Consider the following 57,973-nt stretch of genomic DNA (forward strand, 5'->3'; position numbering starts at 1 on the left):
AGGAACATTTGGCCAATCAGATGCCTGGAAAAAAGCTATTATCAGAAGGTTACCCGGAGCACTGACCCCTGGCCTGTAGTGACCCTCAGAGGAAGAGTAACTACATTTATGTGTAAACATGTTAAAAAGTCTTGTTAGCAAAGTTAGAGCCAGCACTATTTTGGTCATGTCTGCCATTGCCCAAAGACTGCACTTCATTTATAACGCTTTACGAAGGAGAAAACCGTCCACACTTTGTGTCTTTCTTCACCTTGGAAGAAGTTTTACAAGAGGTTTGTTTTCAGTGACCTAAAATGCAGTTTGTGTGTGGACTAAGGCCTTAATCAAAACCTCTGGCCAATGGTCCAACTAAACAGGTGTTTTCACTGGTGTTGCTTCATTTGTCCTTCTCCCACAACTGTGGGCATGCACACCCTAGGCTTGATTGACATTTCCTTTACTCTGCTATTAGTTTTGTTGCACCTGTTGGGCGGGACAACTCAGCTGTTATAATTCCCATTGGTCCATTTGAGTTTCGTGACAGCAGCCTTGAGATGCAATCAGCAAGATTAATTAAAAACACCTGAGCGAGTGAGCAGGGCCTTTGCGTGGATAACTTGACTAGGGTGTCGAGTGTAATAAATGTTATGCCTCTATTCAGCTCTCAGAGGAATGTTTAACATCTTACAGGAGACGCTCCATCATCATTATCATTATCATTACCACTAACACTGACACACTCACACACAGCAGTGTCCTATGACACAGGGTAGGGTAGAGATGCCTCACGAGCCTGGGCTTGCTTTCAGCTGTACAGCTCTGTGGGTGTCTGACATGAGCGATGACTGTCTGTTATAGACCAGCATCCTTCATTCAAATACTCTCTGTCTCTTTCTGTCACACACACAAACACACAACCTATAGTTCTATGATCTGCTGAGGACCCCATACTTTCTTATGCATTCATTTTTTAGAGGGTTACCTTAACCTCACTGTCTGCTTAACCCAAAACCCAAACCCAATTGCACAACTCTATGGAGCTTTATAGCCTATTTTAGATAATTGATTTGGTGTTATGGGCCCCACGTTTCCTATTAGGGCTGGGTTTAGGCTGCTCAGCCTTGTTTCCAGCAGCAGACAGCCATTGTAACCAAACAATCTCCAATTAACCCACTGTATGTTAGCTGCTAAGCACCAGATGGGGTAAGCAACTTACAAGCAAACCAAGTGAAACATTTAGCAAAATAAGTGAGTTAAGAGACAAAAACAGACGAGCCAAGACAAAATATTAGACGGAACACAATGCTAAGGATGCTGCACGTCTGCTGAATGTGTAACCAGACAAAACTATAACATCTTTAATAATTTAGTGATTCAAATTGAATGAAAAATTGGTTGCCAACTTTGTAAGGACTGAATTTTGCCTTCCAATGGTGAGTCCCCATGTGAACTTATAGCATGATGAACATCCATGCAAACTACTACAATCTTTAAACGCTGCATTTAACCAGACAGTGCATGGCTGGTGTGCACAGATTTGTCCCCCCTCTCATAGTGTGTGTGAGTAGAGTGGACAGCACTTATGACAAAATGGAGTGTGTGTGTGACCTTCCCAGCAGCAGCTCTATCAGTCAAACTGTACTGCTACTTATGTAACCAAGGGTAAACACATAACTCCATTGTAACTCTATAGCTACTGGCAGGGCAGTAACTCACACATTATATAAGACAAATCCTATTGTTTGGCATCAGTTTTACGTGGCTGATGGCAATTAATAGAGTTTAAGGTTTTAAAAACTGTCATAAAAGTGTCGATAAAAACAAGGCCGTATATCTTCAGAGAAATAGGAATGTGCTTTTATGATCTGGTGTCTTTAGCACCATTAAATTTGCATACACTTAATTCCAGCCTTGGCTATTTCAAACATGTCAGGCTATTTAAAACGGACTTAAAATGGGATGTGATCTATTTTGGTCTATTGACATATAGTCTGTTGCGCCCCGGTGGATTATCTTTCCTCTGGCTGTGGTATACTGATAGTGTTCATGAAAAAAGCCTATGCTCTCTCTCTAACAACTGCAGAGACTGACTGACTGACTGACTCACTCACTCACTCAATCATGCATCCATCCAAACACACACACACACACACACACACACACACACACACTAACACATGCACACTCACAGAAGGCCACCGCCCTTTCCAGCAGCTGAAACCAGACCCCTTGGACAGCTGAATCGAAGGCTCGCAGCAGGCACGACATGGGGAGAGGAATGAGAAGAGGAGCTGGACAGGGGGAGGTGATACTGTATGAAGAAGAGGCCTGTGGAATAATGGATGACATATTGAGATACTGCAGTAAATGGGTTTATGGAAATGTCTAAGGGATATTACTTTCCCTTAAAGCCAAGAGAAGTCAGCGGGTAGTATTAAGTGGCATCTAGCAGTAAGGTTTGCAAATTGCAACCAACTGAAACCTCTCCCATGTGCCAAGCGTGTAGAAGAACCATGGTGACCGTATTGCCCTATCTAGAGCCAGTGTTTGGTTAGTCCGTTCTGGGCTACTGTAGGAGAATATGGCAGCTTCCATGGAAGATATAATTTATATCGCAGTTCTGCCAATACATCCCCCTAAATCCTACACACTCGACCTTTTAAAGGCAGTTATTTCCTCAAACATCATTGATACAATTGAATTTAAATTTAATTTGTCAAGTCAACAAAAATATGTTTGGTTAACTTCTTATGCAACGGACTTCAGAGTCAAAGTAAGTGGCCAAAAAGAGGAACTCATACCCCTAAAAGTCATCCAAGTACCTAATTAAACTAAAGTTGCCCTTTGACTAAAGCGCAGTAAGTTCCCCAGTCTCTACAAAAAAAGCACCTTTATTGCTCATGTACAGTTTTAAATTGATCAGATGAAGGTGGGAGTTGAAGAACTTCCTCTACAAACATTTCATTGACATCTCTGTTGTGTTTTTCCAGTCTTAACCCGTCTTCCAAAACAGGTTGATGTTGATTTTTCTTCAGATTTGGGCCTTGATTCAAAACGTGGCAGAGTGATCAATTAAAGAAAAATGGGGTGGATGTTCAGTGGGGCGGGTAGGAGGTAGTGGGAGTGTAGACGGGGTGAATGGAGACAGAGGGAGGACGCAGAGGAGGGGTTGGGGTAGGAGTGGGTGTGGTAAATCTACAAATAGCTGCGCTCAGTGTCTGTCATTTCTTCACTTCGTTTCTCTCCCAGTTGCCCAGTGGGACAGTTGGGTCTCAGCGCCTCCAGCAACTCCATCAAAACCACAAGACAACCAAACAGTCAACCAGCCATGAGCAAGTCCTACTCCTCCTCGGCCCAGTCGGCCTCTTCATACCGTCGCACCTTCGGATCTGGTGTTGGCTCAACCCCACTGTCCTCCCTCTACGCCTCTGGTGGAGGTGGACGCAGCTCTGCAAGCCACATGTCTTCCCGAGTCTACGAGGTCAAGAGCACCAGTGTTCCCTCCTTTTCCAGCTACCGGGTGTCCTCTGGTGCTGGGGGAGCAGGGTTTGGCGCCTCTTCAGCCATGCGTACCTACTCTGGGGAGAAACTCGACTTCAACCTGGCCGATGCCATGAACCAGGACTTCCTCAACACAAGGACCAATGAGAAGGCCGAGCTGCAGCACCTCAACGACCGCTTCGCCAGCTACATCGAGAAGGTGCGCTTCCTGGAGCAGCAGAATGCGGCGCTGACGGTGGAAATTGAGAAGCTGAGGGGTCGTGAGGGGCCAGGGCGCGTGGCTGAGATGTATGAGGATGAAATGAGGGAGCTGAGGAGGCAAATAGAGGCCCTGTCCAACCAGCGCGCCCGCGTGGAGGTGGAGAGAGACAACCTGGCTGATGACCTGCAGAAACTGAAGCTCAGGTAGGTTAGAGGATGAGTGAATGAGTGGATTGATGTGAATGCTTTGCTAAAGAGTGTGGACGAATGATGAAAATGAGGTGGAATGAAGAATACATTATGCTGATGTGGCTTGTTGTTTTAACAGGAAGTTCCCTGAAAATGGAGTGAGCAAGATGTTACTTCTTTTTTGGGTAGTACAAGTGTCTGAATCAGGGGTTAAGAACCTTTTTGACGTGTGACCCTTTAAGGCAGAGCCATTTTCTACTTGCGAACCCTTGTCACAGGCTTAATGCATCTATGAGTCTCAAATATTTAACAAGAAAAAAATTCAATATTAGAGGAAAGTTCTCAAACAAAACTAAAACCAAATGAAAAATATGTAAAAACTGCACTTTTTTCATGTTAATCAAATAATGACCCTTCTGTTTTTTCTTGCGATCCCTTGGGGGGGTCTCGACCCCCAGTTTGGCAACGACTTGTCTATAACAGAAAAACATGGTGACACATTTATGTTAAAAGGAAGAGCAAATGGGGAGAAATGGAAAGCAGGAGAACGTGGAAAGTGGTACTTTTCCAAGTTAAAACAATGTAAGAAGTAAAAGCCCAGCAACCCGTTCATTTCCAGAGGGCTTCTCTTGTCTTTTGGACAAAAGGGAAACAACAAAGTAACAAAGGAGAGACTTGAGAATAGCTACACTTCAATGAATGTTACGGTCCAGCAGTTTTTTACAAAAGGTGTTTTTTTTTAATTTATTCACAAGAGACATAGCAGAGGAAAATGATGAGGGAGAGAGAGAGAGAGAGAGAGAGACTTGCAGGCCCATAGGAATAAAGCTAAGGCAGACAGACAGATAAAGTTTCAGCCAGACACAAAAGGAAAAGCAGACGGACAAAAATTATCACACACACAGCCTTATAACGAGAGTTTAACTAGGAAAAAAAGCAAAAAGATGTCAAAAATCCAAGACAGTCCTTCAAGTGCACATTGCTTATATGTGTGTGTATGTGTGTGTGTGTCTGTGTGTGTGATAGAGAGGGTGCTGTGATGTGGGTGTATCTCTGAGTGGTCTATTTGTAGCTACTGGGTCAGCTCTTTGAATTTAGTATTTCTGTCACTGCAACAGCGAGCAACATCACTTAAATTTAAGTGTGTATAGAAACACACACACACACACACACATACAAAACTTCTAATTCCCACACACAGCGCCCACACAAACATTCCCTTTCCATCAGCCATTTTTAAATAGTTGCCTGCAGCACTGAGTGAAATTTGCCAGCACCTGCTGCTCTCATTGAGATCAAAATACACACAGAGGCCTCCTGCCTGCTAACAGTTACAATGCATACATACACACACATATACACAATGTACACACACACACACACACACACACACACCCATAGAATGTCTGCAAAATTTAAGGATGGCATCAGCAATGAAATTATACAGTGTAGAGACACATTTATCTCGCAAAAGTACTTTTCCAGCCAGGCACATTGCTGTACTTGCAAAAAGCGGGGAGTGGAAAATAAAGTGTATTTGACACACACACCCACACACACACAAACACACACACACACACACGCACACAGAGCAACAAAAACAAAATACTGCATCGAATTAACATTTAACAAACCAGTGACTTTTGACACCGTTGCAGTTTTTATAATGCACACACTCAATACATTTCCTGCTCTTTCCAGTTGTTCAAGCTGCAGAGCAAATTGCTAATTCTGGAACCAGCACCAGCCAAGCCCAGACCTCTGTTCCCCTCTCACCGTTACTCTTCTGACTCTTGACATTGTGACAGCAGCTGCACCACAGCTTTAAGACTCACAGAGCAAGTGCACAAGTGTGTGTGTGTGTGTGTGTATGTGCGGCTATAGATACAAAAAAAGTTAGAGTACGATGTGTCATTGTCTAGTCACTTCTATTCTTGTGAGACAAAAGGCACAGAGAGCAGAGGGGCTGGAAGAATGAGAGGTGGTAACTAGTTTATCTGTCTAGTAATTGGTCCCTGGGGAAGAAGCTCTCCAACACAGTTGTTGTATTTGGATTCACTTATGTTTCACCTTCCTTTGCTCTCGCTGTCTCTGCAGACTGCAGGAGGAGATCCACCAGAAGGAAGAGGCTGAGAACAACCTTTCTGCCTTCAGAGCTGTACGTCTTCTATTTCCATAATATCACACCTTCATGTCTCAGTATATCTCATTTCATCCTCAAAGCCTGAAGTAAAAAGTGAAGCACTCCATGCGAGCGCAACTTTTCTCTTTACTCTCTCATCAGTCACTTTTTCCCTCTTGATACCTGGTCCTCCCTGAACCTTGTTTTACCTCTCCTGCTGGTTGTAATTATGATTTCTCTCTTTATGTGACTGTATGCAGGATGTTGACAATGCCACTCTGGCCAGGCTGGACCTGGAGAGACGCATTGAGAGCCTGCAGGAGGAGATCGCCTTCCTCAAGAAGATCCATGAAGAGGTCTGTTGATATGTCTATAAATTCAGTCAGTCTGTGTGCGTGCAACAAGGCCACCACACCTGTACTATTTCCATGCACCAGGCATGTCAGTAGGAAGGTGTGTGCTGTCTCATATAACAACTGTGTGTGAAATCATACTGTAACATTTGATACATATCTGAGCCTCTGCAGGCATGTAGCTCTTCAAAGAGATCAAATATTTCACACTTAACCGCCCCCTCTGATGTTAAAGCATATTTATTATTCACATCCTCTGTTCAGAAATGTCACAATTTGGGCTCACGTGGGTCTTACGCAAAGCAAATGCAATAAGTTCAAAGGAAACATTTGCGCACATTCACTCACAGACTTCAAAGGACATGCGGAGCTGCATGCTCACAGTGAGCCGGTTGGACGGCCGAGGTCCCTTCCTGTCATTTTGTCATCTCTGCCTCAACTTTGACCTCTCAGAAATGCTGACCTGCTGATTGGTAGAAGAGAGCATGTCAGCTGTTGTGCATGTGTGTGTGTGTGAGTGTGTTTGTGTGTGTGTGTGTGTGTGTGTGAGGGGGAGAGAGAATGTGAACAGATGCAAACCTTTATATATCTTTTGGGTTAGACCAGAGGACAGCTGAATTACACCACAGCCTGCTAGTTTCACAGTGTCACACCAGTCTTGTGCTATTCTTAATATATAATAATATTTAAATGATGTACCATTGAGCAAATCTGTAGTTATAATTTTTTATATCTATATAACTCTTGCCATTAACCTCCTGAGACCCTAGGTCCTCATACAAGGACATCACATTTTAAGTTTACTTGACCTTATACTTCATTCTGCTTAACTTAGACCTGATGTCCTTCTTTGTGGACACTAGTTTGTGCCATCAAGTGGCAGTAATACCACACTACACCAATCCAAGTAAATACAAGATGGCAGCCATGTGGGCAAGGTACAAAACCTGATCAAATTTAATGGTTGAAACTTGTTTATTTATGATTAATAATGTTAGTAGTTTTATATGCACTGCAAATTTGACCAATTTTAGCAACGGTAATGAGCTAAGATGCTGTTCATTAGAAAGTACTCGTTTGAAAACATAAGGAATTTGTCATCAGCTCTTTGAAAGATATTGGGACTTTAATATCGTCTCGTTTGAGGACATTGAGACTATATTACCATTGTTTAGTTTTTTATACTTATCAGGTCCTACCAGTCCCAAATAGCTAGGAGAAATTAAAAATGGGAATCAAATAAAAGTTCAGGTCTCTTTTTTGACACGAGTTACTGATGCTGATAAAGCTCTGATGCCAACTTTGCTTCTTTGTCATAAATGTTATCTTTGTTCCTTCTGTCACCTTGCAGGAGATCCGTGAGCTGCAGAGCCAGATGCAGGACACTCAGATCCAGGTCCAGATGGACATGTCTAAGCCTGACCTGACGGCCGCTCTGAGAGACATCCGCATTCAGTACGAGGGCATTGCTGCCAAGAACATCGCAGAGGCCGAAGACTGGTACAAGTCTAAGGTAAGGTGAAAGCACACACACACACACACACACACACACACACATATGCACACACACAGTCTCCTTCAGCTGCTACACTGCTAAAACCTCATCCCCTCTCTCCTCAGGTGTCTGATCTGAACCAGGCTGTGAATAAGAACAATGATGCACTGCGTCAGGCCAAGCAGGAGACCATGGAGTACAGGCACCAGATCCAGTCCTACACCTGTGAGATCGACTCACTCAAGGGCACCGTGAGTATTGATGCAGCACCTCTTAGTTTATTCCAATTTTTTAGCTTCTTATTATGCTTGTACTTCATGTCAAGACGCACGTATCTCCATCTTTCTGTTGCTTTCACTCTGTCCCACTTCTGACTTCATGTCTCTGTTCCTCTGTAGAATGAGTCTCTGCTGCGCCAGATGAGAGACATGGAGGACCGCATGGGCCGTGAGGCTTCTAGTTACCAGGATACTATTTCACGGCTGGAGGAAGACATTGCTAAGATGAAGGTGTGACTTCACACTGACTTTTTAGTCCATGAATCCACCAGATTATGAAAGCAGGATATTTCTTACACTGGTGATAATCACTGACTAGGGGCTCAAAGATTTAGCTACTGCAACACTGATTATAAAAATGAACTGACAGCAAACTTGAGTATCACTGAATCTTCTGGGAACACTGCCTGTGTTTCTAATTTTACAGACATTACAAACACGCTTCCTTCCCATAGTATTTGTTCCCTTTATTGCAGTTTCCCTAGTGATTTTGTGCTTGGTGTGAAGTTTATCAGAGCAGACAATACAAGTTTTTATGTATTGTTTTAAAGGATGATATGGCTCGTCACCTGAGGGAATACCAGGACCTGCTCAATGTGAAGATGGCCCTTGATATTGAAATTGCCACCTACCGCAAGCTGCTGGAGGGAGAGGAGAGCAGGTGTGTGTGGCTATCATGGCTATCATAACTTGACTTTGTTTCATTTAGATGTTTAATTTTCATTTCCGTGTTTCCATCCTATTACTGGATTGTAGGGCTCAAATTTGTGTCTTTCCTTTCTGCAGGATCACTACCACTGGGCCTGTCCAGACTGCTTATTCCTCCATTGGATTCAGAGGTAGGAGAAACAGCACACATTCTTTCCTTCACACACAAATATCCATGAAATCCATTTTACATTCCAGATGAGTCAATGAGGGAATAAAAAAAGACTAATTATAGCTTGTGACTTTGTATGGCAGGAGCTATTTTGAGGGCATTACATGTCGCTTACCTGCAGTCACACATTGTGACCACTGTGTGGCAATATACGACATGTCAAAAACCTTCAAGGCTCTTTGAAGCACTGGGCCAATCATCAACAAACCACACATCAATAATCACACAACTTAGCCCATTCACTTGATGTATTAACAGTCCAAACGTGCAATTAATCTTTGCCCATACCTCCCCTTGCACCTCTTTGCAGCTACTTAAATGAAAACACTGAGCAGTAATTAAAGATGATGTATTAGGTGCAGCCCCGATTCATTAGCACCACTGATTTTGAATATGAGTTTGAATAATTACACTTTTAAGCGGCTGTCGTACGAGCTTCAAAGGCTGTTTCATGGCTGTCCCCTTCGTGTGCAAGGCGTGCCATCATGTTATTCAAAGCCAGTTAATTACTGAACTAATGTCTCCAGGCTGAATGGACACTGTGTGACTGCAGCAAAGGTTATTGTGTCAAGTATAAAAGCTGTGTGAATGTTTTCTCACAGAGACCAGTCCTGAGTCGCAGCATCAGCGCTCCTCAGAGGTTCACTCCAAGAAGACTGTTCTCATCAAGACCATCGAGACCCGCGATGGAGAGGTTTGAGCACGAAAACACACACATACTGTATATATATTTATGTAGGTATGCATATATACATGACATACAGCACACTTTTCAGCCCCAACAGACACAAAACCCTATAAACTGTGATGCACCTATTTATTTGAGCTGCTAAGGGGAGACACTACAGGTGAACAGGGTAAAAATTTTATATAGTCCTCGATATAAATCAGGGTGGGTATAAATGATGTATGGACAAACCCTGCAGTAAAAACCTTCAGAATATAGATAGGAATAAAACTGGAAAGTTACACTGAAGTAGAGTATGAGAAAACTATTAGAAAATTACCTTTTAAAGATATGTGTTGTGAAATTCCATACATTTTTAGACATACATTAAGACACTACAGGTGAATAGGGTTAAAAAACATTGATTTATCACCATGAAACTTCCCTAGATGATTACTTACATCAAGACAGTTATATTTTTACATTTCAAGTTTTCTGAAATTTTATGTTAAATTACACAAATGAGGCATTATCCAATTAAATATGTGCATTTGCATACATTTCCAGGACAGAAATCTGAATTAAAATCGACACCTAAATGTGTATTTTGGATGTTTTTTTTCCACTAGTCTCAAAGAAGCCATGATATGGAGGCAAACTAGCCCAAAATACCAAAACTGACCAACACATGTCGTCTCCCTTTAAGAGCTAACATAAATAACTCTCCAACTGAATCATTTTTATGTGTTATATTCTCATCCAGATGAAGTTTTCTATGAGCCAGGGCGCTAGTGCCCAGTCTGTAAGTCTGGTTCCAATATACCACCTACATTTTTATCATGCGTTCACCGTGAGCTGAAGCAAACTACCAGATTTCAGATCTGTGTCTAAAATAGGCTGCAGATCACACGTGGCTCTGACAGCACAGAGAACATAAAGCAATCTACGGATTGAAATCATAGCTGCAAAAAAACATTTCTAGCCTCTCAGTGAGCCCTGAAATCTTGTAGTTTGCGTCGAACCTCAACGCTCCACACCGGCTTCACTGTCAGTGGCCTCTGCCCCCCCCCCCCTTGCACAGCACTTCACTCCAAACAATACCTGCTTCACTGCTGATGGAAAACACTCTCACGTATTATCTGCAATTCTCTGCAGTCCTTAACATAAATAATGTTTTTTCTTCCTCTGTAACAGCTTACAATACCTTCCTTTCTCCTCCTCAGGTTGTCAGCGAGTCCACACAGCACCAGCAGGACATCATGTAAACCAGAGGAGGCAACGTTAGAAACACTATATGTAATAAATTAATAAAAACGTAGCAAAAATATGGACATTTTCCTACTACGATTTATAAGCTGTGCCTATTTTTAGTGACAGACTGCTGATCTTTTCAGCTGATTTAAAATGAAACACAAAACCATGAGTGAATGCAACCAGTACACAGCCAGTATCCATCTTTAGACTGTACATCATAAACAGGATGCATTATGGAGGCATAATGTGCTGCCTTTATTTAGCCTGGTTTTAAATAAAGGTCATTCCAGGAATAATGTTTTACTCGAATTACTTTCCTTCTCTGAAAAACACATGAATTGATCATATCTTGTCTGCAAAACTAATTCACTGGCAAGAGTTTAAAATTATCAGTGAGGCTATGTGTAGCTGTATTGGCCCAGAATCCACAGGGAAGTTTGCAAGGTGTAAGACTGATCAATGGGCCTGAAACACCACGGTCAATATTGTAACGGTACATTTCACTGCACATATTCCGAGTCTCTGTGCGAATGTACGAATATATGACTTGATTACGAAGGGATTTTATTTGTGTAACTGATTAAGGAGATGTAAGAAAGTGAGGTGTTGTGTCAGAACAGACATCTAATGAAAAAGGGAACTCAGTCATGTTTGAAGTTTGAGCTCAACAGCATGTGCTGGGTGTTTGATTGTATGGGTGACCATGTAACGCTGCTTCACTGTGGCCAGAAATTCAAATAAAGACATTGGTTATCTCTGTTTGTGGCTTGAGAGTCAGCTAGCTGCTTCAGATTTTGTAATAAATGTCATGTCATAGCATGTGTGTTGTGTAAGATGTTCTCCTCTTTAACCTCTGCTCATTAGCATTCCTCTGATAGCGTCTGTGCCTTTGCATCAGTTCCTTTATGAACTGTTTCCACCCACTGCATTCATCATCTGATGTGGGCTGTGTTAGCTTTCGAAAATGATACCAGCATTCCCAGCCAGGCATAACCGTCCTCTGTTAGCATTTAATTCACTTTTATAGAGAAAATAGGAGTTGCCGCCCTGCTGAAATTATCAGTAACAGGACTCATCTTGGCGCAGGGGAAAGCGAACAATGGCTTGTTAATGAGCAGGCCTTGGTCGTGCTTTGTTTCCAGCGGAAAGCAGATTAGCACAGCATCAAGAATAATATAGTGTGTGCGGTTTGAGTCTGAAGTCAGTGGACTGAAAATGTCAGCAGAGATAAAAAAAAAAAAAAAAAAAAAGTGGAGGAGAACAGAGAGATAGAGAGAGAGAGAGAGAGAGAGAGAGAGAGAGAGAGAGAGAGAGAAATGCAAGATACAGTGAAGGCAGTCAATGAATGCAAGAAAGAGAGCAAGACCAGGAGGGTGGCACGGGGAGACAACAAGAAAGGGAGAGAGCGCGCAAATGTAATGAAAAGGTTATTTGGAGACACAGACGAAAAAGACACAAGGAAGATTTAGGGAGAGATAATTAGGCGGAACAAAGAAAGAGCCACAGAGGCAGAGAAAGTCAGAGACAGTCATTTCACTGCTTCGCCAGTAATTGGTGGAGCAATGTTGATCAGAACTTTCTGTCTCCATCATGGTTTCTTCGCAACTGCTGCCAATGGCAACAGCTTGCCAATTATTATAAGTCAATAAAAAACAGGGCAGAATGTTCCACTTCAGTTCCTTTAGATGGAGTCAGCTAACCTCTGTGACCTCTCCTCTATCAGCTGGTGGAAGTACATGTTAAAGCATTTAGGCATAAAAAAACGATGTGGTTCCTTTAGTGCTCTGTGGAGCTTTTTTTCCCCCAATTAGATTTGTGTTTGGCAGACTCACTGTTCAACAAGTAAAACCACAACTTACATACCATGTTCCATAACTGCTGCACTGTAGTTTATTATGAAGCAATGCAAATGTAGCCTGAAACCTCCTGTCAGACCCACTCGGTGCAAAGTGTTAGTGGCATAGAGGCATCATGAAGTTGGAGTCAGCCAGCCAACCAGATGCTCAGTTCTTCCATCTGTTATGTAACTCTTCCATAGTTCTTTATCATAGCTGAGACCTGCAGAGCTGTAAGAAGTATTATATAATGTTATAGTATATACTGTACAGCCCGACCCATGCTCATATTCAGATCTGGGAGCTTTAAAAAACCCAAAATGATAAATCAGCCAAAGGCATAGAGATCCCTTAAGATTTATTTTTTTTTAAGAATGGTGACCAACATACATACTGAGCTGGACATTTTACAATAATAATAAACTTGTCAGTGCTCTCTGTTAGACAAACTATGTAATGGCAGCACTGTTTTACTGTATTGTAATAGCTGGTTTTAGTATCACTGGCCAAACAAGCAAAAGGAAGTTTGTTCTCTGAAATGTGAATGAATGTAAAATCTAAGTGTGTGTGTGTGTGTGTGTGTGTGTGCCTCTGAGTGTATGATATCTTTACTCATGAATAGTCTGTATACATAAATCACTATGTAGGAACAGCAGAGACAAACAAGACCATTAGATTGTAGAATCACAATGTTTATCATATTTTAGGTCCATATAAATTCATGCTCAATAATAATAATAATAATAATGATAATAATAATCAGGTGATTTGTACACATTTAAACAGGTTGGTAGGAAAATTAATTGCTGTCTCTTCTAAAATTGCAGAGCAATTATTGAGTAACCGATGGTTGCTGATAATCAGAGTCGAGGCTCAGTTTGTTTGCTGATTTTCAACATCACACGTTGAAACAGCAGGATGAGAAAGTGCATCCACCACCCAGCCAAATCAAAATAATTGGATGTACAGTAGCAACACAATATAAAACAGCTCTAATCCAATCAGCTGGATGAATGACAGAAGCGGTGTAAACGTGAAAGTAAAAGAAAACATTTTGTACATTTAAAAATTATTTACAGGTCAATATCTACAATAAGTGTTTCCCCCAATGTATATTCAGCAGTGACAGGCAATCACAAAAAATATAATAATAAAAAGAACTGACAATCTAATTATAATAATCCATTTGTCCCCAAATTACAAACAAGAGCAAGGCTAATGTTTCAAAATGATCTTTTTGTAAATTTTTGTCTTTCAAAAATGTAAAGACAGTCATGACGTTCTATCTCATGTAGGTCATGCCCTCTACTGGAGTCTATGGGTAATACTTTCCTCCAATCAGGAGCATGCATTGGGCCACTGAAGTTTGCATAAATGTAGCTGGCCAATCAGGACATGTTTACTCAAATATCTGTGGAGTGGGGTCAGTGTCAAAATTATGTTGAGCATTTATTCATTGAGCTCCACCCACTGTACCCATTGTGTCCACTAGAGGGTGGAGCCTGTGTGAGATAGAACAAAGGTTATAATATTGTAACCCTAGTTCTATTAGCATAGGCAGAGCCCTCTACCTAGTGCCTCCATTGCTCCTATGCAACTTGGCGAAGAAGGTGTAGGATGACTAATGACTAATACTTCCTTGTCTACTGTGGGCTACATATTTGGGTCGGCATTTCTTGACTGGCTGCCTACGTTTACGCAAATTACAGTGGCCGAATGGTTGCTCATGTTTGGAGGAGAATATTACCCACAGATTCCAATATAGGGCTCTGCATGAGCTAATAGAATATTGTAACCTCAAGCACACTACAGTAAAACCCCAAGAGAAGACCCACACAAGACTGAAGTGTAAGCGAAACCCCAAATAAGACCCGAGCAGCCACTACTGCAAAACATTATTGGGGTAAACAGTGATACAGCAGAATAGGAGGTGAGTTAGCATAATGCGTGTCAAGAGGAGGGAAAATATTCAAATGCCTTTCAAAGCCCTTTACCTGGACAGCGTAAACAGAGATGGAAGAGAAGAGAAGAGAAGAGAAGAGAAGAGAAGAGAAGAGAAGAGAAGAGAAGAGAAGAGAAGAGGTGTGTTAAGTTGGACCTATTCTCTCTGGCAGAAAAGGTTACAGTTGGTCCTTTCGAGATTCACTAATGTACTATAATCATTTTAAAAAACTGCACTGAGGTGATGTTTCTTTCCTGTATACTGTTGATACTGAAACATCCTTCCACAAGTTTAACTTCACTGTGGATTTGTGCAGCCTGGGACCAACAAACCATCAATGGAAATCTGATGTTTTCACATGACAACAGTGACACATCGAAACACTGACACATTGTAAACAGTTACACAAGGATTCTCATGCAGTAATGGGTTATGGTGAGAATGGTTGGTCCTCCAGTGTCAAGCCCGTCACATCCCATCAGGTATGCAGTATTTAAGTACAGTAGTGTGGGATCTTTTTTTTTTATCTAAACCTCATGAACTACACTGCCTCAATTCCAAAGAAGTTTAAATAAAACAAAAGTAGTTTCATTGTACTGAAAATACCTCCTGTACAAATCTAACTTCCTTCACCATTCTGGATGGTCAGAACAACAACATCAGCGTTCGGCGCACAACTGAATTTAAAAGCAACTCACACGCAAATGCATGTAACACACAAACGTATGCACACATAAACACTAAGTCTAGAAAAAAAGGTCCAGCGGTAAACATTAGAGGGCGCCATTTGCAAATGATTTCATCTTTTCACTGTGTCTCATCCTTTACAAGAGATTATCTTCCTCTTCCTCCCTTTTTTTTTTATCATTAACAATTCATCCAAACCGTCAGACTGACATCTTTAACTGGACCAGTATATTGGCAAAAAAGAAGAAAAACAAAACAGCATGTTCCACATACATTACAATGAATCCCCCTCTCCTTGGCCAATATTTGGTGCAATCCATCACTTGCCACAGGGCTCCTGTGTCCACTCACACACACAAACACACTATATTTAACATTTTCACTGCCATGTATTGTCTCCTCCGAACTCTGAATTCCTGGATGATCAGTATCAGATTGCAGTTTCTTGTCTTTGTGCCTTAACAGCATGTTTAAACGGCTGATGGATTCAACAAAGGAACATGAGAGCACTTAGAAATGTGTCAACAAAGATAATTACAGTAGCTTACGGAAATGTTTTAAATTCAGTGGAGAGACGAAAGAGGAGGGGCGGTACGGACGTGTCTCCTGCTCCGTTGTTAAAACAGCTGGCGATCGAGGGCAAAAGGAGAGTTGCGACATGCAAGCATATTCCCCTTGGAAAATGGCACCAATGTAAGCGATGACACATGGAGGGTTCATGGGTGAAATGACATAAAAATTGTCTGCGGTGTGAACTCGGATCCCTATGCACACCTCAAAGCAGTCCCTGTTCTGCATTTTCAAGCAGCTGAAGAGTTGTGCTGTCATGTCTGGATTCACAGGCTGTCAGAGAAGATAACAGGCTAACTTCATGTACACATCACTTCACACATTGACCTTTCAGTGGAGAATATGATGAAGAAGAGCTGCCTTTCTGTTTCAGTTATAGCTGTGTTTTTTTGTTGGTGTTGTTTTTCTGTCATTTTCCTCAGAGCGCTCATGATAAAATCCTTGAAGCAAATTGTTTACTCCTTAATTGCCCTCAAACTAAAGATGCTGTTGAAGGTTTACTGAAGGTTGTGCTACCTTGACTCCATGAGAGCCATGTGATGTATTTTCATCTGAAATGGTGCAGCCCTCCTGTGGAGAAATTAAGGGTTTCATTCTTTCCCCCACTGCAGTCCCACTGGAAATGACTTCTTATGAGTTGCAGCAACCAGACGATTCTTAAACTCAAATGTTCAACAGAGATCTTTCAATCATCTCCCCACCAGACTGGTCCATTAGTTTCAGTGTTGTCCAGACTGGCAACCTAAGAGGTTTGACATACAGTATGACTCATGTTTTGACCAAGCAATCGGTTCTTGCTCCATCCAAAGGAATAGGCTCCGCTCTTGTGTCTAGACATTCATAAAGAACAAAACAGGACCAAACTGGCCAAATAAATACAACTTCTAACAGGTCTGAGAGGAGAGAACCAGTGTGGGGCTCACCACTTTACTGGGACATATTGAGTTCCTGTTGGGTTAATAGGCAGCTGATTAGGTTGGCACAGTGGGGTTAGGCTTTCCATCCCTAACTGTGACAAAGAGGTTTGAAGTGGCCTTGTGTGATTCTGTGTGTGTGGTCGGGTGTTTGTGTATTTCTCTGTCTCAAATGCGAACTGGAGGTCCGCTGGGAGCCGTGAGGGGCACTCGAGAGCCGCAGTCGTAGTCGAGTTCGGCCATCCGGGAGCGGCTCATCCGACTGTGGGAGTATGCTCGTCTGTCCGTTTGTCTGTCTCTGAAGCTCCTGATGTAGCTCTGTGGACAGACAGATGAAACAGGGTCGTGAAAGCAATTGTACAACTGATGATAAAGACAGGATTCGCCATTTTGGAAAGTACACTTACTCCCTTTCTTCCCAAGAGTTAGATAAGAAGATCAATACCATTCTGATATCTTGCTATTAAATAGAAAACTGGAGTCAGAAGATGCTTAGATTACCTCAGCACAAATACTGGAGGAGGAGGGAAACAGCTACCCTGGCTCTACCGAAAGGTAACAAAATCTACCAGCACCTCAGCAGCTCTACAGCTAACTGATGTGTGCAAAAAGTTCAGTGTAAAAACAAAACTTTGTTGTTTTACCCAGGGTCATTTGCAGTACTAGGCTGCATCTCTGCTTGGAGAACTGACCTCCCGAAGTCTGCTGGTTGCCGTGGAAACCTCACTGAGGCAACAAGACTTCATTGCTCCTGGCCAAGAGATAGTCCCACACTCAGTCTCCAGTAAGGCAGGCAAATTTTGTTGCCACCGAACACAGCCAAGCTAGCTGTTTCCAATCCTGACGCTAAGCTAAGCTAAGCTAATTGGTTGCTGGCTCTAGTTTCATACTGTACATTCCAACATGAAATATGGAAATATGGAGCCACATATTTTTGTATATTTGTTACTTCACCCACAAAATGACCACTCGTATATCAAGTAGTCATAATGTGCTACCTTGAAGTCACAAAGTCTTGCATGCCTCCACAGCATATTGATTTATTGATTACGTTTACCAACAGCAAAACTACATTAAAACATCCATATAAAAACTCTCCTGCAACTCATACAGTATAATCCAGGTCTCATTTATCCAGTAATTATCAGTCTGGCTTTGGAGAGAGCATAGATACGTTTCACTGTCAGTTCAGTTTTAAATAGTAGGGTCTTAGAAAAAATGCATGTGCTTGGGAAGTACTGAGCACACAACTGGATAAATGAGACTTGGATTATACTGCACGTGTTGTGTGAGAGTTTGTTAAAGTATGTTTTGACATAGTTTGCTGTTAAACCTGGACCCCAATCAATCACTAAATCAATATGTTTGCTGTTTTCTGTGGAGGCATGTGTTTTCTTCATAAATTCAAGAAAACATTGCTGGAGAGCTCATTACTGTTGTTTCTTGAAATCTTTTTGACAGCATGACATTTTGACTTTTACAGCCAGAATCTCAGCTTCATTTCATGTTATGAATAAGGAGGCTACTGCATCTTACCGGTGACAGCACATCTCCATCAAAGCGCCTTTTAGGGTTGGCCTTGCGGTGGTAGCCAGGTTCAGTCTGAGGAGGAGGGACTTTAGGTGGCTGAGAGCTCTGGGCTTGGTGATGAGGATGGGATGCAGCTGGGTGATGGTACTGCTGGTGGTGGTGGTGATGGGTGTGGCCTTTCTGCTTGTGGCTGGGCTTGTGGGTCTCTCGTTTTTTCTTCTTCTTGTTCTCCTTCTCCTTTTTCAGCCTCTCTTCCCGCTGTCGGATCCGCATGAGCTGGACCCTTCGCTGCTGTCGACTTAAAACCACTGGAGACAAAGAGACCAGAGATGTGATAAGGTGTGGGGAGAGAAGAAACGGTAGATAATCATAAGGGAGGGAGAGGATGATGAGGACAGTAGAACGCAGCCTTTATAGGGAAATAAAATTACATGATTAAATCAAGAGAAAAGGACAAATTCAGAATCACTCCGACTGACTATAAAACAGGAGAAACCTTCGATAAGATGTTTCTGAATATTTAAATCATCTTTGAAATGCTGATATGAACTATCCCTAAGGGAGTTATCCTACACTAAGTACAGGCTACATAAAGAGGAAAAAAAATGATATCCATTTCCTCACGTCCTTCATTCTATTCACTCCGTTGGCAGACATAATTTTCCTTGCTGCATGTACTCGTACTGCGCTGCTCAGTCTCCTGACATATTGTGAGTGGGTGAGTGTGTTTGTGTTATTTTCACACCCTCCCCAGCGAAGGATGTCCAAAATCCATCCTGTCTCGCTGTCCATTGATTCTACATATGATTATTTTTGGGTAAGTGTGTTTGTAAGCATTTTAATTCAGTGGTTTAATATGCAGCAGTGTCGGGGATCTGTTTTGTGTTCATTATGTGAGGTCAAAATGTTGCCGCAAGTACAGCGACCCCGCTGAACTTCATGAAGACAAGATGTACTGTATGCGTCACAGCTAACGTGTATGTGTGGGTGGGTGTGGAAGTGTTATGAGGTCTATTGTTGTTTCTTTGTGCGGGCGGACAGCTAACGAGGCACCATCTGCCAGGGAAACTGCTTAATGATACCCCCCTTTTCTTTTCCTCAGCTCACCCCATCTCAGGCCCCTCTGGCTTCATGCTATTGTGTGTGTGTGTGTGTCATCTTGTTCATCTATCTTTGTGAGGACCAAGGACCAGCTTTCCACTTTGCGAGGGAGGACATTTTGGCCAGTCTTGACCACTTTGAAAGGCTGTTTGAGAGTTTAGGTTTGAGATAGGCTAAGTGTTGGGGTTTACTTTTGTTATGATGATTCAGGTTAGGGTTAGTGCCTTGGGTATAAATTATGTGAATAGGGTCTCACAAGTGCGTGTGTGCATGTGGTTATATCTTCGTACATGCTACATAGTGAGGACCAGATATGTATTTTAGTAATACAGTGAGGACATTTTAGGATATAATTAGGTTAAGGTTAAGGCAAGGGGCTAGGGAATGGATTATGTCACGAGGGTCCTCACAAAGATACAAGTGCAAGAATGTGTGTGTGGGTGTTGAATCATTGTCAACACATGCAGACAACAAAAAAAAGAAAAATGACATGTGAGCATGTGCAAGCCAATTCATTCATGCCTGTGTCCTGCACGCTATTCAATCAGATGACAGACAGATGATTTTCCTTACTGCTCCACTTGGATGCCCTGCTTACCCATTGTGCCCCAGTTTATTACCCTCCACTGCCCTTCCCCCAGTACACCTGCTCCCTCTTTTCCCCTTATCCTGTCCTCTATCCATCTTTCATTGTCAGTACAATTTCTGTCAACATAAAGGACAAAAAAGCTGTAAATTTATATATATATATATATATATATATATATTCTTTTTTTTACAATAAAGTTACAATAAAGATTGCATGCTGTATATGTACATTTAAGGGGAGTTAAAGTAATATGACCCTTCCTGACCTGACTTCTATCACAAAGAAGCAGTAAATGCTATAATATTCACAGTTCTCTTCCTGGAGCCTCCCCCTCATTTTCCCCACATTCTTCTTCCTGATCACAGGCTGTATCTACGGCAACAAGCACGCAAAATTTTTGTTCCTTTTATTTTTTTGTGTGTCTTTTTTTCATTATCATCCTTCGCTACTTAAGTAATTTTTCTTTTCTTCTTCTCTTTATTATATCCCTCCTTCTGTGGGGGACCCTTTATGTGCCAAAACAATTCTCATTTTAACATATTTCACTGAAATCTATGTTTGAATTCATTTGTCTATGTGTTATTGTTTAACTGTAAGATAGGCCGGCCCGTTCTCATTCCAAGCTCTTCAAATACCGCCACTTTGTCAGAAAATGTCAGCGTCAGACACCAGCACACCAAGACACTCTTTGCGGTGGTATGATGTGCGTGGGAGGCAGCTATTGCTGACTGATGACTGATCTGCCACGCCTGCGACCAGCCAACCACACCAAGGCTGGTGGCCATGTTGTCAGGCGAGAACACTTTTCAGCACTGGAAATTCAACAAAATTTTTCTTCTGAAATCAGAAAAAGGCTCTAACATTACTGTATAGTGTAAATTTTAAATTGTAAATCAAAGTGTTCGATTTCAAAAATTTAGCTTTATTGCCTTTTTTTTTCTTTTTCTAAAAGTAATCAAAAACTAATCAAATACAACAAGTTACATTACTTTGGTGAAATAATTAAAACAGTTACATCACTTAAATTACTTCAATTATTTGAAAAGGGAAACTTGTAATTCCTAATCTATAGCCTACATAAAAAGTAACCTTTCTGTCACCGATAGCCAGATGCTAGAAAAAGAAGGCATTTTAGCAACTTTTTGTATTTTGACAAAGTGACGTGTCTTAAATTTTTGGAGAATCAGTCCCCTCTTACTGACAGTTTCAGCCTGTATCCCTTCCCTATGCCTCTGCCCTCATTCTAGGTCTCTTTACGTCACACCCAAATGCACATTTTTCAAAATAGCACTAAAATGCTTCTTCTATCTCTGTGCCCACACCCTCTGACTGGAAGCCACGACAGCCTGCTGTTTAATCCCATTATTTGAGGCCATGTGTGACTTCTTCTAAGACACTGTTTAACTCTGCATGTCATAAGCCAGCAAAGATCAAATGCGAGAGTTTACGTGTGTGTTTGTGTATTTGTGTACGAACAAACGAGATGTGTGCGTGTCACTTTTTCCTGGTATATTAGTGAGTGGGAGACTAAGCCTCAAAATATTTCTGTCTCTGTCTGAGGCTATTTGTGTGTATGAGTTGTGTGCATTTTGTCTGTGTGCTGTATTTACAGTGTGTGTGTGTGTGTGTGTGTGTGTGATCTTGCCATCTGTGTTGTGGTTGCTTTCAAAACAGATTAAGTCTGAATACACCAACTTTCATGTTGTTGTATTCAGACTTTCCCTCTCTCTCTCACACACACATGCACAGACACACACAGTGTTCCTCGCCCTCACAATGTTTGTGATGTCTTAAGCTGCCAATAAAACTGCCTATTTAATAAAATTAGGATAGATTTGTCAGTCTTGATCAAATGGCACCACTTTGTAGTGGCCTTTGTGAGATCGATACTGACTCAAGCCTCATCATCATTTTGTTTACTTGACATGCTTACTAAGTATCTAAGATTGAAGTTAAAATCAACTTCACAGACAGACATACATGTTTGTGTGGACATTTATCACTTATAACTGCGTTGAATGCACCCTTAATTAAACATCCCATGCACAAACTAAAGCATATGCACATACACACTTCCTACAGCATGGTATACCAGCAGGAGTCCTTCATTTGTTGCTGTCATGGGTGATATAAGTGGTAAATACCGTGAATAAGAATATGAATTTAAAGCTGCACACTATACAACATGTGCTTCCAGAGGTCTGCACCAGCCTTGCCTGAAGCTTGTGGCTGTGGCCTACATTGCCATAAAGCTACAGTGGACACACTGAGGTGAGCACCACCTCTCTCGTTTCTGAGCAGAGGAGCAGAATCTGTTTCAAACTGCAGCTTTATTTCAGCAGTAAACTACTACACCCAAATTTAGTGCAAATGCAACTTACTCTTTATACATAAGATATGTGCATTTTTATGAATTTGTTAGCTTTTATGATGTTTTTATTAAAATCCCCACGGAAAAAAGATCAAAGTCTGCTGCTTTCTTACATGTCCCCTCTGCCTCAGACATTCTTATTTTCCCCAGGTCCCTGAATTTTTATGGGATTTTCCAATCCTGCCATCCCCTTTGTCTAGCAAATGTCCCTGGCGTATTTTTGCCTTTCCACCTGACCCCCACACCTGCAGACCTGCTCCCAATTCCCTCAGCAGCTCCTCAGTAGGCCTTTATCCATTTCCCCCTGCATGTGCTTGTGTGCTGTCTCTGCCCATTTCTGTAAATCCGCCCATGTCTGGACCTGCTGCCTGTTTCTCACCTGTCTTTGACCACTTTTGGATTTGTTTGCTTCCTTGGGCTGGCTTCAAATTGCTGAGTAAGCCTGTTTTTGACAAGAAACTCTGGTAGCATGTCTTTATTCGACGTGCTCTGCCTACAAGTGTCTGCATTTGAGTCCTCAGCTCCATAGGTGTAGATTTTGGACATGTACATTTGTCCCCCTCAGTAAAAAAAAGTAGTTAATGAGTTATATTTTGACAGAATTTAAGATATTTACATCATAGTTAAGTGTCTGATTCTCAAAAATTTCTTGCAGAGGATCCCGTTTTATATGTATCCACCCTAATGTTAAAACAAAACCTATACCCTTGCTCAGCCCTGTTTTCATTACTGTGACAGCTGCATATTTTTTTTACACAACATCCAATTACCAATGCAAAGGAGCAACCAACAGTTAAAGAGTTTTTCTGGTTTAGGATAAGGTCAGTGTTCTGGCTGTTCTTTCGCTTCATTATTGTAATTGGTTTCCATGGGTTATACTGTAAGGTAAACATCTCATTAGATGAAATAATTTTGTGGCTGTTGAAACACTAATGTATTCCTGCACTTCAATCGTGTTTTGTACACTGGGTCATGACCCCTATACAGTTTTAAAAAATGATTCCAAAATATGGTGGTCCAGCCACAAAAATATGGGTATCCTAAATTAGCTTTAATGGTAAAAGATGTCTGGTTGTGTGTGTAAAGCAACATCACTCACCTTCTGTGTGAGAAAATCCCTCTGCGGTGACTTTCCATTGGATCAGCACGCCAAGGAGGGCCAGGACAGGCCACACCCCCAAGATGACCCAAGTAAACCAGCACACTGGCCTCTTTGGTGCCACCTGCAAAGATTACACAGAGAATTTTAGTTTAATAATTTAATTTGACTGTCAATGTTGTGCTAAATAAGTGACTCCTCACGAAATTATAATACTTTTGTCTGATTCTCAAAACCTCTTTAGAGTTTCAAGAGTTATTCTTACACAAAAAAAAAACACAACACATAAAACACACAGATATACCAATACAAACAGGTCGAGTCAAGGAGTTTGCCACAGTTGCTCCAGCAGGGCTCCCACGTATCTACATGCAAAAGTCTGTGGGCTTAGTCAAATAAAACTTGTGAAAGAGGGCCATTCTGAATACTGAACCTCACCCATTCCTTGTTGAGTAAATAAAAGAGGTCAGAACGGTAAGCTGAACATTTTATAAAGGTTGAAAATTAAATTAACGATGGGGCAACAAACCAAACACAGGCCGTGACAAACTGAATTAAAGACCTTAATAAATAATTGGATGAACTGAATAAATTCAGGGCTTCCACACAGGGCATGAAGGGTCACTTAATTATGTGATGTGTTTTAAAATGATGCAAATTATTTGCAGGGGCTATTTTCTGTTGCCAGACCACAGCCCAACTGAGCACCTGTGGGAGATGTTGGACAGACATGCACTATTCACCAGCAGCAACAACAAATCAAATGAGGGAAGAGATTTTGAATTAAGCCGTTGCAGGCAACACAGTGTGCAGGATGTTTTCATGGCTATATTGGATTTACAATATTTTTGCATTAGTTCTGTTAGCGATTAGTTCACTGATTTAGCTGAGAAACAGACATTTCCATTTGGGTATCCTATCTTCAGATGGGTTTTCAATTGAATTTGTTTGAAGTTGACTGTATTTATATATATCATTATAACAACATAAAATGATACATACTCCAAATGAAGATTTTATTCATATTATCCATGCCTTACTCAGCCTGTCTTTCCCTTATCTACTCACATATCAAAAGCACCAACCTCCCATTTCTCTGAGAGATTTTATCTATTGGCCTACCCAACTGTCTTTCTGTCTCACTGTCACACAAACACACGCATGAAAATTGCTGACCGAGGCAAACAGTGCAATAACAAAACCCAGGGACAAAGTAATGATGTACCCACCTTCAAACACATAGACACACTGACAAAAAAAAACATGCCTCAAGGTGACTTCAAATGCCAGTAACAGTTTACACAGAAATGCGCAAACAAACACACCAACAAGCTTACCCTCAGTCTCTCGTAGACGTAGTGTACCAAGGCGAACAGCTCTATAAAGTAATCCACGGTCACGGTGATAATGGCAGAGCCGAATGTGGCGGTGGAGAAGGTGACGAAGCAGCGCTGCCATTGAAGAGTGAGGACGGCAAATAGCGTCCCAGAACCCAGGAGAATACCCAGAGGAACCCAGACTGTTCTGGGGTGGTAGAATTCCTCCATAACCTTGGAGAGAGAGAGGAGGATTTCACTTTGGCACTAAGTATTTTATTTTCTTTTACTTTTTATTTTTGTTTTAATGAGCAGAATTAGAGCCCCTTAGGGCCACATCAACATTTATGATATCAAAAACATGTTCAACATCAAATTAATTTGAAAACAATTGTTAAAGGTAGCAAAGTAAAACCAAAACAAGAGTTTGCCTCAAGTTTAGTAATGGCAAACTCTGACATGCATATGGGCACTACAGCTCATAACTCAGTATCTTTCATTAAAAAAAGTCAAAATCTATCATTTTAGCTAATACCCCTTATGCTTCTAAAAATTAAACCTGAAGGCCTGCCTTGTGGTGTGGCTGAAAGTCACTTGTACAGTATTACTTTGAGTTGAGGTTTTAAGTGCTACTGGACTGATTTTTACTTGGCCAGTGAACTACTTTTCTGGCACGTCAAATGGTCTGCATTTATATGGCACTTTTCTAGTCTTAGCAACCACTTAGAGTGCTTTACAACCCAGGCACCATTCACCTGTTCATTCATACACTAGTGGACGTAGCTACCATACATACTCTGCTCATCAGAGCTCATCATTCACACACACTCAGACAATGATGGCACAGTCAATGGGAGCAATTTGGGGTTCAGAATCTTCCCAAGGATACCTCAACATGTAGACTGCAAAGGCCAGGGATTGAACCATCAACATTTAGACTGGTAGACGACCACTCTACATCCTGCTGCACAAATCAATACCGAGCTAAATAGAAAGCTAGCTAGCTTTTGTTTCTGCCTATCCACTAATATGCCAGATGATTATATTGGCTGATGGACATTGCCATTACTGCTGTAAGCTACTAATTTAAAGGCATTTCTTCTACAGATCCCCTGGACATACATTTCTAGGTAAAAACTTTCCAAAAGTGTAGCCTAAAAAGCCTCTCCTGTGAAAATAGCCCAATGCCTTATTTGTAAAGATCATTCGTACGAACATGTGAAAGATGCTTTTACACATGCAGCTGTATCATTTATCCTAATGTGCCTATTGTTTATGTTATTTTATTTGAGATGTTGTACAAAAATGCAACATAAATCTAAATGCTGCCCAATCAAATGTTTCCCCTCACCACCAGTGAAGCCACTCCAACCAGCAGGCCCAGCAGCAGGCCCACCATAAACAGCCCCACGCTGCGAACCAACATGGTCACGAGGCCACACAGGGTCCCGATGCCCAGGCCGATGCCCACTGACGCCTCTACGCTCAGCTGAGTGTCCATCACCCTCTCCTTGTAGCACAGCATGAAGATGACCACTGAGCCAAACATTAGGCCTGTGAGGAACAATACGGCCTTGAAGCATCGATAGCCTGGAGGGGAAATGAGGAAAAAAACACGCTGTGAGGTTATGTGGAGCATACAAACGCTGGTACATCCTGTACCTGTGTGTGTGTGTGCATGACTCAGTTTCTCTTCAAAAACACACGCAACAAGCAGTGCTTTTGAATGATACAGTGGAATCGACCTGAAGAGGTGCCAAGCTCAATCGATCAGCACCATCATTCATGCCAAAAACATACCAAGACCAGTGTACAACAAGAAAAACAAAATATAACAGACACAATATGTGTTTAGGAACCATTCTCTAATAGAGTATATGTTATAAACATCGCAAGCAACCTTTTACAGCCTTGCAACATTTGGACTGCGAGGCTATAAAACACTTTAGCTAACGGTTAGCATCCTCCAACCAGATTTCTCTTTTTATCTAGCTCTTTATTTCATCTGGCAGATCCCACCAATCAACGTTTTCACCACTTAACTTGCTTCCTAGAAAATGCCTGCAGTGCATCTGGATGAAAATCTGTTCACTAAATCCGTATTGCCTTTAAAATGTGCGCTTGATGGATGATTGTGCAGACGTAGCAACACACAAATGGTTTGTGACTGATATATAGAGGATAATAAAGTATGAATTGACTGGCAATTCAACTATAAGTTGCTACTGAAAACTTTTTTACAAAGTGGGGCACATACTTGACCTCTGATATAACTTTTTCTATGTTTATATTGTCTGGTTTTCTAACTTTTGTTGATTAAAGGTAGATAGCTACCTCTCGATAAATAAAAGAGTGTTATCATAAACAGTGAATAGGGATAATGCACAATGAAAAGCAAAACAATAAAAAGCAGTCTTCTGCGGTGGGTGAGGGAGGCATTTCTTCATTATGAGCAGATAAACTGTCTCTATAAACCTTTATGAAACTGCTTTAAAATATGATAATCATCGTATTACAAAAGGTCATCCGCATTCATTAGTCAACAGGCCGGCTGAATAGAACAGCTGCTCTCAGTCTACTTTTTTTTTTCTTTTCCCGTCGTAATGGTCCCTCCTGTCCTTGGCTTTCATTCTTTTTTTATCTCTCACCAGTTTGTTTCCATATTAATGTGCTTTACTGCAGCACAAATGGGGAGAAAAAGAAAGAATTAAAAGCTTAAATATCAACAGTTAAAATCTCCCTGGCCTTTGTTTCTATGTTTATTATTAATGTTTGCGTCTCCCTTTCTTTTTGCCCTATATCTCCTTCTTTCTCTCTCTGACCGGACTCTGTCTCGAGGGCAACCAACATCAGATTGTTATCTGTGTGTAATCAGGCATTGCACAGCTGAGCCAAACAATACCCTTCCTCTCTTCCAACCCTCTGCCCGTGCTCCTCCGTCGTGACCATACCTCATTTATTTGATGCACTTCTCCTGGCTTTCTTTACTTCCTTCTACTCAACCCTGTGTTTTCCTCTGTATCTTTCAGCCACCAGGTCTTTAAATAAAAAGTGTGGTGAAAGCCTCTGTATTTTTTACAGATGCTTTCTGTCTTCTGTAACAGGATGCCTGAATGAATTGTCTAACATGGAGTAACTGGCGTATTTCAAAAGCATCTAAAGCCACGAGAACATTTGTTTGGTCAGCGGCTGTCACAAATTCCCAACGCTGTTCTTCCATATCAGCCACCATCAATCAATAAATACATTTTGAAAAATCATGCCTCTCCTTCACTGCTCCTGATCTCCTGATCCTTTTTCCTTGCCCACTTTTCATTGACCCATCCATTCCTGTCCTCTCCCTTCCTCAGTCTCCCCCACTGTTCCACCCCTCCTACTCCCTCTTTTGTTCCTTGTTGCTTCCCTTACTTTTCCTCCAGCCATCAAACCCTCCATCCCATCTGTTCGCTCTGGCTTATTCAGCGCTTGTCTGCCTCCCTTGCTCTCTCTGTTCCTTTGCCTCATCCAGCTTGTCCCTCTAACATCACTCATCGTTTCTACTGCAACTTTGTTGTTGTTTCTTTTTCGAGATCAAATAAATGACAGCTAACCTTTTCTTCTCAAGACCTTGGAACTAATCCAAATTCTACAGTTGCAAGAGGCATCTATCAGCAGGGGGATTCAATTTTCAGACTGCAGAAATGCCATTTCAAATGTGACTGTGGGGTTTCTGAGAATTGTCAACTATATGCATTGTATCTCATTTGCAGAACAGGGATTTTGTTTGGTTACAGAGCAAGTTCTGGCACTGAGGGTGAATATGCAGCTCTCGTTTTTCAGAGTAGACTGTCACACAAACACAGAAACAAATAGACAACAGATGGTGAAGGACCGAGGAGCTTAAGTATTTGATGTAAATTGACGCCATTCTGTCTTTTAATGTGACTCTTTGCTTTTAATGTTTTGGAGGCATATATAAAAACTGTTTTAATCAGTGCTGATTCTCTAAATTGGAGTTTTTATCAACTGGAGGACTTTCAGAGCTGGTGTTAATTAAGCAGACACAGAAAACTTTAACAACTTGGTAAATGCAATTATTTCATTGTTGGCATACTAATGCTAGCAGCATACTCCAAGTACAGCTGAAGCTTATAAAGTGCATTTAAAGTGGGATTTGTCTGGCACCACCCTACGGGCAAACTTGACATTTTCTGCCCTACTAGTGGTGAGGATCTAGGAATAGCAATGTTCACTACATATTTTTTTATCCATCCAACAATTTTATCTCATGGCTGTGAGTCCGCTGTGGTCTTGTTGCATGCTGTCAACTTTGTAAAATAAACTTGTTGGGCAACCTGTTTGTGATGCGGAGACTGACATCTATGCTTTACCAAGACATATACAGTGAATGTTAATGCTGTCTGTATGCTTCAGTGGGTCTCTCTCTGTCTATTTGTATGCAACACATCTGCTACGAGCTTCAACATACATCAATATTCACCCAAAAAGAGTCCAGAGGTTGCTTTCAAGAAATTGTAATTCTATATATTTTCTACACAACATATTTTCTACACAACATAATTCAGTATTTTTGATCTGTCAATTTCCCTGTACATTATTGTATGGCTCTAATGCTTACAGTATGTTGAGTTCCTGTTTAGAAATCAAAATGTCAATAAAAGTATGTGTAAATCCACTGTGATGGTAATTGCAACAAAGCATGGCGGTCAGGGTTGCTGATGCAAACCATGTCGCTGGAACAGAGTGCAAGTGTCCCTAGTAAAGGCAAATAATAACATTTAAAAACTATTTCTATGCATCTGATTCTGCACACCTACAGTCCTTGCAAAGCTGTCATTAATTCACACAGCCACGGCGTGATGAAAATCCCTGCCACTGCCTGTTTAACTAGAAAACAGCTGTGAGTAAATGATTACACAGGCCCATAAGCCAACCCAAGGCAATTTACTAATATTAATTATACCTTTGTACAAAAATGCACGAGACACTTTGAATGCAATGTCACTGTTTGAGGATTTTTATGTGATTTTGTCAATCTCTATCCAAGTGGGAATACAAATTTTAATCCATCATTTTTTGTTGCAACAAAAACAAGTCTAATGTAAAAAGCCTGTAACCATTCACAGCATCTCGCTCTCTCTCTAATTATTTATTGATTACACATTCCTGTAATGACTTAACATCCAAACTCATTAGGATGAGCCCTTAATACTTGTAATGCAATCAAACACAGTCATTCACTGGGCACAAAATTAAGCCGCAAGTAAGGACTCTGCATTTTACCATATGAATAGACCCATGCATTAAGTATGAGTCTGGGCATTTGATGGCAAAGAGGAATGGAAGAAAAAAACCCCAAACAAAACAAAAAAGAACCAACAGGGGTCCACTGCCAGTTAGGCCTGGTATTTTTGATTAATTGCAAATCTCTGTGCTTTTTTTTTTCTTTCAGTAGTGCTGTTGCAACATTTAGTTGAAAGAAACGGGAACATGCCTTTGAATAAGGCGCAGAATATATTTTTTTCCACTTTAAAAGGCAGCAGGCAGTCCAATCCTTTTAGTATGTATGCTGATGACAGCAATTGCGGATAGGGTGCAAGGGTAATGAATATTCAAGGATTTAATAGGATGTCATTCTAAGGAAACATATGAACATATAGCCACAATAGCATTGTCTGTAGGAATCAGATTTCATTACTGATTCACATAGCCAGAAACAAGACAAGCTCTCTGTACTGCTCTTAAATCAATAATATCATACGCCAACAGAGCGGAATGAACTAGAAATTAGGTTTCAGGGCTGCATGTTTTAGCACTTTCCAATTATTTCTTGGCACTTACACGTATAGGAAATATATCTCAGCTACATGTCACTCTCCAGTGTTTCCAACCTGTCTCTAATTTTTTCTACTGGCAGATTTTTTTCGGTTATACTTGATACTTGATGTGATATATTTTCCATATTTTTTTTTACAGTATTACTTTAATGTTTTCATTGTAGGCTAATGTTCCTCTATTCTGCATTGATTTTTGCAATACATGCTTTCCTTGCTAATTCCATTTTCTCTTAATATGTTTATGTTGTGGATCAATTCCCTGATTCTTTTTAGATTTAATAATTAATGCCTAGGATGTCCAGTTTGGGGCTTTATAGTTTATTTTTTAGATGAGCACAAACTTATGTATGAATGCTATTTATGTATTTTGACATTATTCTGTAAAGCTAATGCTAGAGGAATAGTTTGACATGCTGGGTAATATGCATACTTGCTTTATTGTTAAAACTGAACAGGAAGCATTTAGTTCCCGTAGGTTCTCTATATAAAATGGGACTGGGATAAAAAGACACTCAGACCACTTGTGCCAATAATAGAGCAGCAAAAGTACTCTAACTAATGGTGGAGAGCTTTTTGCAGCTGACAGGCAAAAGTGGCAAGTTGTATTTTTAACAGACTTACACACCCCATTCTGAAATAACACTAGAACACGTTTCAAACTTTTTGTGAAATCACATTTTTCAGAGATCCCATTAAATGCAAGAGAACTTTTTAGGTGCGTTTTGGTGAGTAACAGCTCAGCGTGTTCGAGGAAAGCTTTTAGTACATCATTACTCACCAAAGAAGCAGTAGATGATTCCAAAGAGGCAGCACATGGAGCAGACCACTGAGGGAACGATCTCATATCTCCTCTCAATCTCCTGGTCGCACTTCAGCCCCACCTCAGCCAAACCCAGCAGTTGGCTGGTGGAAGTCATGGTGACTGAAGTGAAGGGAGGTGGCGTGTAGGAGAACAGAGGAGGGCAGGGGTGAGGGGTGGAGGGGATGTGCAGGGGCGGACTGGATCAGTGGGCGTCACCCATTAGGACATGTCTACCTGCAAACAGGAAGTACGGAAAGAAAGAATGGTGGAGAGAGAGGGCGGGAGTGAGAATGAATGAAAGAGTGATTATTGATTGCTCATTTTAAGTAATCGGCTGTGAGTGTTGACGGAGCAGTAAGCATGCATTACAAGTTTGAAAAAAAAAAAAGAAACATCTCAGCACAGCATGGCTGCTCTGACAACTACTGCTGCAGCTGAAATGACTGCATACTAAAATATAGCAATTCAGCCACTATTATTCACTTGGATATACAGTAAGGAGGTTGCAACAAATTGCTGCCAACAGTTGGGAAAGTATTTGACTGGTAGTAGAAGATCTGCAGCGCACACATAATGGTTGCCATGGAACGATCACCAGAATGCATTTGCATACATTTGCATGTTGTGGGAAATTGTGGCACAAGACTGTGTGTGAGCCTTGTGTTTGTGCCGCAAAGCACAGGTTTTTCCAAAAACTCCCTTAAACGTTTGCATCTCTGCTTAGTCCCGATCTGCCGCTGCTCTAATCACCCACTTGAAATAATACATCAGCAAATACTCACTCACTGCTGCTATATCAAGAAAGACTGGTACAAAGTGATGCTGCAGTAATGACCTTGTATCATGTTTCACTACTGTTATGAAACAGTCACCCAGAACAAAAATAATAGAGTATTACATGTATTGAATGTTCATGCTGCAAAAAATGAATATAATGGTTTGCACATGGGCATTTAGTGCAGCATATGCTAGAACTTTAGTAAATCATACATTATAAAGCATTATAAAGCAAAAAAAACCTGAGTATGATAGTTAAAGTCTCACAACATGAGTAAGTCAGGAGGATGTTTGGTGGATCTTAAAGGGGTTTGACAAGGTAAAGCTGAGACATTAGAGCAAGTCTGTGACAGAGATAAAAGAATGAATCATCCTTCAAGATTGTCCTTCAATACAGCATTAACAATGTAAAGGAAATACTACTGGAACGTATGCTTAAGTGTAAAAACAATATAAAACTAGAGACCATCTTGCAATGGGATCACAACAGCCGCAATACAACAATCTGTGACTTAAATGAATGTGGTCCAGGGACTTAAAGTGGGGAGGGGGGGGGGTCAATGGCCTCTTCACTACTACCTGTTCCCCTGTTTCCAGTCATTTTGCTTTGAGTGCACCTAATGGCAGCTTCAGGGACTGAAAAATGAAGCCAACGTGGAAGTGCCCAAAACTGTAGTTCTCTTAATGGCCACTTGAGACTGGCTCCGGAAGCCAGTCAGTCCCCATCGACCCCCATATTAACAATACCCAACATTCTTGTAGCCTGGTACAATAAATGGTTTAGTCTCTACAGCTAATTCTAACACTCATGACAACTGTACAGGGGTTGAATTTTTATATAACTCATCAATCTATGTTTTATTAAGACTTAAAGTCACACATAATTGCGTTGTTGCCTTCACTTGTTGCATTGGTTAGGTCTGGGCAGAGTGAGGTGGATCATTCCTCCGCTATCCTCGGTGACACAAATTTGAATAGCACAAACCCCACCTTCATTTTGATCTCAACAACATATCTGTAAAGTTACGTGACTGCGTCTTGCATGGCTGTGACGCTCGTTGATAAAATCTGACCACATGCAGACAGCCGTATCAACACCTGCTTGAATATTCAAATAGCTTTTGTGGTAGTTCCCATTTCAACTGGTTTCACAAAAACCACATTCTGCCACGATGACACACACACAGACTCACATGGTGAAAACAATAACAGCTGATGCTTGTCATGGCTGGTAAATATGAGCAACTGAAAGCCTATTTTGGATGATACTATTATGGAATATCAGGAGCAACAACTCTTAAGACGTAGGTCTATAAGCGCAATAATCTTCTCCATTTGGAAGGGAAAACTTATGAGACAAGACCAGCGTGACCACAGCGTGACTACATATCCAATAAAAAACAAAAAATCAATAAATAATCTGGACTGCAGTGTTGTTTGTTATTCTGAATAAAAGCAATTTGACTGATTGTAACCTCTAGTAAAAGCATACATTGTGTTCATCAACCTAACCCAACACAGTTTTAATGTAAAAGCATCCTGCACCAGAAATTCAGTATTATTACCTACTGTATATAATTAGACTCCACTGACTATATTTAATTGACTTTAATTTGTAAATGATGCCATGGGGCAGCTTTCGCTATTACACTGTTTGGTGGTTATGAGCAATTACTGGTTTCAAAATTCAATTTTGTACCCAGTGTAACACAACCTCCCATCAAATGAGATGGTATGTCGGGATGTACTGTTACATAATACAGCTCGGTATTGATATCTTCATTCTTAATTGATCTCCTTGTGTCCTTTGGGTCACCAAAAGACACAAGCAGATCAATTAGGAGTGTGGTATCAGCTGCAGACAATCTACTTGGAAATTCCAATCCTTCCCTCTTTCTCAGTTTCTTTTGAGGACTTTTGTTGGATGAAAATGTGCCTGGAGCTTCCACTTTGGTCCTTTTTTTTGTCATATCTGTGCCATCAGCTAATAAAGGCGATCAAAGCCAGCTGTGTTTCACATATTTTGTTTGAAGATAGCCGGGGGCAAATCCAGTCAATCACTGTGTCACACTCTACCCTAACATCACAGATTTACAGCATTGGAGAAAATTCTAAAAGTACGCATAGCACAATTTAAGTGTGCAAGAACGTGAACAGTTGCAGTGGAATAGCCTCTTACTGTTAACCACACACCCACACACAGCTACACCCATTCAGACACTAAATCCCAATGGCTTCTTTTCAAGTGGAGACCTGAATTAAGACCTACTAGGTGTATAGACTCTGTTAGATAGACTTAAATGGGAGGATCCTCCAAGTGGCATAAATGGCAGTATTTTACTCAAGCATCATAATTATTTTATGAAACACGTACTATAATACATCTTTTATGCAGTCATCAGGGTTGCTTTCTGTCTCCATCATGACATCTCTTGCTGAGGCTATGTAATTCATGCAAAAGTGAGTATGCACACACAGTCTCTCCTTTTCCGCTGTTTCCATTAGGGTTGAGTGACTCCACACTAAATCTGTCTGGCCTCTTTCTTACTCCTATCTGCATGTATGCTGTCTGTCTGGCAAAGACCCAGACTTCAGGGGAAACATAAAATCGGGCAAGAGAGGGTTTGATGTAAAAATTACTCTCAAACATCTGTACTGTACAGTGCATTGGCCTAAGTGCAGGAGTACTTGCACTATCATATACATATAAGCCTCTTTTATTGTAGTTACACGATTGCATTCAATACCTAGTGTACTTTCACGGCCTCGGTTCCTCTACCCTGGATCCATTACCTTAGTCTTTTTTTCTCCTTCAGGTCACTGCACTTGTCATGTCAGGGTAAAGATGAAATACTCACATATTCTCTCTCCCAGCCTCTCCTGTGTTTACTCTTGCACACACATACACAAACATACAAACTGTACACACACACATTGCCTGCCTGATTGCACAGGGGAGGTAATCCTTATTGACTTAGTAGGTGCTGATGCACTGTGGCACACACACACACACAAACCCACACAGGAGCAACCGTGGTGATTTTTAGCAATGCAACTTCATGGGGCACTGAGCAGTCAAACTCAAAATGGATTTTTGTCAGTGTGAAATGTTGCATGCTTTGGTGAAAGAAAAACTAGACAGAAGTGGGATTCAAGAAAACAATCATAATGCATTTTTGCTAAAACAAAAAATATAAGTTTAACAGTGGTCACTAAAATGATAATGCACTGTCTGTCATATTTTGGCCAGCTCGAAAAGGAAGAACTCAGCGGTGAGGGAAAAAATGATTCTCAGATGCATAGTGATTATTGCTTGAAAGATTGTGTCTTGATGCAGAAGAGGCAATAATCTGAAATTTAAAACCCAGTTTTCGACATTATCATTGCCTGAAATAATTTTGTTATGTGCGGGCTGTTTGTTCCTTATGGCTGAACACATTGGGTGGTGAAACAAAGCGGATGTAGACATATATGTCCTGTTTACGTTCTTAGCTGGGCAACTGTTTTGGTGAGGAGGATGGAATAATCCACCCATCCCTCCATCCATCCATTTTCATCCGCTTATCCGGGGCCAGGTCACGGGGGCAGCAGGTCAAGCAAAGCGACCCAGACATCCCTCTCCCCAGCAACACTTTCCAGCTCCTCCTGGGGGACCCAAAGGTGTTCCCAGGCCAGACCAGATATGTAGCGTTCAGAACACGCTCCAGCGTGTTCTGGGTCTGCCCCAGGGCCTCCTACCCATGGGACGTGCCCGGAACACCTCCAGTGGGAGGCGCCCAGGAGGCATCCTGATCAGATGCCCAAGCCACCTCAACTGACCCCTTTCGACGCGAAGGAGCAGCGGCTCTACTCCGAGCTCCCTCCAGATGTCCGAGCCCAGCCACCCCACAGAGGAAACTCATTTCCACCGCTTGTATCCGTGATCTCATTCTTTCGGTCACTACCCAGAGTTCATGACCGTAGGTGAGGGTTGGGACGCAGATGGACCAGTAAATTGAAAGTTTTGCTTTCTGGCTCAGCTCCCTCTTCACCACAACGGACCGGTGCAGCGCCTGCATCACTGCAGAAGCCGCACTGACCCACCGATCCATCTCACGTTCCATTCTACCCTCACTCGTGAACAAGACCCCAAGATACTTAAACTCCCTCGCTTGAGGCAGTAACTCTCCCCCAATCCGGAGTGGGCAAACCACCGGTTTCCGACAGAGGACCATGGCCTCAGACTTGGAGATGATGGAATAAATTCATTCATTTATTTTCTGTAACAGCTTCTGCTGTTGGGGGCTGTGGGGGGCTGTAGCCTATCCCAGCTGACACTGGGTGAGAGGCAGGATTCACCCTGGACAGGTCGCCAGACTATCACAGGGCTGACACATAGAGACAGACAACCATTCATGCTCACGTTCACACCTATGGGCAATTTAGAGTCAGCAATTAACCTGCATGTCTTTGGACTGTGGGAGGAAGCCGGAGCACCTGGAAAAAACCCACGCTGACACAGGGAGGACATGCAAACTCCACACAGAGAGGCTCCCCCAGCTGGGGTTCGAACCGAGATCCCTCTTGCTGTGAGGCAACACTGCTAACCACTGCACCACACTGCCAAGAATCTGTTTACTTTTATAACAGATCGAATTGCGACTTTGCACTCAGAACCAGAATCAAATCGGATAGTGAGTTGCCTATAGAGATCCCAACCCCTAGTGCTCAGCAGATTCGAATTTCACCTGTAGCTTTATTGGTCGCCACAAGCACCCCACCAGCACCGCCGTAAAAACAAACATCTTTGCATTCACATTATGGAGAATGTCACAAATTGTACACACACTGGTCAAACATCCATTTGCATCAACTAACTATTTAGCAATGATGGAAAGTAATAAGCCTAATTGCTTGAAATTTCCAGGTGTCATAAGATATCTAAATGTCAGCTGCTATAATTGCTTTTAAGCCCTCGCCACCATACCTTTCGTCAGATGCCTTATATGTCAGCAACACCCCCTGAGTCTGTGCCTCTGGGCTTCCCTACCACTACTAATAAAGAATTAAAAGCATTAGCATAGATTAAGATGAACTATAAGATAGTATTAAACATTTTAATGATACTGTGTAAATGGTGTTCCCTGAGGAAGAGATCGGGAGCGTGTCACTCAGAGCTAAATAAAGTTGATTAGCTTTAATACAGGGTGTTTCAATGCACTACATGGCTATGTCAAGTACAATAATAACAACTGTGAGGATAATATTTGATGCTGTATCGATCTCTAAAGTCATTTCCCCTCACCCAGGTGCAGAGAGCAGCACTCCTAGAGCAGGAAACTTTAACTGAATGGGTACTTAGGCTATTGGCAGAAGAAACTCAGCTGTCTGGTTCAGTGAGCGACCCTACGCATCACGCCATCCTGCTGCCCTGCAGACTTGTGATTCCCTGACAACGGATTGTCATTATAAGTTGCTGCAGAAATGGTAATATGATAAGATTTAAACTAAATGGGTAAGATGAATAAAGTTGAGGAAAAGCCTCTGGAAACAACTTGACTTTTTACAGCATGTATTAGAAACTAGAAACCATTAAAAGACTGCATGTCTCTGCCAAGGCTGCACAATCCCCTAAATTTGAAGTTATTATTCAAATAAGGAAATGTTTGGAAATGCTAAATCTACTTCTGGATCAATATTAATGTACATAAAGGAGTAGATGGTCATGTACCATATGCCAGTTTTTCTCATTACGTTAAGTGCGGAGGTTCAAAGGAAAATAGCAAAATCTTTCAAAGTCCTGGATATCATACTCTCTCCAATTTGCCATCTATGTACTCTTGGCCTTGTGGGCTCATTAAAGAATATGTACTACTAGGACTGCCCTGTGTGGCCTCGTTCTGGAAAACAGTATCTTGTATCCTATTGGATTTACTGGGTGTGCTTATACGCTGTTGTCCCAGGCTGTTGATTTTGAACGATACCCCATCACTGGATCTGTCAGCCTCCAAATCCTATATTCTATTTGCAGGTCTTACAGCAGCTAAAAGAAAAGAAACGCTAGCTCTCAGCTGGAATCCTCCTCATTCACTCGCCCAGACACAATAGCTGATGTCTTTCCTGAACATACTACACATGGAACAATCTATAGCTAGAATATAAGGAGCCACTGAAGAATGAATCAGAGGGGGGGGGGGACCTGGACGCACCATGGTGGAGGCTTTTTTGGTGGCAGTGGGGTACTCGCACTCGCAAACTTTGTGTTGGTATTTCTATGACTATTATGGCACTTTTTTGAGAGAAAAACAGTTGAAAACAAATAAACAAAACAATCTTGGATATGCACCTGCACACGGATCTGCAATTTCAAATAAAAAACCCTGCACCAGTCTGCATCCCATGCAGAGTAGGTCAAAAACCTGAAAAGTAATTGGAGGAATTCCAGTTCATAATTGCCTGTCTTCGAAAAACAGACTCTGAGGGTGAAACAGATTGTGAAGACTGCAGCTTAGTTCCACCACAGGCACCCTGACTCAGGAGAGAGATCGAACTGAGAATGCTTGACAAGGGACGCTACTGCACTGCCAAGAAGGATAATGATAGAGCGAAGATACAATATGCTCAAATGTTTTGGTCTCTAAAGCTGCCTTACTTTTAATTTTTTCTTCCCTTCTGTTTTTTAATAAATATTCAATCAAGATATCTGTTAGCTCTGCAGTGATTTGGAAGTTTAGTCTTCACCACGTGTCTATTACTGCCAACACGTTGTCACTCCGACCTCGTCACGACATGCAAGGTACCCTGGGTGCGTTGGTTGTTGACGTTCTGGGACACCATGTCAAGTTCTGCCTGTTACATGCATTGTCTTCTTTCAAAATATGCTTCCGTTTTCATAGGAAATTTACCGTTTACATACTGCCTCTTTCAAAATAAACGCACTTTGTCGGTACACAAACACCGCTCTCTTGGGTGAAAGTCGTGGTTTGTTGGACCCATCCACCATCCCTTCCGCCCACCCCACTCCGCCAGGCACCGTTAAATTATAATGGCAACCGGTTACATATCATGCAGACGTTAAAGGACAGCTTTTTTCGTTGGCTTCTGATGCTGCAAGTCACTGTCCAAGAGTCAGATTTCGATGACTTCGGAGTGAGACCTAGCTCTTACTGCAATTTCTTTTTTTTTGTTTGTTCCTCCTTTTTGTATGTCCCTTGCATCCAAAATTGTACACGCAAACAAAAAAGGAAATATAAATAGTTGGAGAAAGTGTAAAATTTTTCCATGTTGGCTTTGTACATTTCTGCAAACCGTGTGCACATTTCATTTCCGTTTTCAATGTTATGTTGTGACAGCACTGTGGTTATCATGTGGCCAGATTTTAAGCACAAAACTACTTGGTTAGGGTTAGGAAACGTCACGTTTTGGCTTAAAATACCCGATTTGATCATCTCAAATACTGCAACGGAAAAGTGTCATTAAAAAATACCCAGTTCTGTCACATCAAAGACAGTTGGAAATGCCCCGACGTGTCGTTAAAAAGATTTGCTTTTGTTGTTTGTTGGTGTTGAACAGTAGGTATCACACCATCCACCAGTCCATACTCCTCCTGATAAGAAACTCAATTCACATACATGTAATCTGATCTGTGTCACTTTAAAAATGTTCATATGATATGTGTGACATGTACAAATGTAACATATCCACGGTTTGCAGAAATGTACAATACCAGCACTTTATTCTTGTGACTGGGTTGATACACAGTGCTCGCTAACAAGAAAGCTACGTACCACGCTTGCAATTGCTGACACCTTCAAAGTGACTAGGAGATGTGAGGTAGATTGTGTTGTACAATTAGTTTGACCCCAGTGGGTCTTAAAACAAGTCCCAATGAGAAAAAAAGTGATTTGATAAACTACAGATTGTTGGTCAGAAATTAAGTAAAATAATAAAGTTTGAGGGTTTTCCCTAACAAAAGAACAAAGAATTAGATGACAGTCAGTATTGCCACTGCATCTTCTCTGCACCGAGCGCTGCACCAATCTTTATTTCCATGACAGTTTTATCAAATAAACTACAGCAATCATCCTCAGTTTACACCACCTGACTGTGATTGTCTGTTTCAAGATTTTGTCAATTTTCATTCTGACCTGAGAGTACCTCTGTCAACTGCTACACCCGCAGAGAGATGACATGATTAGAAAATAGCCCGTCAATAAGGTCAGAACAAGGAAGAAGAGGGAAAAAAAACAGCATATTATGCAACAATGTCACGTCCTGTCTGTTGCTATGACAACCAGCAGCGGTACAAGGACCCTGCGAATGGGAAGGGGTGCTCGTCTCCATGGGAATGTGCATGTTAAGAGCCAATCCCCGATGGTTTCTTTGAGGCTCCTGGCAGCAGACGGTCCTGACCTCTGACCCTATTCAGCTAGTGCCTCTTTATAATTCCCCAGCATATTAGGGTATCCACTGGCAAAACAGACCCATCCTTGATGTTTCATTTTCAGCGATAACCAGTTTCCCAAGACCTTGAAGTTTTCTTGGATCAAAGTCTAGTGTAATCTACAGGGAGGTTATGGCTTATACAACAATTATAGCCATATGTAAATAGGAATACCTACACTAATACTTAACAGTAATAGTGTGCACTTTTTATATTTCTGGAAAATCTGCAGCTAAGATGAGACTCAGTCTCAGATGTGCTGTGTGCTCGTTTCTGCATGTGATTGATCCTTAGTGCTACGTAATTCAAAAGCAGCAAAATTCATCATGGGATTATAGAAAACATGTGGGGGAAGACATCACGCTGTAAATTAATAGCAACGCAGCAGAACAGCTTTGTATTACTGTTGGTTTCTCTGTGTGAAAAACCACAATAAAACATCTGAGGGTTACGGTTCAGTGCAAACACATTATTTGCTTCACAGTGGCACTATGCTCCATGAACTATGGATTTAATTATTACAATGCACAGTGCATGCACTTTTATGAAATGTACATTAAATTTGGCACATGTGATGACACGCCTGTCACTTTGCATCGCTTTTTCCATCCCAGATCAATTAGGAGGATGCTGGAAAATCAACACACATTTGTACAGCACAGGGTTTCATTTCCCATCAGCTCCATTGAGAGCTTTGGCATGTAAACTCTGCAGTGAAACTCCCGCTCGCTTTTCCTCCCTGCTGACAAATAGGGAGCACTGAATCACACCGCAGCACCTTCTCTGACACAAATCACAGTTCACATGATGATTTGCTCAGCCATATCCTTGCTTGCATGCCTCTGTCAACCCAACAGGCCAATAATGTTAGGTTACATATCAAAACCACTGGCAGCGTAATAACCTTTCTGCGTGTTGATGTGCTCTCTGCTGGGGTTTTGCTTCTGCTCCTCTCCGTTTCAGATGGGTAGACAGTCTGAGGTTACAGATCAAATCTGAACACTGCTGGCGCTGTAATAAGAGTTTTATGATTTCTTCTGCTGTATGCCAGCTTGTATCTCTGCCCTCTAAACTGTACTTGCCATTCACAGTGCAGCGTGACTTCACCTTCACCTTTTCGAGTGTGCTGACTTTTGCCGAGCTATGAACTGATATAAATAGTTGAAAAATTACTGCTCTCCCTGAACGACTGTCACTGCGCATGAATAACTGATTCTGCACTTGAACACTAGATTATCATTTCAAATGCAAACAGAAAAAATATGAAGTAAATATCAAACTGTATGTACTGCAGGAATTCAGAGGAATGTGAAGAGGAGTGAAGTCGTCTTTGCCTTTACTGTGAAGTGTGACTGTGTGTGTATGTGTGTGCGTGTGTAAAGCTTTTCCTCCTCAAACCTGCTGCGAGATAAATTATATTTTCTAATCTTCTATTGATATGGGCAAACTGACAGGGAGGAAAAAAAGATGAAGGGTTTCAGAGTGTTTGTGCCCGTGTGTGTGTCTCTAGGTGTGTGTGTGTATATGTGTGTCAGCATGAATATTTCAGAGGCCCCACACTGAGTGGTGGCGACAGAGCATCACCAGAACGAGGACACACTGCTCTCCAGGGTGGGGATTGGAAGGGTTGGACAGAGAGAGAGGGGGGGGGGCAGAAAGAAAGAAAGGCGCGGAGAAAAGAAAGAAAGCAAGATCAGCAGTGATGTTTGGACACAGAGACGTCTCACAAACAGAATAAACAGGAAGACACATTTCACATAATGAGAAAGTCTCCAGGTTAGGAACCTCATCGTCTTGTTGAAAGCGTGTTTGCAGGGAACAACAAAGTGGAAATGAAGGCTTCCTCAAAAGCAGTGGGTCTGACTTGACAAAAAAAGAAAATCAAAAGAAAGTATATCTTTTTTTTCCTTCTGGCAACTTGAGGTCAGCTTCCTGCCTTTTCAACGTCTGCAAGACACGGTGTTATCCTCAACAAACCCAGACCTCAGTTAAGCTCCAGTTCCTGTGCCAAGGAAACATGACAACACAACAGAAGTGATGGTAAGTTAAAGCCCTGGAGGCTCAGGAATGTGTCAGAGGAATGGCACAAATGTATTGTCAGGACTGCACTGAGCAAAAAGAGTCTCTTTGAACGTGTTCATCCCATTATCTCTATCACCATTACAAACTCAACATGCATCAGTTGGGTTTCTCTAACTTGTTGTTCTGTGAAAATCAAAAATCTGACTATGATTCCTACAAAGCTCCAACATGAGAAAGCAGTTTTAGCAACATCCAGGCACGCAGATGGTTTTAGTTTCATTCATCCAGGGTTTGAGACATTTGTCTCAGAGATTTCTGCCTCAACTGTGAACTGAATTTTCAACAGCGGTGTGCCTTTCAAGAAACATTGGTGTCATTACTCTGGATAATAAACAGACCTTGTTCTGAACATTTTTCACTGGAACTACTTTTTGCTGAAGAAACGAACCCAAGAAAAGTCTTCACAGCATGTTCTGTGGATTGTCGTGAGAAATAGAAATACTTTCTTTTCTGAGAAGTGATGTTTTTGAAACTTGGGTATCTATCTATCTATCTATCTATCTATCTATCTATCTATCTATCTATCTATTTTAAAGTTTCACCTGTCCCTCACTAGTCCCACAGTCACCTCACCTCCTGCTCACCTGTTTTAACTTTCCAGTCAGTCACTCCCTACTTATACTGCCCGGTTCCTTTGTTCTTTGTCCGTTAATCTTTTGTTTTTGTGCCCATTACCTGCCCTGATTTTGTGATTCTAGCCTGTAAGCCTTCTTTGAAATCTTTGAATTCTTCCTGCTGACCACTCATCTGTTGTCCATTTGGGTCCAATCCTGCTACGTGCTTTCCAAAATGTGACAATATATATACATCTATATCCGTTCTGTATCCATATCTATACATAGACCCTTCATACTCAACAAGGGTTTAAATGGACAATTGTCCATCCCAGCACTGGTAAGAAGTGGTGATATTGATTTTTAAATGTACCTAAGTGTACTTAGCCCAGCAGACCAGACCAAATATTAGATCATGGCTGCAACGTCAGAATTATTTTGTGTCAGATCATTCGTGTCAGGATAAATTACGATAAAACCAATAGGGAAGGGAGTTCAGTGGGTCATAGTTCAGTGGGCCAGAGCAGGATGGGGATTTAGCCTGGGTTAGTCTAAGGTGAAATGTTTTAGTGGTTAACCTTGCTTATACCACTTAAGCCATTACTGAGATATCAAGCCTTTTCCCCTGGTGACGTGAGGTTAACAAGATACTACAAACATGATCACTGGATTGTAGAGACAGCAACCTTTTCTTCTGTGAGTTGTGTCCACATTGTAATATTTTAAAGGTAACCACATTGTTTTTAAAGGAAATACATGGTGACATAAATGTTTTTTATCAGAGGCCTCTTTTCAGGGATGCAATATCTGTTTGTCAGGTGGCTGTGCAATCCACTTTGATCCAATTCTGACATTTAGATCCCTTTGACAATCCCCTGACTTTCCTCCATCTCACATTTTTGGATTTGAGTGAAACATAACAACTGTTGCACTGCTATGAAAACTGGTACAGAGTTTCATGTCCCCCTCAGGATGATTTGTAACAACTCTGATCCCCTTACTTATCATATGATGAAATTATCAGATCACAATTTCAATTTGTCCAATACTTTGGTCTGACCAAAAATACCTGCAAATGCCCTTATGACATTCCCGGCATGTTAGCATGTTAACACGCCTACTAAATGGTCAATATTATACCTGCTAAACATCAATACTCTCGCATTGTCATTGTGTGTTAGCATGCTGACCTTAGCATCTGCCTCGGAGAACCACTAAGTAGAGTCTCATGGAGCCACTAGAAGGGCTGCAGCAGCTAGCATGGCTCTTGTTTTTTGGTAGACAGTCTACAAGACATAAAATTAATTTTTGATGTATCCGTAAAATGGTTAAGATTGTGCATACTACAACAAATAACACAGATTACCATTATGAAACTGGATGTGAATGCTGCCAGTGTTAAGGCCAAATCAAGCAGCAACCTCCAGGGCTAAAAAAAAAAAAAAATGAAGCCAAGCCAGCCAAAAACTGCAGTTCCTCAAAAGGCCACTTGAGGCTGGCTCCAAAAGCGAGTCACTCTCAATAGACCGCCATGTTAAAAGGCCCAACTTTACAGCAGAAATATGTTTACAGCCTGGTGCAAAAAACAGTTTTAGTCTGTACAGCTAATTTCCCCATTCATGACAACTGTAATTCACATTCACATTTTATTAAGGCTTGAAACTATGCAGAATTAAAGGCATGGCCACTTTGAGTGACAGGCTATTGCAGGCTCTCAGTCCGATCCAGCCCTTGCTCCTCCACAGTTCCGCCCTCTTCCCTATGGTCACATCTGGCTCCAAAAATCCAAGATAGCGACAACAAAAATGCCAAACTTGAGGCTTCAAACAGGAGTCCAAAAAAAGGTGACGTCCTGGTGGCTATGTGCATTATCTTTATACAGTCAAACCCTGACATAGTCATTCACACCCCAACCTCTAGATGCTTTAGGGAACTTTGAAGTACTTCCATAATCTGCACTGAAAATTGCTAATGAATCTAACATTAGCAAACCAAAACACTTGTTTATTAACATACCAGTAGGGGACAGGAATGCCTCAGTGCTTCTGTGTAGCTCATGTGTAATCCATCGACATGGAATTATGTGACTGAGATACAGTCTTTGTATCATCTGACTCACATTTCTAATCAGACTTTCTTGCAGTCTATTTGGCTTCTCATTCTGTCTTTCTGTCTAACCATCCATGTGCTCATTCTTCTGTGCCTTCTGTACGGCCCAGACTCCAGTAAGATTGAGGATATTCATTCTAAACCGAGAGACAGTGATAGCCATGTCGTGGTTACTATCCGTCAGCACCTTCACTCTCCTATTCAGTTTCCAGTTTAGAGAAGGAGAGAGGGAAAGCATTCATGTGCATGTGAGAGTGAGTAACACTGTTGCTGATGTCATGGTTACTAACAGGATGACTGTGTTTCCATCTAGCCCATCTGTCACTGGGAGACTACTACAGTGTGTGTGTGCGTGTGTGTGTGTGTGTGTGTATTGTGTGAGAGGAGGGTGCTGTCGGGAAAGCAGAGAGAGACTTAGAGAGTTCGAATCTGCTTAAGATTCAAGACAGATCTGACTTGAAAGAAATATAACAAAACAGTCCTATCTAGCATCTGTTCTCATGCTCTTCTGCTGTGGAATAAAGACACTGAGGGACTAATTCACAGCGCAATTACTGTTATTCCACAGACCATTGAGATGTAACATGAAATTATCTCACTTCTACTTTTATACCCAAGAGGACAATGGTCTTTATTTCAAGAATAAGCATCATGATGTATAAGCCTTAAAGGTATACTATGCAGAAAACAAACAAACAAAAGAATGTATAGACTCATATAGAAGTAATCCCTGTCAATCATTAAGTAAGACTCAGGGTATAACAATATATGTATTTGTATTGAACCATTCTGCATGAGGCTTTTGGTTTGGTACGCATTACAAACCGAACGATTCTTTGAACTAATCTCATTACATTTGGAAAGTAAAATATTCAGTTTCAATTGTGTAAAACATAATGTTCTCAGTGCCACTGCACTCAACAAGGCAGCCCACGCGGGCACTGTAACCAGTGAGACACGTTGGGAGGCACACTACACAAAGCCAGCTCTTTGCAATATGGTTAGAAACACCATCGTCACACCAGAAATAGAAAATCCTCCGATAACCTACGAGGATAACAAACAATGGTATGTTGCATCTCATGTCAGTAGGTTACATGATCAGGGGAAATACTTCAGACATGTCAACTCAGTTACATCGTCTTCACCACCCCTTTGTGTCAATCAGTGGAACTAGACAAAAACAAGGAGCAACACAAGCTTCAAACTAACCTTACCACCGCAGCTTTTAGGCAGCCATTCCTAATTGATTTAAACAGGGTAGAAGAATCACTTTAGCAATTGGTTACATTACATTCATAGGTGCAGATAGGAGACCTGACTCTGTCGTGGAAAACACAGCTTTCATGAACATACTTAATATAACTGAGCGACGCACCCGCCCCCCACCCCTCACCCCCCCAAATTATTGAACTCGATCCTAAAATATCGATACTTTCAGAACTATGTTTCATTTTGAAAATTGATCCTAGCATGAATAGGGAATAAGGGATCAGTTTCTCTCTTCTGCGTCGTACCTATTTGCATTTCAAGAGTAATGCTGTCTGTGCAAACAACGTTCCATTGTCATTAACACATCTAGTGCATGAACACTTTGCTTCTCCGCTGCTTTTGTGTTGTCTGCAATCAAACTCATTCCAGACCCAGCATCTTCTTAGTTTTACTTTCACCCATGTTGGCAGCAGGAGGACATTAAGCTCACCTTCTAGCCGTCCAGTTTACTTACTCTCAATTTCACTATGAATAGAGCCGCATGCGCATCTGCGTGACCGTAGCTGTCCGCAGACGTTCAGTGTGGAAATTATGTCTGAGCCTGACTAGTTTAATCAGACACTTAACAGAAGTGATGGTTAATGAAAGAGGAAAAACACGAGAAAGAGAACTTGGAGCTGCAGGAGGGAGAATTAGAGAAATACCTCAGCATCCACACCTCTGACACAGAGAGGCTCAGATGGTGTATGGTAGCCTTGTGAAATGAATGTTTATTCAGTACTGATTAACGTTACATTTTCAAACTGTAATTGGTCATCATTAGCTGTTACTTGGATTGATTATTCACCGCATGCATCATGGTGTACTGCTTTGCCTCACATAAAATAATTGCCACTTTTCGTATAGGTATCAATTTCGGCAATTCTGGCCCTGCTCAAAACCAAATTTTGTGGTATTGCCCACCCCTATTTCATAAGGTGCTGTTTTTGTTTAATATGCTGCAAAGAAGACACCCCAGAAGATGTGTCACTCACGTACAGCTCCATCGTTGGCCGAAGTCAAAAAGATCATACTTACATACATATTAATGTTAGTTTTAATAAATTAAAAATACTTAAATCAAGGAATTATCTCTGAAATGTTCTACTTTCTCACTGTATTTAAAATATACCGAATCTGTGAATTTTGAGAACCGTTAAATTCCTGCTTATAACCTACTGGAAGTGAGTGGTGGTGTATTTTTCTTCAGAGACTCTGCCCTCTGCTTGTGATGTTCTTATTTTGATTTTATTTTCTGTGTTTGGATCATTTATGGCTGTGTAGCCCCACAGTGCTCAGTTGGGGTTGGGATTTTAGAAGAAAGTTAATGACCAGGTGCCAGACTGTAAGCAGCAGTCATCCAAAAAAATCACAGCGCCAAAACAAAAAACTAAGAAAAACACAAATACAGTAAGGCTAATTGCCAAGCAACAGTGAATCTGGGGTTGGCCTTTACTTTGTCTGGTGAGCGTGCTTACAAACAGTAACTGACAATCCTGCAGAGTATACCTTAAGGAAAAGAACAATGTATACTGGTGACTTTTGTTACACACAGGAGGATGTTTCTTTCAGTGATAATAGCTGTAATAGCTATGCAGTAATGTATAGCATATGCACCGCCCACTAACCACTGTTTGCTACAATGGTTACCACCATGTGTGCAAAGCTTTAAAATGCTTCATTAATGTTGACAAGAGGTTAAAATCAGGATAAAAATATGAAGCCTATCATCCAAGTTGTTAATGGAAACCAGTCAAATGCTGACAGTTTCCATGTTTTTCAACTGTGAGCTGCTTTTATTTGATTTGTATTATTGCAAATTGCATATTTAGGGACTTCAGAATTATTTGTTGGACCGAACTAGCAATTTCAAGTGCTTGGGCTTTGGGAACTTGTGATTAGCCACAATTTTCTGACACTCGAGAGTAAAGCATGAATTCATTCACCAACAAATGTGGTGATAATGAAGGTAATCGTTCATTGCAGGCCTGTTTCTCAGCGAGCCAAACTGTGCCATTAGACTGAACCACCTCCCCGGTCAGTTGGCATAGTAACCGTAAAGGCCCACATAGCCTTGTTTTATATAGGAAATGCCTCCACTGTTGCATATTTGATTAACTGGACTGCTTCATTGAAAGGCCTGTATCTACTGTGTGAAAGCAGCGTCCATATCTTAGTGATTTAGTTTCACAAGCTTGAGAAGTCTTTGTGCAGATTGTCCTTACCTCTCCTGATAGTGTTTGTACCCTCTGTTTCAAAATCAATTTCCTCTCTGTGTAGTTCCTTCCTCTTGAATCATGTCTTTATCACATCTAACAGTCTGTGGTGCTTGATAAAAAAATAAATATAAATTCTAACGTTTCCTAAGCGCAGACAAAATGTCAGTGGTAAAGACATCCCTTCCAGCAATATAATGACTCATTCTTAACTTGATACACGTCCTTGGATGAATACAGCATTGACATTGGTCGATAAACAAATGCAAGGAATGTGAATAGCACTATTTTCCCCACCCATGTCATCAAGTGCCATTCAAGGCCATTTCAGTGCCAAATTGAATGAAACTAAAGTTACTGCTTTAACGCTAAAAGGAGAAGCTATTAGGAAAAACAAATTTGGTCCCGATTTAAACAGTTTGATTGCCTTTCGCTGCTAACACTCTTTAGTTCATCATTTCCTTATCTGCATCCAGATAAGCTCTTTGAGGTCTCTACCCCCTCCATCATGCATACATGCATTTCAATTGGCTTTTTCGTGTCTGTGAAATAAAACTAAACTTGAGGACACTCGCAGTGAAACAGCCTCAGCCTGGGTCATTTGGTTGCCCGGGTCGTTAGGTTTAAATGCAGGAGGGTGATTTGTATGGAAGCTGTTAATTTTCTCCTCACACTCTCCCTCTCTCCCTCTCTCCCTTTGAGCTACAAGCCTATTGAGATGTCTGAGTGACCTATAGACCCCTTGTGCACCCGCCCACCCACATACACACACACACACACACACACACCCATACAAAACAAACCCGAAACACTGAGAGAGAAGAGTATGTCCAGAGACTTTTCTAGCCATAATGTCCTCATCTCTAGCCTCTTTCACACATTCCCTTTCCATGCCTCTATCCATCGAGCTGGCAAACTACTCAGAAAGCGCAACAAAAATGTATGAACAGAAACTGCTTTGTCGTGCTGTGATCTCAGGTGTATCTTCAGATGTTGCATGTGTACCACAGGCAGCCCCACAGCACTTAAAGTTAAGTGACCTGAGGAGTGCATGACTGTGTGTGTGTACGCCCGCATGTTGGTGGCCTCAGCATTGATCCCCCTCTAAGCCTTGGTCATTGCTTGTGGCCTGAAGGTGAGGTGACAGGGGAGTAAAGAGGCTTTCATCAGATTACAGCTCATTCTCTGTCTTTCACCGTCTCTCTTTCCAACATCATTTATCTCACTGCTGCTTTCAACCACTTTGCTCTTTCTCTCTCTCTCTTTTCTCCCCCTGCTGAACACTAGACCTACTTTAAGCCACAGCGTTAAATTTGTCTTCAATCCCACATGGATTCATTTGTCTCTTTCCAAATGTCCCCCATGAGCCGATGGTGACTGCTCAGAACTGTTTGACTGCACATCAAAATGAACAGTCCAAATGGAGGAAATGAACAACTTTTACAGAAATGTCTTTTTACAGGTTTTTACCTGTACACACGATTTTTCATGCTGGTAACTGAGGTAAATCTATCTGACGCACAGATGAATACATAATGTTTCTAACAGCATTAACAGATTTGCCATTTCTTTCAAAACCATTATGCCTCCATTTTCGACATAATTATCTTTACTCTGCTTGAGTATGTTGTTTCTGCTTTCAGCAAACAGTAAAAAAAAGCCAAAATGTTCCTCTTACTTTTTTTCTCTGATGGTATGACTGCCCTGTATGCAAATATACTGGAATGTAAAGCTGTTGACCAACAATGTGCGGAAGTAACACAAACACCTGAGGTATGTTCAAATGTACAAATACTCACAATGTAAAATTAACGAATGTAGAAAAAATATTACACAAGCAAAGCCACTGTCATACCCATTTTCCACCGACATGGAACAAGTTCCGCTCCGGTTCCCGCACCCAATTGTGAAACGTTCAGCGCATGTAGACCCAAAATGACTTGTTTTGGAAGCTGAAAAGCTGTTTTTTCTGAACCGCAAGTGAGAATTGTGACAACAGCGGTGGGTGTGTCATGTTCTACAGTTTGAAAAGGGAGGATAGAGAAGGCAAGAATGGAGAAACAAAGTGAGAAATCGTTGGAAAAAAGAGTGTGCAATGGTCTCATTAATAGTCGGTCCATGCTTGGTTTTTTTTTTTGCTTTGTTTTTTGGATAAAAGCAAACAAAAAGCTCATATTATCAATCTGCCATTTTGATATTGTTTACAACCGTTCTACTCAAAACTGGTGGGAACCAGGCTGGTTTGCTAGATAGCACCAAGTTTCCAATAATCCTGAACTCCGGAACTAGTTCAAGAACCAGAGTTCAGTCAGGAACACTTGAGTCAAAGAAAACTTAATTTCCATTTGCAGTATTATATTTGCTAAAATTGCTCTGTTCTGGGGCCTCTCTGTCTATCCTAGGCCTACACAGAAAGCCTCTTCCACGCACCTACATGGAAAGCCGTAAGGCAGAAAGAGCACACCTCTCTGCCCTTCCACGTGCAAACGAGAAAAGCCTGAGGCAGAGAGAGCAAACCTTCCCTGTGCCTACATGGAAAGCTTGATGAGGGAGAGTAAGGAGAGAAGCAGCAAAGATCTCCCGGAAAAAGAACAGAGCAGCATCAATGACAAACAGAAATGACATTGATAAGTCAGACACAGCACGAAAAGGAGGATCTGGGGTGGAGGTGAGTTGCAAAGCAGCTTGCAGAGGAAGCAGCAACAGTAGACAGGCCAGAGCAGTTTCAATAGACCCCCCTGAGTGTAGGATTTAGCAGGATGTATTGGCAAAAATGGAACATAAAATTCATAACTTTGTTTTCAATAGTTTATAATCATCTGAAATTAAGAAATTTATTTTAGTTACCTTAGAATGAGCTGTTTATATCTACATACGGAGCTGGTGCTCTTCCACAGAGTCCTCCATATTGTTTTTACCGTAGCCCAGAATGGACAAACTAAACTCTGGCTTTAGATAGGGCTGTTCACATTTTCATGTCGCCCACTATATTCCTCATACACTCTTGGCACATGGGAGAAGTTTCAGCTAGTTGCAATGTTGCAACCTCACTGCTAGATGTCACTAAAACCCACATGCTAGACTTTAGTGTATCTGGACAAGGAGCTTATCTTAAAAACTACTGTTGGGTAGTTTTATATACTGTATAAAACTCAATTATATATGTGCATTACAGGTTTTAAAATGACAATCTGCAAAGCAGCCTAGTAGTAACAGCTCTTAAATAAATGTATCAGAGCAAACATTTACCACCAAGGGCAGTAGAGGTGTAAAGTAAAAAAACAAAAACAAAACAATGACGCAATACTCAAGTGAAGTGCATATACCTATAAATTGTACCAAAGTGCAGGACTTGTGGAAATGTACTTGGTTCCCTTCTACTAGTGGCAAACACACAGTACATTTTGTCAGTGATGGTGTGAAAACAGGACAAGAGGCTGTGACACATACAGGAACACACAGTTCCTTCTGAATATAAATCCTTTCCTTCTATCTTTGAGTGTTTTCTGTTAGCCATGTAGCTCACAGCTCTGTCTCTCAGTAGACCCGTCCTGAATTACTGCATTCAATTGTTGCTCTGTTGGCTCAATTTGCTCTATTTATTTGTTGATATCTGCTTGTGTTGGATCACACAGCCACATCCACACAGTATCAGTATGCATCACAAATGAAGAATGTCCACTGACCGCATCAATTCCTTGACCAGACTTAAGTTAAATATCAGTTTTCGTGAAGATGAGCCAATATGTCGTATTTCAAAAAGTACAATTCCTGACGCTTTTGCAGTCATACATGTTGTACTCACAATGCATACTTGAGGCTCCGCCCACATTTTTCTGATATTGTTTGCGTCTGCTACATAAACGCCGGCGGATGCAGCAGATGTGTCTGCTGCTTAGACGCTACAGAGAGACTCTTTCAGCTGCAAACCAACATGACAGCAAAGCACATACACACAGACTTGCCACATTGCCAGAGGGCTCTTACATGCTGTGAATCAGATCTGGTTGAAACTAGTGGCTCCAAACCTGACGCTGTCCTCGTTGCACTGACCGCGTTCTGACCACTGCACATTTAGCGTATAGAATGCTCAGATCCTTAAATGAAAGTCCAGACAGCATATTGATGAGCTGCACAACACACAGCAATATGTCTGGCTGGTACTTTGAACCACTGTGTGCATGTGGTGTGTGTGCACGTGAATACGCCAGTGGGAAGGACAGCAGTGGTGTGTATTAATGGGATTAGGATCGACTTTACCCTTTCTCTTCCTCTCATCCTTTCTCTTTTAACTCTCCCACAGCCCATCTTTTCCTTCACCCTGTCCATTCATCTCTTAGTCTAGTATATTAATTCTTTTGTTTTGCTTATTTTTGTATTCATCTCAGCCCCCACTTTCCATAAGTCATAACCCTGCCCCTTCTATTTCCTCCTTCCCTCTGTCTTTTTACTTCATTCTTGTATCTATTGCTCTCATAACTCCCATTTTCACTCACAGTCCTTCCTCACTCACTTCTTCGTCCACCCACTTTAAACTCCCATCCATCTTTCTCTTTAATATCTAACAAAAACACTGAGGCCTGTTGCAGACTAGCTCTGTCAGACAGTGAAGCCCCTGTAGACGTTTTGTGCTCGGTCTTTTTGGCTTACATTCACTGTACTTACATAACCTGTCATCAAAGCACTGCAGAGTGCGTAGCAACACAGGCAATCCATGAATTGTATGAATGTATGAATGGTAGTCTCCCTGCTATCCATCTGCACCTATTCACTGAGATCTATTAAAGCGTCTCTACCTTCGATCTATCTTAAAACTGATTAAAAGGCGGCATAGCAAGGCCATTTTCTTTTACAATTACTTGAAATAATGCTTGTGAGGTTGAAAGCTTTCCTCTCCACCCCCTTTAAATGCTGTGAAAAGAAGTTTTGGATCTATTTGCTCAAATGAAAATATGAAGATATTGTTCTAATGGCTGTTCGAATCCTCAGGAAGCCCAGCCCTGACCAGATTTGCCACACTTTTGTCAGCTATGGAGGAAGGTAAAATGCTGTAAAAGAGACAGAATTTGTAACATCCTGCCAGACTTCTCATCCACTCTGAGCATGCCACTTTGGCTGAGTTTTAGGACTGCTTGGCTCTTACATAACTGTCACCAAAGCACCATATGGGGGGTCCTATTCAAACTACTTTTAATTGGCTTTTTAAAGGTGTGGGACTGAATCCCAGTATATGTTATCACACATCTATCCTCTCACTGTCCTCATCAGCTCATTATCTTGTCTCAAACATGGACCTATCCAATCATTACATGACACTGAGATCAAAATGTGATATCAAGGGCTCTCATTAGTCAAACACTGAGAGCACAGTGAGGGAGAATCACACCTGTCAACCAGAGTAATGACAGTGTTCATAACATCGGGGCCTATTACAAGAATGGGGGTCTGACTGGAAAATTGCCTGCTGGAACATTTGGACATCATCGGAAATTAAAGTAAATGTTAAACACTTCCATTTTGCTCATTACCTCCTGTAACAGTGCCCTGTTTGCTGACCCTTGACTACTCGAATAAAGCAGCACTGTTGCCAGCAGTAGATCGCTTTGTGCGCAAATATAAATATGTGCCTGAAAAACATCATGTCTGTAGCCTAAGCCACGTAAGATCTGATAAAAGTTGGCAAGAAAATAGCTGGAGCGCTTTGTTATTTGCCACACAGGTTATTTGAGCTATTCATTTCCCCCAAAACCGAGACCACAGCCTCAAAGTTGAGCCTAGGAAATGAACCACTAACTGAAAGAGAGCCTTATTAAAAGATTTAATAGCGCTACAAAGTAAGAAACTCTGTGGGTTGACACTAGTGCACTCTCAAGCGCATCACCCCGGTCGAACAAAAGCACACAGTAACGGCCTGCACAGTGGTTTCCTAGCACTATTATACACTCCATCTTATTCATGCTTCCTTCCCATGGCATCTTTTCCTCTGCATCCTCTATTCAAACACTGCACAGCCTTCAAATCCATCATTTTATCTCAAGAGATCTTCAGCTCAGGAATGCCATTTTACCTTTTATAAGAGACTGTGCTTGAATATTTTCATACTTAGAATGTTCCTTATTATGTGCCAACTCTTATTTTATGCTCCCTGCATTTCTCGCTTTTGTATTTCATTCACTGTTACATGTCTCACCTTTTCCTGTCTTATTAAAGCAGGAATGTAACAAGTCTTTCTTCCTCCTCATGGACAGCTGTGCACACATGCCCTCACAGACAGCACCAAACACATATACACACACATCATTAGCACCAAAAACCATAGAGCAGACAACTTCACTGTTTTTCGTGTGTGTCAGATGTTTTAGTTTTGATCCATTTACGACTACTATAATGTTAAACTGCACATGTGGGGGAGAAAACAGACAAGTTCAAGCTGTGCCATTTTCCAGAACAGATCTAGTGTGTGGTACAAAGACAACATTTGCATGTTTGACAAAGGAAATAAAAGGAAAAAAAATGCTTGCACACTTAGTTCAGCTCAGCGGGCTTGCTGCCTATAATTACTTCTTCTTTGCTACAGCAAACTACTAATTATGAAGATGTTTCATGTGCTATTACTGTACCCCGAAGAAGAAGAGAGGAGGTGGAGAGAGGATCCAGGGAGAAAGAAAATGTTTGCCCTTTTTCTCTGTCAATGTTTTGTTTTGGAATAAAGTCCCATTAGATTACATGTCAATAGATAGATAGATAGATAGATAGATAGATAGGGGATGGGATGTGGGTGCACGTGACTTTCTGCGAGTGCAAATCAATTTTGGCTCCCAGTGTTTACACGCTGTCCAACCCAATTATGCACACGGGTATCAAATTCAGAGTTTTAGTCTTTTCAATTATTAATTCCCACACATCATGAAGGATTCATCTGGCTGTCAGTGATATGCAAAGCGTTGAGAGGGTCTGGAAGTGCTCGTGCCTTGTGTTGGAGCACCAAAACGCTCCGTTGAGCAACGGTTTGAAAACAATAGAGGGAAAACAATAGCAGAGCAGCGGAGATACTCAGTCCTCCATGTGTCTCATTCTCAAAGGCAATTACAGTGACGGGCACACGGCTGTGGGCTACATAATTAGCTCTCGGTTACCGGTTTAACATGAGGAAATGTGTTTGGGTGGAGATAACAGGACAAAACGTCACACTTTGGTGTGTTATGTGTGGCACGCGACACTCAATTCAATAAAAAGCTACGTGCTAATGCTAAAATAACAAAACAATATATGTGAAGCGGACAAAGGAAACTCACTCACCTTAAAAATGCAACATATTAGCGTGTCTTTCCTTTGTCATCCCCGAGTCCAGAAGAGACAACAGATTTAAAGAAGAAGAAGAAGAAGACGCTCTCTACTTGTCTCAGCTTGAAAAACCCATCTCAGTGAAGCAGGCTCTGTCCAACAATAAAAAAAGAGAAGAAGAAGAAGACAAAAAGCAACTCCAGAAAAGCCCGAAGCGAAGATGAAACAATGCTCAACTCCTCTGGCTTCAATTCCTCACTCACTGCTTTGCCTCTCGGTGTCCACAGACAGACACCAGCACCGTTGTTAGCCGGCACCTCATGTAATATTGAACGCCGATAATGGACCGGTGCGATGGGAAATGGAAACGCTGCCTTGCGGTTTTTTTTAATTCCGTATTTACATCATGCTTTTCCTATTATATCCCCCCCTCCTCCTAAACGAGCGGTGTATGCGCTTCCCTTTGTGCTCGCTGTCTCGCTCGCTGTGGGTAACGGGTTAAACCATTCCCGCAGCACGAGAGGGGGGTGCGGAGGAGCTATTCATGAGGATACATGGGGACGAATGGGCTTGGTGACTCGTGGCCAAATGTTGTTATTGTCGGGGATAAAGAGACGGGGAAAAGAGATGAGGGGAAAAGGGAAGGAGAGAGGGAGAAAGTGAGGAGGAGGGGGAGGGGGGTGGACCGCAAGGATGCAAAGGTGGCTTCACCAAAGCTATTGCAAATGTGAGAAGTGGTTAAAAGAATATTGTGTACAAAGCAGCATGGCTTATTTGACATCCATTGTTATTCTGGTAGATTATAATCACACCCTGAACCATTTTACTTCTCACATGCAAGTAGGATTTCTGCTAAGCACCCTCTCGTGCTAGATTATGCAACAGAGATATAATTACATCTGTGTAACTGTAGGGAGGAAAAGGCATAAGCACCAGCCTTGGTCATTAGAGGGCTTTTCTTTTCTTGTTCTGCAGCCTGTGACTTCCCTCAGCACCAGCAGTGTTAGTTCAGGACCCTGGAGAGCTCCCAGCCTGCACCAGCCACCTGTGTCAATAAAGAGCTGTTGTTCATTACCATCACCAATTATCACATTTATTTGAGGAATAATGCATGTGTTGTTATGCACCAGGAGCAGAAAAATTAACGAGTATAGCCAACTAGTTAACTAGCTCACTGTGAATTCACTAGTAGCATCACTCAGAAACAGGCTGATCTGTGAGATGCTGGCAGCCTCCCCCTCTATATGTCTGCAGAGCATCAGTCCCTCCTCAGACGTTCACAAAAACAGCCAATTTTTTTTTTTTTTTTTGAAGTGAAAAAACTTATTCACAGCTCTGTACATGCTCTTCATATGTGATTATGATATGAGCCAATGGCGCCATCTGCTGGAGACGTTATTATAGCAAAACATATTTGGAACCAGATAAAACCTGTTGTAGTGTAGTGGTGAATATTATCTTGAGAGCTGCTGAGCATCCCGGAAGAGACACATTATCAGGGCCTCGCCATCATACACACATTTTCCAAACAATGCCTCATTTTTAATGTTGTTTTGATTTGGGATATTTTGGTGTTATATTTCCAAATCAAGGTACACTGTATACAAGTGCATTCCACGTTTAAAACTTGAAACAGGAGGGTCTTTATTAGTGTCTAGAAAGCGTTTATTCCTGGAGTCACTGCTGAGCTGCTCTTCACTGATTGGCTGCTCTTGCATGTATGGTTCATGTCACTTAATGTGTTATGTAACCATATAAAAACAGAT

At 41.5% G+C, this 57,973-nt stretch overlaps 2 protein-coding genes across 2 annotated transcripts; one reads left to right on the top strand and one right to left on the bottom strand.

The window, feature by feature from the left end:
• Nucleotides 1-3,195: 3,195 nt before the first annotated feature.
• Nucleotides 3,196-11,678, top strand: desma (desmin a). Its single transcript, XM_049594083.1, has 10 exons — nt 3,196-3,885; nt 5,968-6,028; nt 6,253-6,348; nt 7,697-7,858; nt 7,966-8,091; nt 8,239-8,349; nt 8,670-8,779; nt 8,905-8,957; nt 9,601-9,692; nt 10,889-11,678. The coding sequence occupies exons 1-10, from the start codon at nt 3,308-3,310 to the stop codon at nt 10,928-10,930; spliced, it is 1,431 nt and encodes a 476-aa protein (XP_049450040.1). The 5' UTR covers nt 3,196-3,307; the 3' UTR covers nt 10,931-11,678.
• A 514-nt stretch (nt 11,679-12,192) lies between these two features.
• On the bottom strand, nt 12,193-56,675 carry tmem198a (transmembrane protein 198a). Its single transcript, XM_049594084.1, has 8 exons — nt 56,471-56,675; nt 56,223-56,359; nt 31,489-31,746; nt 26,225-26,463; nt 24,895-25,107; nt 23,558-23,681; nt 18,404-18,705; nt 12,193-17,185 (listed from the first exon to the last, which is right to left on the bottom strand). The coding sequence occupies exons 3-8, from the start codon at nt 31,625-31,627 to the stop codon at nt 17,036-17,038; spliced, it is 1,167 nt and encodes a 388-aa protein (XP_049450041.1). The 5' UTR covers nt 31,628-31,746; nt 56,223-56,359; nt 56,471-56,675; the 3' UTR covers nt 12,193-17,035.
• Nucleotides 56,676-57,973: the final 1,298 nt, after the last annotated feature.

Source organism: Epinephelus fuscoguttatus, linkage group LG13 (genome assembly GCF_011397635.1).
Source record: "Epinephelus fuscoguttatus linkage group LG13, E.fuscoguttatus.final_Chr_v1".
Taxonomy (NCBI): Eukaryota; Metazoa; Chordata; class Actinopteri; order Perciformes; family Serranidae; genus Epinephelus; species Epinephelus fuscoguttatus.

Bases quoted from the DNA above. Each gene is read 5' to 3' on its own strand.
- desma (XM_049594083.1), top strand. From the start codon at position 3,308: ATGAGCAAGTCCTACTCCTCCTCGGCCCAGTCGGCCTCTTCATACCGT. The intron at 8,092-8,238 runs GTGAGTATTGAT...GTTCCTCTGTAG, and splicing joins TCGACTCACTCAAGGGCACC to AATGAGTCTCTGCTGCGCCA. The intron at 8,780-8,904 runs GTGTGTGTGGCT...TCCTTTCTGCAG, and splicing joins CTGGAGGGAGAGGAGAGCAG to GATCACTACCACTGGGCCTG.
- tmem198a (XM_049594084.1), bottom strand. From the start codon at position 31,627: ATGACTTCCACCAGCCAACTGCTGGGTTTGGCTGAGGTGGGGCTGAAG. The intron at 23,682-24,894 runs GTAAGCTTGTTG...TAATCTTTGCAG, and splicing joins ACGTCTACGAGAGACTGAGG to GTGGCACCAAAGAGGCCAGT. The intron at 17,186-18,403 runs GTAAGATGCAGT...GTCTGTCCACAG, and splicing joins ATGGAGATGTGCTGTCACCG to AGCTACATCAGGAGCTTCAG.